Genomic DNA, 72,089 nt, shown 5'->3' on the forward strand with positions numbered 1-72,089 from the left:
TGCCCGGTCCCGACAGCGACGCTATAGTTTTCTGAGCACCACAGTGGCGTTACAGTTGCCCGGTCCCGACAGCGACGCTATAGTTTTCTGAACACCACAGTGGCGTTACAGTTGCCCGGTCCCGACAGCGACGCTATAGTTTTCTGAACACCACAGTGGCGTTACAGCTGCCCGGTCCTGACAGTGACGCTATAGTTTTCTGAGCACCACAGTGGCGTTACAGTTGCCCGGTCCTGACAGCGACGCTATAGTTTTCTGAGCACCACAGTGGCGTTACAGTTGCCCAGTCCTGACAGCGACGCTATAGTTTTCTGAGCACCACAGTGGCGTTACAGCTGCCCGGTCCCGACAGCGACGCTATAGTTTTCTGAGCACCACAGTGGCGTTACAGTTGCCTGGTCCTGACAGCGACGCTATAGTTTTCTGAGCACCACAGTGGCGTTACAGCTGCCCGGTCCCGACAGCGACGCTATAGTTTTCTGAGCACCACAGTGGCGTTACAGTTGCCCGGTCCCGACGCTATAGTTTTCTGAGCACCACAGTGGCGTTACAGTTGCCCGGTCCCGACGCTATAGTTTTCTGAGCACCACAGTGGCGTTACAGTTGCCTGGTCCTGACAGCGACGCTATATTTTTCTGAGCACCACAGTGGCGTTAGTTGCCCGGTCCCGACAGCGACGCTATAGTTTTCTGAACACCACAGTGGCGTTACAGTTGCCCGGTCCTGACAGCGACGCTATAGTTTTCTGAGCACCACAGTGGCGTTACAGCTGCCCGGTCCTGACAGCGACGCTATAGTTTTCTGAGCACCACAGTGGCGTTAGTTGCCCGGTCCCGACAGCGACGCTATAGTTTTCTGAGCACCACAGTGGCGTTAGTTGCCCGGTCCCGACAGCGACGCTATAGTTTTCTGAGCACCACAGTGGCGTTACAGTTGCCCGGTCCCGACAGCGACGCTATAGTTTTCTGAACACCACAGTGGCGTTACAGTTGCCCGGTCCCGACAGCGACGCTATAGTTTTCTGAACACCACAGTGGCGTTACAGTTGCCCGGTCCTGACAGCGACGCTATAGTTTTCTGAGCACCACAGTGGCGTTACAGTTGCCTGGTCCTGACAGCGACGCTATAGTTTTCTGAGCACCACAGTGGCGTTACAGCTGCCCGGTCCTGACAGTGACGCTATAGTTTTCTGAGCACCACAGTGGCGTTACAGTTGCCTGGTCCTGACAGCGACGCTATAGTTTTCTGAGCACCACAGTGGCGTTACAGCTGCCCGGTCCTGACAGTGACGCTATAGTTTTCTGAGCACCACAGTGGCGTTACAGTTGCCTGGTCCTGACAGCGACGCTATAGTTTTCTGAGCACCACAGTGGCGTTACAGTTGCCCGGTCCTGACAGCGACGCTATAGTTTTCTGAGCACCACAGTGGCGTTACAGCTGCCCGGTCCTGACAGTGACGCTATAGTTTTCTGAGCACCACAGTGGCGTTACAGTTGCCTGGTCCTGACAGCGACGCTATAGTTTTCTGAGCACCACAGTGGCGTTACAGTTGCCCAGTCCTGACAGCGACGCTATAGTTTTCTGAGCACCACAGTGGCGTTACAGTTGCCCAGTCCTGACAGCGACGCTATAGTTTTCTGAGCACCACAGTGGCGTTACAGTTGCCCAGTCCTGACAGCGACGCTATAGTTTTCTGAGCACCACAGTGGCGTTACAGTTGCCTGGTCCTGACAGCGACGCTATAGTTTTCTGAGCACCACAGTGGCGTTACAGCTGCCCGGTCCTGAGAGTGACGCTATAGTTTTCTGAGCACCACAGTGGCGTTACAGTTGCCTGGTCCTGACAGCGACGCTATAGTTTTCTGAGCACCACAGTGGCGTTACAGTTGCCCGGTCCCGACAGCGACGCTATAGTTTTCTGAACACCACAGTGGCGTTACAGTTGCCCGGTCCCGACAGCGACGCTATAGTTTTCTGAACACCACAGTGGCGTTACAGCTGCCCGGTCCTGACAGTGACGCTATAGTTTTCTGAGCACCACAGTGGCGTTACAGTTGCCCGGTCCTGACAGCGACGCTATAGTTTTCTGAGCACCACAGTGGCGTTACAGTTGCCCAGTCCTGACAGCGACGCTATAGTTTTCTGAGCACCACAGTGGCGTTACAGCTGCCCGGTCCCGACAGCGACGCTATAGTTTTCTGAGCACCACAGTGGCGTTACAGTTGCCTGGTCCTGACAGCGACGCTATAGTTTTCTGAGCACCACAGTGGCGTTACAGCTGCCCGGTCCCGACAGCGACGCTATAGTTTTCTGAGCACCACAGTGGCGTTACAGTTGCCCGGTCCCGACGCTATAGTTTTCTGAGCACCACAGTGGCGTTACAGTTGCCTGGTCCTGACAGCGACGCTATATTTTTCTGAGCACCACAGTGGCGTTAGTTGCCCGGTCCCGACAGCGACGCTATAGTTTTCTGAACACCACAGTGGCGTTACAGTTGCCCGGTCCTGACAGCGACGCTATAGTTTTCTGAGCACCACAGTGGCGTTACAGCTGCCCGGTCCTGACAGCGACGCTATAGTTTTCTGAGCACCACAGTGGCGTTAGTTGCCCGGTCCCGACAGCGACGCTATAGTTTTCTGAGCACCACAGTGGCGTTAGTTGCCCGGTCCCGACAGCGACGCTATAGTTTTCTGAGCACCACAGTGGCGTTACAGTTGCCCGGTCCCGACAGCGACGCTATAGTTTTCTGAACACCACAGTGGCGTTACAGCTGCCCGGTCCTGACAGCGACGCTATAGTTTTCTGAGCACCACAGTGGCGTTACAGTTGCCTGGTCCTGACAGCGACGCTATAGTTTTCTGAGCACCACAGTGGCGTTACAGCTGCCCGGTCCTGACAGTGACGCTATAGTTTTCTGAGCACCACAGTGGCGTTACAGTTGCCTGGTCCTGACAGCGACGCTATAGTTTTCTGAGCACCACAGTGGCGTTACAGTTGCCCAGTCCTGACAGCGACGCTATAGTTTTCTGAGCACCACAGTGGCGTTACAGCTGCCCGGTCCTGACAGTGACGCTATAGTTTTCTGAGCACCACAGTGGCGTTACAGTTGCCTGGTCCTGACAGCGACGCTATAGTTTTCTGAGCACCACAGTGGCGTTACAGTTGCCCAGTCCTGACAGCGACGCTATAGTTTTCTGAGCACCACAGTGGCGTTACAGTTGCCCAGTCCTGACAGCGACGCTATAGTTTTCTGAGCATCACAGTGGCGTTACAGTTGCCTGGTCCTGACAGCGACGCTATAGTTTTCTGAGCACCACAGTGGCGTTACAGCTGCCCGGTCCTGACAGTGACGCTATAGTTTTCTGAGCACCACAGTGGCGTTACAGTTGCCTGGTCCTGACAGCGACGCTATAGTTTTCTGAGCACCACAGTGGCGTTACAGTTGCCCGGTCCTGACAGCGACGCTATAGTTTTCTGAGCACCACAGTGGCGTTACAGTTGCCCAGTCCTGACAGCGACGCTATAGTTTTCTGAGCACCACAGTGGCGTTACAGTTGCCCGGTCCCGACGCTATAGTTTTCTGAGCACCACAGTGGCGTTACAGTTGCCTGGTCCTGACAGCGACGTTATAGTTTTCTGAGCACCACAGTGGCGTTACAGTTGCCTGGTCCTGACAGCGACGCTATAGTTTTCTGAGCACCACAGTGGCGTTACAGTTGCCTGGTCCTGACAGCGACGCTATAGTTTTCTGAGCACCACAGTGGCGTTACAGTTGCCTGGTCCTGACAGCGACGTTATAGTTTTCTGAGCACCACAGTGGCGTTACAGTTGCCCGGTCCCGACGCTATAGTTTTCTGAACACCACAGTGGCGTTAGTTGCCCGGTCCTGACAGCGACGCTATAGTTTTCTGAGCACCACAGTGGCGTTACAGTTGCCTGGTCCTGACAGCGACGTTATAGTTTTCTGATCACAACAGGAGTGCTACAGTTGCTAAGATATGATAAGCACAGACTAAACAAAAGGTCCAATAATGACATCATCAATCTTAAGAAATAACCACATTACAGTATTGGCCAAAAATAAGCTCCTTCCCTTTTCTGACCTGTATCTAAAAAAAATAAAATAAATAAGTTTGCGATATTTCCCAGTGACTCCGGCTTGTCCTCTTCTTACGTTGACTTTGTGGTCTCTCTTGGGGAAAGGTCACGGTTTGGGGGATTTCGTACCGTGCTGGAACAGCGACTGCACAGTGAAGAACAATCGGCCAAGTCCTTCACCTTCCAGGATGTCATGAGGGGAACAGATGTCGTCCTGGGGAGGAAAAGGTGGACAGGACAGAAGCCAGGAGGAGTCATGGAAGATGTGGGAAGACATGGTGGAGGTGGACACAACGTGGTGTTAGGACAGGGACGTGATGAGTGGAGTAGAAAGGTGGAGGTCAGTGTGTGGACATTATAGACAGAGGAGGGTTAATAACATCGAGGAAAAAAAGATAATCAGTGAGTGATGGAGACAGATGACATCATGAACAGATTCATTACATCATGGGGAAGAGCTGGATCTTCCATTGTGAGAATACTCCTTGGTGGATCTGTCCACATTCTGGACACAAACGACTCACATCCAGCTGCAGTATCTCTGCATGAGAGTGAGCGCTGCGACAGGGGAGGAGGAGCAGCTGGGGAGAGGATCCTGCGCCGAGAACACAGCGGAAAACAGATAGCCAGGTTTATGGGCCAGCTTCACTACTCGACTGTCTGACGTGGACTTTTGTGTTAACAGCTCCTGTGCAGACTACTGTGTCTCCTTGATAACTGACTACAATCCCTCAAAAGACGGCAATATCAATGACCCGTGGTATCCTACCCCGACATTACAACCACTGCTCACCACACTAGATCCCAGGGGCACGAGAGTCGTCACATGGGGCATGTGGGCTGTAATAACTCGTGGCCTCATCCGCTGCCCAGTATGTGAAACACAATCCCTCCTATGACAGCAATATCAATGACCCGTGGTATCCTACCCCGACATTACAACCACTGCTCACCACACTAGATCCCAGGGGCACGAGAGTCGTCACATGGGGCATGTGGGCTGTAATAATGCGTGGCCTCATCCGCTGCCCAGTATGTGAAACACAATCCCTCCTGAGACGGCAATATCAATGACCCGTGGTATCCTACCCCGACATTACAACCACTGCTCACCACACTAGATCCCAGGGGCACGTGCGTCGTCACATGGGGCATGTGGGCTGTAATAACTCGTGGCCTCATCTGCTGCCCAGTATGTGAAACACAATCCCTCCTGTCACGGCAATATCAATGACCCGTGGTATCCTACCCCGACATTACAACCACTGCTCACCACACTAGATCCCAGGGGCACGTGCGCCGTCACATGGGGCATGTGGGCTGTAATAACTCGTGGCCTCATCCGCTGCCCAGTATGTGAAACACAATCCCTCCTGAGACGGCAATATCAATGACCCGTGGTATCCTACCCCAACATTACAACCACTGCTCACCACACTAGATCCCAGGGGCACGTGCGTCGTCACATGGGGCATGTGGGCTGTAATAACTCGTGGCCTCATCTGCTGCCCAGTATGTGAAACACAATCCCTCCTGAGACGGCAATATCAATGACCCGTGGTATCCTACCCCGACATTACAACCACTGCTCACCACACTAGATCCCAGGGGCACGAGAGTCGTCACATGGGGCATGTGGGCTGTAATAACGCGTGGCCTCATCTGCTGCCCAGTATGTGAAACACAATCCCTCCTGTCACGGCAATATCAATGACCCGTGGTATCCTACCCCGACATTACAACCACTGCTCACCACACTAGATCCCAGGGGCACGTGCGCCGTCACATGGGGCATGTGGGCTGTAATAACTCGTGGCCTCATCCGCTGCCCAGTATGTGAAACACAATCCCTCCTGAGACGGCAATATCAATGACCCGTGGTATCCTACCCCGACATTACAACCACTGCTCACCACACTAGATCCCAGGGGCACGTGCGCCGTCACATGGGGCATGTGGGCTGTAATAACTCGTGGCCTCATCCGCTGCCCAGTATGTGAAACACAATCCCTCCTGTCACAGCAATATCAATGACCCGTGGTATCCTACCCCGACATTACAACCACTGCTCACCACACTAGATCCCAGGGGCACGTGCGCCGTCACATGGGGCATGTGGGCTGTAATAACGCGTGGCCTCATCCACTGCCCAGAATGTGAAACACAATCCCTCATTGTGATGGCAATATCAATGACCCGTGGTATCCTACCCCGACATTACAACCACTGCTCACCACACTAGATCCCAGGGGCACGAGAGTCGTCACATTGGGCATGTGGGCTGTAATAACTCGTGGCCTCATCTGCTGCCCAGTATGTGAAACACAATCCCTCCTGAGACGGCAATATCAATGACCCGTGGTATCCTACCCCGACATTACAACCACTGCTCACCACACTAGATCCCAGGGGCACGAGAGTCGTCACATGGGGCATGTGGGCTGTAATAACGCGTGGCCTCATCCGCTGCCCAGTATGTGAAACACAATCCCTCCTGAGACGGCAATATCAATGACCCGTGGTATCCTACCCCGACATTACAACCACTGCTCACCACACTAGATCCCAGGGGCACGAGAGTCGTCACATGGGGCATGTGGGCTGTAATAACTCGTGGCCTCATCCGCTGCCCAGTATGTGAAACACAATCCCTCCAGTGACCGCAATATCCAAGGACTCTGCTGCGTATCTTACTCCAATATTACAATCATTACCCACCTCACTAGACCACAGGGGGCATGGTGAGAGTATACTGTGTCCCCCAATTACGACACTTGGTACTACCCAGGCTCCGGATCAGGAAGATACCAATCATTTATAGGGGAGTTTAATCATAAATAGGAGTTACAAATCATCATGACTGTACAGTGCGGCGTACTGATCATCGGTGTATTCCCGGTGTGTGTACATCTATTTACAGTGCATATATAAATACATAGGGTGCGTGGTGTACAGGGTGGGGACAAGGGTCTAGGTCTCAGGCACTAGAGGTCTCAGTGCGTTATTGAAGGCTACGTCCTATAAAATATATTAGACTCATTACTATTATTCTCTATTTGGCAGATCCCTATACAATATATATAAATGTGATTCTATAGGCGTTACAGGCAAGTGGTGGCTCAGGCACTCACAGGAGACGTGGGGCACGAAGGACGGGCGACCCTGAGGAAGCTGGTCAGCCAGAGGGGAGGTGGTGTAAGGCAAGAAACATGGCTCCCACCTAGCACTATTTTTTGGCAGCGGTGCGTGGACCGATAAGGCACACGGGTCTGGGGTGTTGCATAGCAGACGTCCATACAGCGTAGGGGCCCTGGGCTCGGCGCAGTCCATATTTGTGTTTGTTCTTTCCCGCGGCACAGACTGAGGGGCACTAGCCCCCTGCACAGCATCGCAGACCAGGATGGCGGGTGCAGTCAGTGACATCTCTGGAGTAGTGTATGGACAGAACAGGTGGCTGACACCAGCGTACAATGCCCATCCCGTCCCTACAAAGGGCAGATCCTGCTGTAGGCGACATACAGGACGAGCATTAACAGAGTGTAGAAGAGCAGGAAGCCGTGATGCCGATAGAGCAACTGCAGGAATGGCGGGTCGGACCCCGGGCCTGGGGCGGAAGCTTCTCTGGAGGCGCACAGCAGCAGGAGAGACGACACCGTTCTCAGTACATCAAGTGGACGCTCCGCTCCCAGGATGTCACAGGCAGAGCACAGGTCTCGCTGCATGACAGAGACAGGACGAGAGAAGCAGGCATGTCAGGCGGAGGGCGGGAAGTGGAGCAGGCAAGTCAGGCGGAGGGCAGGAAGTGGAGCAGGCATGTCAGACGGAGGGCGGGCAGAGGAGCAGGCAAGTCAGGCGGAGGGCAGGAAGTGGAGCAGGCATGTCAGGCGGAGGGCGGGCAGAGGAGCCGGCAAGTCAGGTGAGGGGTGGGCAAAGGAGCAGGCAAGTCAGGCGGGCAGAGGAGCAGGCAAGTCAGGCGGGCAGAGGAGCAGGCATGTCAGGCGGAGGGCGGGAAGTGGAGCAGGCAAGTCAGGCGGAGGGCAGGAAATGGAGCAGGCATGTCAGACGGAGGGCGGGCAGAGGAGCAGGCGTGTCAGGCGGAGGGCGGGCAAAAGAGCAGACATGTCAGGGGGAGGGCGGGCAGAGGAGCAGGCATGTCAGGCGGAGGGCGGGCAGAGGAGCAGGCATGTCAGGCGGAGGGCGGGCAGAGGAGCAGGCATGTCAGGCGGAGGGCGGGCAGAGGAGCAGGCATGTCAGGCGGGCAGAGGAGCAGGCAAGTCAGGCGGGCAGAGGAGCAGGCAAGTCAGGCGGAGGGCGGGCAAAGGAGCAGGCGTGTCAGGCGGAGGGCGGGCAAAAGAGCAGACATGTCAGGGGGAGGGCGGGCAGAGGAGCAGGCATGTCAGGCGGAGGGCGGGCAGAGGAGCAGGCATGTCAGGCGGAGGGCGGGCAGAGGAGCAGGCATGTCAGGCGGAGGGCGGGCAGAGGAGCAGGCATGTCAGGCGGAGGGCGGGCAGAGGAGCAGGCATGTCAGGCGGAGGGCGGGCAGAGGAGCAGGCATGTCAGGCGGAGGGCGGGCAGAGGAGCAGGCATGGTCAGGCGGAGGGCGGGCAGAGGAGCAGGCATGTCAGGTGAGGGGCGGAGAGAGGAGCAGGCATGTCAGGTGAGGGGCGGAGAGAGGAGCAGGCATGTCAGGTGAGGGGCGGAGAGAGGAGCAGGCATGTCAGGTGAGGGGCGGAGAGAGGAGCAGGCATGTCAGGTGAGGGGCGGAGAGAGGAGCAGGCATGTCAGGTGAGGGGCGGAGAGAGGAGCAGGCATGTCAGGTGAGGGGCGGAGAGAGGAGCAGGCATGTCAGGTGAGGGGCGGAGAGAGGAGCAGGCATGTCAGGTGAGGGGCGGAGAGAGGAGCAGGCATGTCAGGTGAGGGGCGGAGAGAGGAGCAGGCATGTCAGGTGAGGGGCGGAGAGAGGAGCAGGCATGTCAGGTGAGGGGCGGAGAGAGGAGCAGGCATGTCAGGTGAGGGTCGGAGAGAGGAGCAGGCATGTCAGGTGAGGGTCGGAGAGAGGAGCAGGCATGTCAGGTGAGGGTCGGAGAGAGGAGCAGGCATGTCAGGTGAGGGGCGGAGAGAGGAGCAGGCATGTCAGGTGAGGGGCGGAGAGAGGAGCAGGCATGTCAGGTGAGGGGCGGAGAGAGGAGCAGGCATGTCAGGTGAGGGTCGGAGAGAGGAGCAGGCATGTCAGGTGAGGGGCGGAGAGAGGAGCAGGCATGTCAGGTGAGGGGCGGAGAGAGGAGCAGGCATGTCAGGTGAGGGGCGGAGAGAGGAGCAGGCATGTCAGGTGAGGGGCGGAGAGAGGAGCAGGCATGTCAGGTGAGGGGCGGAGAGAGGAGCAGGCATGTCAGGTGAGGGGCGGAGAGAGGAGCAGGCATGTCAGGTGAGGGGCGGAGAGAGGAGCAGGCATGTCAGGTGAGGGGCGGAGAGAGGAGCAGGCATGTCAGGTGAGGGGCGGAGAGAGGAGCAGGCATGTCAGGTGAGGGGCGGAGAGAGGAGCAGGCATGTCAGGTGAGGGGCAGAGAGAGGAGCAGGCATGTCAGGTGAGGGGCGGAGAGAGGAGCAGGCATGTCAGGTGAGGGGCGGAGAGAGGAGCAGGCATGTCAGGTGAGGGGCAGAGAGAGGAGCAGGCATGTCAGGTGAGGGGCGGAGAGAGGAGCAGGCATGTCAGGTGAGGGGCGGAGAGAGGAGCAGGCATGTCAGGTGAGGGGCGGAGAGAGGAGCAGGCATGTCAGGTGAGGGGCGGAGAGAGGAGCAGGCATGTCAGGTGAGGGGCGGAGAGAGGAGCAGGCATGTCAGGTGAGGGGCGGAGAGAGGAGCAGGCATGTCAGGTGAGGGGCAGAGAGAGGAGCAGGCATGTCAGGTGAGGGGCGGAGAGAGGAGCAGGCATGTCAGGTGAGGGGCGGAGAGAGGAGCAGGCATGTCAGGTGAGGGGCAGAGAGAGGAGCAGGCATGTCAGGTGAGGGGCGGAGAGAGGAGCAGGCATGTCAGGTGAGGGGCAGAGAGAGGAGCAGGCATGTCAGGTGAGGGGCAGAGAGAGGAGCAGGCATGTCAGGCGGATGGCGGGCCGAAGAGCATGAGGAAGAATATCAGAAGAGCAGACATGTCAAGTGATGGGCGGGCAGAGGAGCAGGAATGTCACGTAGAGGGCAGTCAGAGGAATGGGCAGGGAAGGTGGCGAAATTATTCAGGATCAGGAAGGAGAAAAGTGGAGAGAAAAGAAAGTTAATACATAAAGCATCGGAAGAGGGTAAACATCAGTCTGCAGAATGAGCGAAGTAAAGACATCATGTCACAAACAAGTCTCCAAACCTGCTGCCAGCAACATGGCCACAGGAAGGAGCAGGAAACCAACATGGCACCAGCACAGGACAGGCAAGACCCATGCACCAGTAATAACCAGTATAGGACAGGCAAGACCCATGCACCAGGGAACACCAGTATAGGACACATGCACCAGTAATAACTAGTATGAGACCCATGCACCAGTAATGACCAGTATGAGACACATGCACCAGTAATGACCAGTATGAGACACATGCACCAGTAATGACCAGTATGAGACACATGCACCAGTAATGACCAGTATGAGACACATGCACCAGTAATAACTAGTATGAGACACATGCACCAGTAAGGACCAGTACGAGACACATGCACCAGTAATGACCAGTATGAGACACATTCACCAGTAAGGACCAGTACGAGACACATGCACCAGTAAGGACCAGTACGAGACACATGCACCAGTAAGGACCAGTACGAGACACATGCACCAGTAATGACCAGTGAGACACATGCACCAGTAATGACCAGTATGAGACACATGCACCAGTAAGGACCAGTACGAGACACATGCACCAGTAAGGACCAGTACGAGACACATGCACCAGTAATGACCAGTACGAGACACATGCACCAGTAAGGACCAGTACGAGACACATGCACCAGTAAGGACCAGTACCGCCACCCCACACAGGCCTTACCTCGGGGACCCCCAGTCTCCGGCAGGCATCCAGGAAACTGTCCACGTTCTTTCTACACTTCACGAGGTTGAGTTTGGGCTGGAAGAGAATAGTGAGGGATAAATGGGGGCACAAAGCTGCAGTTCCCCCCCTGACGTCCCACCATCATACCACAGCGGGGGAAGGCACGTTGATGATGGGGATGGTGCGTGGACGCAGGTGGTTGAGCAGTTGGCACAGCGTCACCCCGTTACACAGCGACTCGCAGAGCGGATCCTCCAGCGTCACGTTCAGAAGGGACTCAATGTCCTGACAGTGAGAGCAGACGGGTACATGTAAGAGGAGCGGACCCCGGCGCTGGGTGCAGGGAGGTGAGGACCACCAGCCTGGGCCATGATAACATCTATGGCTGAGCCGGCCGGATCTTAGCGGTGAGGCTGCGTACCTTGCGGAGTTGGGCTATTGCCGTCTTCTCATCTGTGCGAGGATGACGTAACCGGACCGGACTAGAACTGGCCGAGCTCTGCTCCGAACCTGCGGAAGTAGACCAGGGTCACACAGGGGCCCCCGCCACCAGTGGACACAGATGATGGCCACGGGCAACACGTCACACCGGCCGCCAATCAGGGGGAGAGACGTGTCACAGCGGCCGCTCATCGGGGGAGAGACGCGTCACAGCGGCCGCTCATCGGGGGAGAGACGCGTCACAGCGGCCGCTCATCGGGGGAGAGACGCGTCACAGCGGCCGCTCATCGGGGGAGAGACGCGTCACAGCGGCCGCTCATCGGGGGAGAGACGCGTCACAGCGGCCGCTCATCGGGGGAGAGACGCGTCACAGCGGCCGCTCATCGGGGGGGGAGGGGCAGAGGGGGAGACGTGCCACACCGGCCACTCATCGGGGGGTGGGAGGACGCGCCACACCGGCGGGAGGGCGGACACGCGACCGGCGGACACGCGACCGGCGGGAGGGCGGACACGCGACCGGCGGGAGGGCGGACACGCGACCGGCGGCAGGGCGGACACGCGACCGGCGGCAGGGCGGACACGCGACCGGCGGCAGGGCGGACACGCGACCGGCGGCAGGGCGGACACGCGACCGGCGGCAGGGCGGACACGCGACCGGCGGCAGGGCGGACACGCGACCGGCGGCAGGGCGGACACGCGACCGGCGGCAGGGCGGACACGCGACCGGGCGGACACGCGACCGGCGGCAGGGCGGACACGCGACCGGCGGCAGGGCGGTCACCTGCAGCGCTCCACACAGCCCCCCGGGAGCAGGAACGGAACAAGAAACTGCTGGGTTTCTGCGCTGAAGCAGCCGAGGTCTCTGAAAAAAGAGAGAGAGACAGTGACAAGAGCACCGAGAAAGCCAAGAAGACAGACAGCAGGACGGCACTCACCTGACGGGGACAGCGGCTTCACCAGCTCCGTCTGACTGCCCTGAGAGACAGCAAGAGATATCAGCACAAGGAAAAATACAGGACGCCCTTCTCACATGCGAGACCCCCGTATACACGTGTCCTCTCCTGCGAGACCCCCATATACACGTGTCCTCTCCTGCGAGACCCCCGTATACACGTGTCCTCTCCTGCTAGACCCCCCGTATACACGTGTCCTCTCCTGCTAGACCCCCCGTATACACGTGTCCTCTCCTGCGAGACCCCCGTATACACGTGTCCTCTCCTGCGAGACCCCCGTATACACGTGTCCTCTCCTGCGAGACCCCCGTATACACGTGTCCTCTCCTGCGAGACCCCCGTATACACGTGTCCTCTCCTGTATGACCCCCGTATACACGTGTCCTCTCCTGTATGACCCCCGTATACACGTGTCCTCTCCTGTATGACCCCCGTATACAATTCCTCTCCTGTATGACCCCCGTATACACGTGTCCTCTCCTGTATGACCCCCGTATACACGTCCTCTCCTGTATAAATCGGGGAAACCACCATTACTAGGAGACAATATGAGCGTGCGAGACTCGTTCAGGAGAGACAGTGCTGACGGATCGGAAACGGTCTACACAGGTGGGAGACGAATGAGATGCGGGGCACCGTCCCCACAGTAACCTGGAAGACTGGTGATGGCGCCGAGCTGCCGAATATTCCCGACCCGTCACATCTCTATCACTATGACAACCCAGTAACGGGGGGCTGCCGAGCACCTACCTGACTCCGCAACTTGTTGAAGCCATCAGAGGGGGCACCGTGGGCGGAACTAAAGGGTTTAAGAGAAGCACAGGTTACCTACCATCCCAAAAGTGTAACACAGGCTGCCGAACCCCCAAATACCCCTGCGCTGGGGTCTGCAGCTGACCCCAGGCCACCCCACTGCACCCCAGAAACATCACTGCACATTTCTACTCCTCCAGACCCGGTCCCTCCATCCCCCCACAGCCTCCACGTCATCCTCCTCTTCCACACCTCTCCTACCTCCTCCTCCAGGACCCTCCGTTCCTCCTCCTCCAGGACCCTCCGTTCCTCCTCCTCCAGGACCCTCCGTTCCTCCTCCTCCAGGACCCTCCGTTCCTCCTCCTCCAGGACCCTCCGTTCCTCCTCCTCCAGGACCCTCCGTTCTCCCTCCTTCTACTCCAGGACCCTCCGTTCTCCCTCCTTCTACTCCAGGACCCTCCGTTCTCCCTCCTACTCCAGGACCCTCCGTTCTCCCTCCTTCTACTCCAGGACCCTCCGTTCTCCCTCCTTCTACTCCAGGACCCTCCGTTCTCCCTCCTTCTACTCCAGGACCCTCCGTTCTCCCTCCTTCTACTCCAGGACCCTCCGTTCTCCCTCCTTCTACTCCAGGACCCTCCGTTCTCCCTCCTTCTACTCCAGGACCCTCCGTTCTCCCTCCTTCTACTCCAGGACCCTCCGTTCTCCCTCCTTCTACTCCAGGACCCTCCGTTCTCCCTCCTTCTACTCCAGGACCCTCCGTTCTCCCTCCTTCTACTCCAGGACCCTCCGTTCTCCCTCCTTCTACTCCAGGACCCTCCGTTCTCCCTCCTTCTACTCCAGGACCCTCCGTTCTCCCTCCTTCTACTCCAGGACCCTCCGTTCTCCCTCCTTCTACTCCAGGACCCTCCGTTCTCCCTCCTTCTACTCCAGGACCCTCCGTTCTCCCTCCTACTCCAGGACCCTCCCATCCTTACTCCTTCTACTCCAGGACCCTCCGTTCTCCCGCCTTCTACTCCAGGACCCTCCGTTCTCCCTCCTTCTACTCCAGGACCCTCCGTTCTTCCTCCCTCTACTCCAGGACCCTCCGTTCTTCCTCCCTCTACTCCAGGACTCTCCGTTCTTCCTCCTACTCCAGGACCCTCCGTTCTTCCTCCCTCTACTCCAGGACCCTCCGTTCTCCTTCCTTCTACTCCAGGACCCTCCGTTCTCCTTCCTTCTACTCCAGGACCCTCCGTTCCTCCTCCCTCTACTCCAGGACCCTCCGTTCTTCCTCCTACTCCAGGACTCTCCATTTTTCCTCCTTCTACGCCAGGACCCTCCGTTCTCCCTCCTTCTACTCCAGGACCCTCCGTTCTCCCTCCTTCTACTCCAGGACCCTCCGTTCTTCCTCCCTCTACTCCAGGACTCTCCGTTCTTCCTCCTTCTACTCCAGGACCCTCCATTCTTCCTTCTACTCCAGGACCCTCCGTTCTCCTTCCTTCTACTCCAGGACCCTCCGTTCTTCCTCCCTCTACTCCAGGACTCTCCGTTCTTCCTCCTTCTACTCCAGGACCCTCCATTCTTCCTTCTACTCCAGGACCCTCCGTTCTCCTTCCTTCTACTCCAGGACCCTCCGTTCTCCCTCCTTCTACTCCAGGACCCTCCGTTCTTCCTTCTACTCCAGGACCCTCCGTTCTTCCTCCCTCTACTCCAGGACTCTCCGTTCTTCCTCCTTCTACTCCAGGACCCTCCATTCTTCCTTCTACTCCAGGACCCTCCGTTCTCGTTCCTTCTACTCCAGGACCCTCCGTTCTTCCTCCTCCTACTCCAGGACCTTCCGTTCTTCCTCCTACTCCAGGACCCTCCCATCCTTACTCCTTCTACTCCAGGACCCTCCGTTCTCCCTCCTAATCCAGGACCCTCCGTTCTTCCTCCGACTCCAGGACCCTCCGTCCTCCCTTCCTCCTCCTCCAGGTTCCTCTGTTCTCCCGCTTCCTCCTCCAGGACCCCCCCATCCTCATCGCTCCTACCTCCAGGCCCCTTTCCCTATCGTCCAGGTCCCTCCATCTCCCACCCAACCCCTCTCCCCCATGGCAGCGACTTATTTTCCTTTAAAAGGGACTCGGTCAGCCCAGATTGACTGTACAAACTAAGTCCCGGTGCATCACGGCGGCCATTTATATTCACCTGCTGGTTTTCCGTCAGTCTCCCCCTTATCTGACAGCTCTGGCTTCATAGAGCAGAGAGGACACAGAGAAGCAGGTGGGAAGGTGTGTATAAATGACTGGCCGCCGTGATGCACCGAGCGTCTGTGCTTGGTTTGAACAGTCGTCTTGTGCTGACAGAGGCCCTTTAAAATAATAACAGAAGGTTGTCAGGCGACTCATGTAATGTGTAGAGTAACTCGCTGCTGCCCCCTACAGCGGACCCGTGTTACTCGCATTCTCTATATTTTGGGTACATATAATTTATATTAATATCAGGAGGTTTAACCCCTTAGTGACAGCCAATTTTGTACTTAATGACCGGGCCAATTTGTACACTTCTGACCACTGTCCCTTTATGAGGTTATAACTCTGGAGCTTCTACGGATCTTGGCGATTCTGACATTGTTTTCTCGTGACATATTGTACTTCATGATAGTGGTAAAAATTTCTTCGATATGACTTACGTTTATTTATGAAAGAAATGTAAATTTGAAAATTGCAAAATTGTCAAGATTTTTGCCAAACTTAATTTTTGTGCCCTTAAATCAGAGAGCGGTGTCACACAATAGTTAATAAATAACATTTCCCACATGTCTACTTTACATCAGCACAATTTTGGAAACATTTTTTTTTTTCGTTAGGACGTTATAAGGATTAAAAGTTGACCAGCGATTTCTCATTTTTCAAACAAAATTTACAAAACTTTTTTTCAGGGACCACCTCACATTTAAAGTCACTTTGGGGGGATGTACATGACAGAAAATACCCCAAAGTGACACCATTCTAAAAACTGCACCCCTCAAGGTGACAAAACCACATTCAAGAAGTTTATTAACCCTTCAGGTGCTTCACGAGAACTAAAGTAATGTGGAAGGAAAAAATGAACATTTTACTTTTTTCAGAAAAAAAAAAAAAAAAAGGACTTTGGAACCAATTTTTTTTTTATTTTCACGAGGGTAACGGGAGAAAATGGACCCCAAAATTTGTTGTGCAATTTCTCCTGAGTACGCAGATACCCCATATGTGGGGGTAAACCACTGTTTGGGCGCACGGCAGAGCTTGGAAGGGAAGGAGCGCCGTTTTACTTTTTGAACGCAAAATTGGCTGGAATCAATGGTGGCACCATGTCGTGTTTGGAGACCCCCTGATGTGCCTAAACAGTGGAAACCCCCCAATTCTAACTCCAACCCTAACACAGTCCTACCCCTGACCCTCCGTCTCCACCGCCTCTCTCTTCCAGGTCCCCGGCCTCCATCCCCACCACCATCTCCCTCCTACTTACTTCGTGACTTCACTGTGAATCTGGGGGGAGGACGAGGTCCAGGACTGGGTTTTCTGGAGGCTGAAAAATAAAATACGCGGCTTCTGGTCAGTCCGGCTGCATTCTCTAGACAGCCCGACGTCCATCTATATCCAACACTAAAGGTTTTGGGATGGAGCTTCCACCCTCAGCCCTATAGAAGCTCATCCGCTGGTGTTCACGACGGCCTCCTGGACATCTAGCAGCGCCAGGTGACGGCAGTAATCACTGGGGTCCTCAGATCATTTACCGGTCTTCAGAAGCCAGCCCCCCAAAGGTGAGCATGACGCCGCTTGTCCTCACCTCTCCCTACGATCCACAGACGGCCTCCGCAGGATGTCCTGCCGCTGCTGCAGCTGCTGCTGACGCTCTCTCTCCTTCCAGATCAGCAGGGTCTCTGGCTGGCGCCGCTCTTCTGTGGCCGAGTCCTGCCGCGTGCTGGGAGGAGACGGATCCGACCTGTTGGACACAGCGACCTCTGAAATCACAGGGTCAGGTACAGGAAGGATCCCGGGAAGACGAGCAGAGACCTAGTGATCTATTCTAGTAATCTACTGGGCCAGGAGGTCAGCGTGCAGTGATCCAGAGGCTGACGACACTCACCCCCAGACCAGGGTCCTCTCCTCGGGCCGCGGTGTGGAGTGACGCTCCGGCTTCTTCTCCTGTAACAGAGGATACGTCGGGCAATGATTGGAGCAGGGGGCCAACGCTCCTCCATTGTGTGAGGGTAACTCACCTGTGGGGTCGCCACCATGGGGAGGCCGCTGTCGCCCCTCGAACCCTCCTCTTCATCGTTTGTGCTGCTGTCAATGAAATCCGGGAGCTCGTTCTCTCCATTTGCTGCAACACAAATGCGAAATCTGACGGTCATGACCAGAAACAGACAAGCGGCGCCCCACAACTGATAAGAGCCCCCTGGGGCGGAGACCCTTAATGAAGACGACACAAGGAGCGGGGTCCAGGCGTCTCCTCTGCTCCGGGGGCCACCATCCTGTGAACTTACCGGCCCCATTCAGCTTCTCCTTGAATTGTCGGACGTCTCGACTCAAACCGGAGACTCGGAAGGAGAGGTCTGCGAGCTCGTCTGCGGACTGAGAAACAGGGAGGTGACGACCGGGACAACAGTACCGACACCGCGGCCCCTGTACGGACCGGACTACACGGACCAGCGATGAGAACTAAAGCCCCCAAAACATCAGCTCCAATACCACAACAGAAACCAAGGAACAGGAGAGAGGACGAGACGCATCAGGTACCCACCTCGTTGCCGGACCACCGCTTGCTGCCGCTGTCCACACTGTTAAACCCAGAATCGAGCCCCCCATATGGCTGGGAGTACAGGTCATCAGTCAGGCTACAAGGAGAGAGGCGACACACGGGTCAGGCCATCGGGCGGATGTCTCACTGCTCCACCCACGGACGGGCTCTTACCACATGGTGAAGCTGGTGGGGCGGCTCAGCTTCTCCAGCTCGGGCGCAGGTTTACTGCAGGCCTCTAGGTGCAAGTACTTAAATATGTGCACCTTCCCTTTAAGGCAGATCTGGACGCAGAGAGAAAGGGACGCGATTAGCCCCTGAGGTGGGCGACAGGGAGCGCAGCCATGGCGGGCAGGCGAGGACGCAGCCATGGCGGGCAGGCGAGGACGCAGCCATGGCGGGCAGGCGAGGACGCAGCCATGGCGGGCAGGCGAGGACGCAGCCATGGCGGGCAGGCGAGGACGCAGCCATGGCGGGCAGGCGAGGACGCAGCCATGGCGGGCAGGCGAGGACGCAGCCATGGCGGGCAGGCGAGGACGCAGCCATGGCGGGCAGGCCAGGACGCAGCCATGGCGGGCAGGCCAGGACGCAGCCATGGCGGGCAGGCAAGGACGCAGCCATGGCGGGCAGGCAAGGACGCAGCCATGGCGGGCAGGCAAGGACGCAGCCATGGCGGGCAGGCAAGGACGCAGCCATGGCGGGCAGGCAAGGACGCAGCCATGGCGGGCAGGCAAGGACGCAGCCATGGCGGGCAGGCAAGGACGCAGCCATGGCGGGCAGGCAAGGACGCAGCCATGGCGGGCAGGCAAGGACGCAGCCATGGCGGGCAGGCAAGGACGCAGCCATGGCGGGCAGGCAAGGACGCAGCCGGGTTCGGGGGGGGCCGAGGACGCAGCCAGGTTCGGGGGCCGAGGACGCAGCCAGGTTCGGGGGCCGAGGACGCAGCCAGGTTCGGGGGCCGAGGACGCAGCCAGGTTCGGGGGCCGAGGACGCAGCCAGGTTCGGGGGCCGAGGACGCAGCCAGGTTCGGGGGCCGAGGACGCAGCCAGGTTCGGGGGCCGAGGACGCAGCCAGGTTCGGGGGCCGAGGACGCAGCCAGGTTCGGGGGCCGAGGACGCAGCCAGGTTCGGGGGCCGAGGACGCAGCCAGGTTCGGGGGCCGAGGACGCAGCCAGGTTCGGGGGCCGAGGACGCAGCCAGGTTCGGGGGGCCGAGGACGCAGCTAGGTTCGGGGGGCCGAGGACGCAGCCAGGTTCGGGGGGCCGAGGACGCAGCCAGGTTCGGGGGGCCGAGGACGCAGCCAGGTTCGGGGGGCTGGGGACGCAGCCAGGTTCGGGGGGCCGAGGACGCAGCCAGGTGGGGGGCTGACCTGAGCAGGCGGGTACTGCAGGGGATTGTTGTCCAGGACGATGCTCTGAAGGTGCCGAAGGCGGCGGAAACTCGGGGGGATGCGGGAGACTCGGTTACAGGAGAAGTCGAGACGAGTCAGAGGCAGCTGCGAGATTTCTGAGAAAAAAAAGACATAGAAGACGACTCCATCTCCGCACCCCACAGTCTCACGCCCAACAGTCCCGTGTTTGGCACCATGCAATCACACACTCAACGCCACGCAGTCCTGCAGTGTCACATTAAGCACTCCACAGCCCCATAGCCCCACAGTCTGAAGCCCCACGCAGTCCTGCAGTGTCACATTAAGCACTCCACAGCCCCATAGTCCCACAGTCTCACGCCCCACAGTCTGAAGCCCCACACAGTCCCGCAGTGTCATGGTAAGCACTCCACAGCCCCATAGCCCCAGTCTCACACCCCACAGTCCCGCAGTGTCATGGTAAGCACTCCACAGCCCCATAGTCCCACAGTCTCACGCCCCACAGTCCCATGCACGGCACTCAGCAGTCCCACACTTGACACCACACAGTCCCGCAGTGTCATGGTAAGCACTCCACAGCCCCACGCATTGCAGTCCCACCCTCGGCGCCCCACGGTCTACGCCCTGCTGCCCCACACTGGCCACCCCACTGCCCCGCCATCTGGCGCTCGGCTCACTAACATACAGAACATGAGGAGCGGCCATTACCTTCGGGCAGCGAGGTCAGCTGATTCCTGCGCACATTTAACTCTCGCAGCGACTGCAGAGACCCCATCTGTGCCGGCAGTGACTGCAGCTCGTTACAGCTGACATCCTGTAATATCAGAGAGAAGCTGCGGATAACTGCACCCATCATCCACCTGCCGGACGCCGAGCGGACAAGATCCACGCCCTCACACTGCAGCCCCGGCTCCTCATCCATCACTGCTGACAACCTGTGTACGGTGTGGAGGGGTTGTCAGCCCCGCCCCTGCTGATGACATCACCCATATAATGACATGTAGACTATGTGCACACGGTGCATTTTTGGTGCGTTTTTCCCACCTGGATATCCTGGAGTGTTGAGCACAAGATCATTCATTTTCCTGGAGTATTTGCATGTGTTTTTTTCTGCAGCATGTCATTTTTTTTTTTATTGTTTTTCACCCACTGACTTCAATTGGGAAAAGCCACAGCAAAAACGCAGGTATAAAAAGGGTTGTAGATTTGCTGAGTTTTTGTTTGGGTTTTTTAACATTTTCCTTCATCTGTGTGACAGCGTGGGAAACACCGACGCAGTTGTTCTGAACGTTACTGACAGCAAGATCGTAGGACAGAGCGCTACGGGGTCACGCTGTCAGCATGACCCTGCAAAGATGCGGTGACCCGCGGTAAAACATTTACCACAGGTCAGGAGGAGTGGGCTGATGAGACTACTCCTCCCATCAGGCTATGTCTGCTGTCACTGATAACAGTGACAGCAGGAGCCGCTGATGGGAGACGTAGTCATTCCTCAGCCGACGTCCATGCTCACACTTAAAAACAAAAAAAATCATGACGTGAAATAATTGAATGCATATTAGAAACACATTATACTCATCTAACGCCCAATCTCAGATGCCCTAGTCTCCTGCAAAAAAAAGTAAAATAAAAAAACAGCATAAACTCTCCTTAATGCCTAATCCCTGATGCCCTCATCTCCTGTAAAAAAAAAAGTGCAATAAAAATATCGTAGTTACTCACCGATAACGGTATTTCTCTGATCCCATGACGGCACCACGGAGAGAGGGATCCGCCCTCAGGGACAGGAAACCCACAGGTTATAAAGGCGGGACCTCTCTTCCACCTCAGTTTGGTTTACAGAGCCTTGACAGGACTTCAGCTGTAACTTAAATGGTTATTAAACAACAAAGTAATTAGGGTAAATCTTTCCCTTTTTTTTGCGACACCTCGTGACTAAACATTAGTAGTGTGCACACCCACACGTGAAAGGGAGGGAATATACGGGTGCCATCATGGGATCAGAGAAATACCGTTATCGGTGAGTAACTACGATATTCTCTTACCCCCATGACGGCACCACGGAGAGAATTTCATAGAATGTATATTGGGGTGGGATTACTGCCTCCAGAACCCTCCTACCAAAGGTTAGGTCTGAAGAGCAGGATAGGTCCAGTTGGTAGTGTTTGAAAAATGTAGAGTGAGAAGACCAAGTGGCTGCTCTACATATCTGGTCGATCGATGCTCCTGCCCGCTCTGCCCAAGAGGTTGATATCGATCTGGTTGAATGAGCTTTGATCCCTTCTGGAGCGGCTTCATTGGACGAGGCGTATGCTAGAGTGATAGCCTCCCTTACCCATCTCGCCGACGCTTTGCGCCCTTTATTTGGACCCTGAAAACAGACCAAGACCTGACTTTCCTACACTCCCTTGTGGCTGTTATATATTGGGTCAAGCATCTCTTAAGGTCTAGTGTGTGTAGGGACTTCTCTTTTTCGTTTTTGGGATTTGGGCAAAACGATGGTAAGGATATTTGAGATCTATGAAAACGTGATGCTACCTTGGGCAGGTAAGACGGGTCAGTCCTAAGGACTACTCTATCCTCCAGTATCTGGGTTAGAGGCGGGTAAGCTGAGAGAGCCTGCAAGTCACTAATTCTGCGTCCTGAGGTTAATGCCACCAAGAGAGAGGTTTTCAGGGAGATTATCTTTAAGGAAGCTTGAGACAAGGGTTCAAAAGGCGCTTTCGTGAGTGCAGAAAGTACCAGGTTTAGGTCCCAGGGAGGCGAAGTGTGGTGTATGACTGGTTTAGACCTAATTGAGGCTTTTACAAACCTTTTTATCCAGTGATTCCCTGCTAGGTCACAGTTGTATAAGGCACCCAATGCTGCAATTTGAACTTTAAGGGTGCTTGTTGCTAACCCTTTTTCTAATCCTTTCTGAAGGAATTCTAGCACTTCCTTAATTGGGATTTTCCCCGACACACTGACATTTGGATTAGAGAGGAACTTCTTCCAGACCCTGCCATATGCTCTGGTAGTTACTGGTTTCCTACTGGACAAGAGTGTTGAAATTAAATTTGAGGAAAACCCCTTTTTTGCTAAAAGTTCCCTCTCAAATTCCATGCTGTCATGTGTAGGTTTTTTACTCGTGGATAGTTTATTGGCCCTTGGCGTAGGTTTGGGATGTCCGGGAGAACCCATGGCTCTGTTACCGACATCGCGCGTAACCACGGAAACCACACTCTCTTTGGCCAGAACGGGGCTATCATAATCACTCTTGCCCTGTCCTCCCGGATTTTCTTCAGAACTAATGGAATTAATGCTATCGGAGGAAAGGCATAAGCCAGTTGGAAGTTCCAGGGAATCAGAAAAGCATTAGGGTCACTGGGTCCCCCGTGGGTCGATTGAGCAAAATGCCTGTGTTTTGCGGTTTAGATAGTTTGCGAACAAATCTATTTCCGGTACTCCCCAGCAAGCTACAATGCGGTTGAATATCTCTTGGTTCAACTCCCATTCCCCCTGTCTTAACAGTGTTCTGCTTAAAAAATCTGCCGCCTGGTTCTCTCTCCCTTTGATGTGAAGGGCTGACAGAGAAGACAGATTTGTTTCTGCCAATGCCAGTATAGATTTTGTCACTTTCACCAGGGGGGGAACAAGGTCCCGCTCGTTGATGGTTGAGGTATGCCACCACCACCCTGTTGTCTGATAGTACTCTTACATGATGGGAACGGAGGAGAGCTAGGAAGTGTTCGAGTGCGTATTTTACCGCCAAGAGTTCTTTCATGTTTGATGAACAGAGTTTTTCTGTTTCTGACCAAGGGTTTTGGGCAATTTGATCTTTCAAATGAGCCCCCCAACCCCATGGGCTCGTATCTGTGGTTAGGGTTACCGAAACTGGCCATACCCATGGAACCCCCCTGGTTAAGTTGGTCGGGTCTATCCACCAACCTAGGGAACATATTGTTCGTGAGGAGATTTTTAAGCGCTTTTCTAAATCCCCTTTTAATCGGAGTTGTGCTTCTAGTATCTCCCACTGGAAATCTCTGGAGTGGTACTGGGCCCACTGGACTGCTGGAATACAGGCTGTCATTGACCCTAACAGACATTGCCTTCCGTAAAGTGATGACTGGAGAAAGCCTTATTTGAGTTATTAGTTGTATCATGTTGGTAACTTTCGTCCCTGGAAGACGACATTCTTGTTTTGTCGAATCTATCACTATTCCTAAGTACCGTTGTATTTGTACTGGAATAATTCTGGATTTCTCTAGATTCAACATCCAACCCAAATTTGACAAGGCTGTCATCACCTTGTCTAGCTGCTGACTGCAATGGTGTGAGGATCTGCCCACTACCAGGAGATCGTCCAGATATGAGACTATTAGAACATCTTGTTCCCTTGTGTGGGCCATCACTTCTTCCATCAGTTTCGCAAATACTCTCGGGGCTATAGCAAGGCCGAATGGGAGAGCTGTGAACTGATAATGTTTCAGTTCCCCTTGCATTATCACCGCCACTCAGGTATTTCTGATAACTGGGATGGATGGGCACATGATAGTATGCGTCTTTCAGATCGACTACAGTCATGAAACAAGACGGATGAAGGGATCTGACACAGGTTTTTATTGTTTCCATCCTGAAACTTTGGGTCACTAGATATTTGTTCAATTTTTTCAGGTTTATTATCGTTCTGAATGTCCCATCTGGATTTGTTCGGAGAAAAAGAGGAGAATAAAATGCCATATCTTTCTCCTGTTGTGGGACCTCCTGTAGGACATTCTTTGCGAGGAGACTGTATATTTCCTTTGGAGGGCCAGTTGTTCGACCTCTGATTTGCTCTGTGGTGTTATCACGAAATGGTTGTGTGGCATTGTATGGAATCTCAATTTTAGACCAGTCCTTATTATACTCAGTGTCCACTCGCTCCCTGATATTTTTTCCCAGGCTTGAAGGAAGTATGTCTTCCTCCCACCTGGGGCGCACCTTCATTGGGATTGCTTCTTGTTGTCCGGTTTGTTAAACATGAAGCCTCTGCCTTTAAATCTTTTATCTTCCAATCCTTCTTTTTGGTTTTTTGGAGGACGTTTACGCATGAACTTCCTACCCCGAAAGGGCCGTTGGTAAGACTGGTTAAGAAACCCTGGGAAGGCTTTTTTCTTGTCTACGGCCTTTTCGAGAATGTCATCTAGGGTAGGCCCAAACAAAAATTCTCCCTCACATGGTATGGAGCATAACTTTGCTTTTGTTTGTAGGTCTCCTGGCCAGCATTTGAGCCATAATGCTCTTCTGGCTGCATTCGAAAATGAAGCCGACCTTGCCATCAGTCTCACAGAGTCTATGGAAGCGTCTGCTAAATATGCAGCAGCACCCCTCATTACCGACACGGGATCCAATATTGTTTCCCGTGAGGTTTTGTTCCTCAATTGAGACTCTAGGTGGTCCAGCCACACCATCAATGCTCTTGCCGTGCATGTAGCGGCTATTCCTGGTTTTAAACCCCTGCTAGCTGCTTCCCAGGAGCCTTTTAAGAACACCTCGGCCTTCTTGTCCATAGGGTCCTTAAGGGTCCCCATAACCTCAAAGGGTAACGCAAATTTTTTAGAGACCTTCGCAATAGCGACATCTATTTTAGGTGCTTTTTCCCCAAGAAGAACATGCAGGGTCGTCGAACGGATATTTCCTCTTTGGGGCAAGGAGGACTTTCTTGTCTGGCCTCTTCCACTCTTTTTTTTTTTTATTAGGGTCTGTATTTTTTCGTTCAATGGAAATGCCCGACGTTTTCTCTGCTCTAAGCCGCTGAACATAAGATCTTCTGCCGTTTTTTTAGACCGAGTGTCTGCCAGCCCCATAGTTGTTCTAACCGCTTTTATTAGCGCATCTGTTTCTTCTATAGGGAAACAGTTACGACCACTCCACTCTCTGACGATGTCGAGGATGATGACGAGGACGGGGAACTATCTGAACTATATTGGATACTGTGTTCCTCACTAGAACTGGGATCCGGGGATTTACGTCTCGATTTGCGTTTCCTTTTAAGGCTTTTTGCTATTTTCCACCTGAGATTTAATCAGTTCTTTAAGGTCGGATACAAATCTTGGGGATTCTTCACTTAAAGTTCTCTCTATGCAAATCGCACAGAGTTTTTTGACCCATGTGGTAGGTAAATCTGCAGAGCAGATTGCACACACTTTGTGCTTAGTTTTCCCCGTACATTTCTTTCCCTAGGGACACAACAAAACCCCCCATTCAGAATATGTACATTCACAGAGTTCACTTACCCTCCTGATATGAGGGTGGTACCGGTTCAGGTCTTGGAGATGCGTCCTCAATTTGAACCGTTGCCTTCCTTCTGGATCCACTGGAGCCTCTGCTGCGTTGTGATCCAGAGCTGTGGCGCTGAGTAGGCTGTGGTTGCAGGTCCTGCTGCGGCCGTTTTTTCGGTAGGGGTTGCAGAATTTCTTCTGCGGGTTGCTCTGATCCACTCATGGTGAAAATAGCTGAGAAGCGATTCCAGGTTGGTCAGCTGTTTAAATCCCCCGCCCGCAGCGCCATTAGCTTCCGGTTTCCAGGCCCCCTGCGATGAGCCGGAAGTATTCCCGCTGCGCCTGCGCACTAAACTGCGGCCAGTCTCGCGCGCCACTAGAGCCTCTGCTGCACGCCATGCTGGCCGCCGGCGCCTGGGGGTATCGGAAGTGCCGCCGCTGCCTTCATATCGTCTGTTCCTGTCGGTGGCCGCCGCCACCATCCCCCCCAGGGCCCCAGACCGGCGGTAATTTACCAGGTAGCAGCCGCTACCTATTACCGGTCGTGTGATAAAAGGGAAGAGGCAGACCGGATTCCTCTTCACTGCCTCTTCCCTGCACCTACTCAGGGCCCGCCGACCCCGGATTGTGCCCTCGGGGACGAAGATCCACCTTGCCCGCGGCAGGGCCCCCCGCTGTTTGAATCCGGTCAGATGGTCCCCGGTATCCCGCGATGCAGGTATGTTCACCTGTAGGTTCCCCGTCAGGGACAGGAAACCGAACTGAGGTGGAAGAGAGGTCCCGCCTTTTTAACCTGTGGGTTTCCTGTCCTCTCCGTGGTGCCGTCATGGGGGTAAGAGAAAACAGCATATACTCTCCTTAATGCCTAATCCCCGATGCCCTCGTCTCCTGTAAAAAAAGTAAAATAAAAAAAAAAAAAACAGCATATACTCACCTTAATGCCTATCCCCGAAAAAAAAAAAAATCAAAAATAATAAACCACCATATACTCACTGTAATCCCACATGTAGAACAGTCACATCGGGAGATGTGACCGCTCTAACCGGCCGCCGGCGATACACTGACAGGATGTGAGCGCTCCCACAGTGTATCACTGAGCTGCCGTGAGAGTTCATCAGCTGATCAGCTCCGGTGCGCTTACTTACGAAACCACCGCTGCATGAGAACGTTCTCACGGCAGCTCAGTGATACACTGACAGGAGGTCAGTGTCTTCTCAAAGTCATCAAGATCGTCGTGGGACATTATCGATATTATCTTCTCTGCGGACAGGTAAGGAATATTGTGGTTTATTATTTTAGCTGCAGGAGACGTTGGCTTCGGTGAGTATGGTTTAATTTAGATTCATTAAAGGAGTCTGTGTCATTATTTCAAATAAAGGACTTTATTTTGGGGTGGGTGTTTTTATAGCATCACTACGGGGTTAGTAATGGATAGGTGTCCTATAGATGCCGCTCCATTACTAACCTGTGGGTTTGATGTCACCTGACAATACAAAAGTGACATCAACCCCCACCCCAACCATTACCCCACATGCCACCGCTACAAAGCAAGTGGGAAGAGAGAGGCTAAGTGCCAGAATCTTACAGATGCGCTTTTTCTGGGGCGGCTGAGAGCTGATGTTTTAGTCTGGGAGAAGGCCAATATCCATGGCCCCTTCTTAGGCTCTTAATATCAACCCGCAGCTGTCTGCCTAGCCTTTGCTGGTTAGATAGGGGACCCTATAACAATTTTTTTCCTGGGGTCCCTCTGTAAACTAGCCAGTAAAAGCTAAGCAAACAACTGTGAGCTGATCTTAATCGCCTTGGAACTTTTATGGTTATTGGCTGCTTCCCAGAATACTAATATCAGCCCTCAGCTTTGCCTCAGCTGGTTAGTAAAATTAAGCAGAAGCCCTCGCAATTTTTTTGTTCACTTTTTTTTTTTTTTTTTTTTAACTAAGAGTTGCTGTTTGGTTACAGCCTATGTAGGTACATTCTGTAAATGCTCCTACTTAGGCTGGTGACAAGGTGTTTGTGTGTTTACGTATCAGCTTAGTAATGAGGGTGTCTGCAGGACACCTTTCCATTACTAAACCTAGGGCTTCCTGTCAATGACATGTGCTGACACCAAGCCCTAATACCATTACCCGGATGCCACTGCATCAGAATGAAAAAGGTGGTGTTGAATAGTGTTGAGCATTCCGATACTGCAAGTATCGGGTATCGGCCGATACTTGCTGTATCGGAATTCCGATACCGAGATCCGATATTTTTGTGGTATCGGGTATCGGTATCGAAACAACATTAATGTAAAAATGTGTAAAAGAGAGAATTAAAATAAAAAATATTGCTATACTCACCTCTCCGACGCAGCCTGCACCTTACCGAGGGAAGCGGCAGCGTTCTTTGTTTAAAATTCGCGCTTTTCTTTCCTTTACGTGAGTCCCGGCTTGTGATTGGTTGCGTGCCGCCCATGTGACCGGGACGCAACCAATCACAGCAAGCCGTGACGTAATTTCAGGTCCTTCAGGATTTTAAAATTACGTTCCGGCGTTGTGATTGGTTGCGTCGCAGTCACATGGGAGACGCAACCAATCACAGCAAGCCGTGACGTAATTTCAGGTCCTTAAGGATTTTAAAATTACGTCCCGGCTTTGTGATTGGTCCGCGTCCCGGCAACATGGCCGCCATTAACCAATCACAAGCCGGGACGTCACGGGAGGCTGGACACGCGCGCTTTTTAAAATGGGCGCGTGTCCAGCCTCCCGTGACGTCCCGGCTTGTGATTGGTTGCGCCGCGGTCAACCAATCACAAGCCGGGAGGCTGGACACGCGCCCATTTTAAAATGCGCGCGTGTCCAGCCTCCCGTGACGTCCCGGCTTGTGATTGGTTAATGGCGGCCATGTTGCCGGGACGCGGACCAATCACAGCAAGCCGTGACGTAATTTCGTCACGGCTTGCTGTGATTGGTCCGCGTCCCGGCAACATGGCCGCCCTGACCAATCACAAGCCGGGACTTCACGTAACCAAGTAAAAGCGCGAATTTTAAACAAACAACGCTGCCGGTTCCCTCGCTGAGGTCCAGGCTGCGTCGGACAGGTGAGTATAGCAATATTTTTTATTTTAATTCTTTCTTTTACACATTTATATGGATCCCAGGGCCTGAAGGAGAGTTTCCTCTCCTTCAGACCCTGGGAACCATCAGGAATACCGTCCGATACTTGAGTCCCATTGACTTGTATTGGTATCGGGTATCGGTATCGGATTGGATCCGATACTTTGCCGGTATCGGCCGATACTTTCCGATACCGATACTTTCAAGTATCGGACGGTATCGCTCAACACTAGTGTTGAACCAATAAATTACATCACAAACATTTTTTTTATATATCTTTATTTAGCTCCAAAAAGCCTTCATTGCTGTACAAAAATGCACACAAAGAAGCACACAAAACCACGGCAAAAACGCACCCAAAAAAAAAAAATGAGTCAAAACACAGGACTTTGCTGCTAAGAGATGCAGAAACCTTGGAGAAATTTCTGCAAGCAAATACTCACCGTGCGCACATAGCCTAATACTTCAGCTAAACTCCTCATCTATTACTGCCTGTGTACGGTGTGTGAGCGGCGGTCGGCCCCTACATACAGGAACAGATAAACTCTTTTCCCGTGTTTTGGCTCCGGTCCCCCCATTAGCAGTGATAGGCTTCTATGATGGCGGCGGTGGCGCCGCTGACACCGGACGACATCTGCTCCTCATTACAGTAACATGAAGCAGAAGCTCCGGATTACACAAGACGAGGCTGAGCCAACATCCTCCTGCCATGTGAAGACACCCGGCCCAGAGACCCTGCCACATGTCACAGCTGGGGGGACGGCAGAGAGGAGCCACTGCTCGACGACTACTGAAGGACACTACAAACCCCAGCAGAGCAGGAGAGAGGATGGGGGTCAGAGTTGTGGCACTTACCAGCTGCCGGAGGCCGCTCATGCCTCCCACCTCCTCCGGAATAGAGGCCAGCTTGTTATTACTGGCGATTAGGACGGTTAGGGGCAGGCGGCAGATGTGCGGGGGCAGCGAGGTCAGGAGGTTCCGGCTGTGGAGATACAGTACAAGAATGAGAGGTGAACACAGAGGGTCCCAGGCAGCCCCTCACCGAGCCTCACCTGATGTTCAGGTAACTGAGGACCTGCAGGTTGGAGAAAGATGGAGGCAGAGTCCGCAGACAGTTGTGGTAGAGGGTGAGAGACTCCAGAGACACCAGATGGCACAGCTCCACCGGGACCTCCGACAGACGGTTCCTGGAGAGATCTGGGAAGAGAGAACACACAGCTCAACTACAGCCGTCCTGGCACCGCTACACCGAGATCTACAGCGTATACAAACACACCCGGCACCGCTACACCGAGATCTACAGCATATACATACACACCCGGCACCGCTACACCGAGATCTACAGCATATACATACACACCCGGCACCGCTACACCGAGATCTACAGCATATACATACACACCCGGCACCGCTACACCGAGATCTACAGCATATACATACACACCCGTGACCGCTACACCGAGATCTACAGCATATACATACACACCCGACACCGAGATCTACAGCATATACAAACACACCCGGCACCGCTACACCAAGATCTACAGCATATACATACACACCCGACACCGCTACACCGAGATCTACAGCATATACATACACACCCGGCACCGCTACCCCGAGATCTACAGCATATACATACACACCCGGCACCGCTACACCGAGATCTACAGCATATACATACACACCCGGCACCGCTACACCGAGATCTACAGCATATACATACACACCCGGCACCGCTACCCCGAGATCTACAGCATATACATACACACCCGGCACAGAGATCTACAGCATATACATACACACCCGGCACAGAGATCTACAGCATATACATACACACCCAGCACCGCTACGCTGAGATCTACAGCATAAACATACACACCCGGCACCGCTACACCGAGATCTACAGCATATATATACACACCCGGCACCGCTACCCCGAGATCTACAGCATATACATACACACCCGGTACCGCTACACCGAGATCTACAGTATATATATATATATATATATATATATATATATATATATATATATATATATATATATATATATATATATATATATATATATATATATATATATATATATATACATATACATACATACATATACACACTCACTGGCCACTTTATTAGGTACACCATGCTAGTAACGGGTTGGACCCCCTTTTGCCTTCAGAACTGCCTCAATTCTTCGTGGCATAGATTCAACAAGGTGCTGGAAGCATTCCTCAGAGATTTTGGTCCATATTGACATGATGGCATCACACAGTTGCCGCAGATTTGTCGGCTGCACATCCCAAAGATGCTCCATACAAGGCAGGATGGATCCATGCTTTCATGTTGTTTACGCCAAATTCTGACCCTACCATCCGAATGTCGCAGCAGAAATCGAGACTCATCAGACCAAGCAACGTTTTTCCAATCTTCTACTGTCCAATTTCGATGAGCTTGTACAAATTGTAGCCTCAGTTTCCTGTTCTTAGCTGAAAGGAGTGGTACCCGGTGTGGTCTTCTGCTGCTGTAGCCCATCTGCCTCAAAGTTCGACGCACTGTGCGTTCAGAGATGCTCTTAGGCCTACCTTGGTTGTAACGGGTGGCGATTTGAGTCACTGTTGCCTTTCTATCAGCTCGAACCAGTCTGCCCATTCTCCTCTGACCTCTGGCATCAACAAGGCATTTCCGCCCACAGAACTGCCGCTCACTGGATTTTTTTTCTTTTTCGGACCATTCTCTGTAAACCCTAGAGATGGTTGTGCGTGAAAATCCCAGTAGATCAGCAGTTTCTGAAATACTCAGACCAGCCCTTCTGGCACCAACAACCATGCCACGTTCAAAGGCACTCAAATCACCTTTCTTCCCCATACTGATGCTCGGTTTGAACTGCAGGAGATTGTCTTGACCATGTCTACATGCCTAAATGCACTGAGTTGCCGCCATGTGATTGGCTGATTAGAAATTAAGTGTTAACAAGAAGTTGGACAGGTGTACCTAATAAAGTGGCCGGTGAGTGTATATACACACCCGGCACCGCTACCCCGAGATCTACAGCATATACATACACACCCAACACCGCTACGCTGAGATCTACAGCACATACATACACACCCGGCACCGCTACACCGAGATCTACAGCGTATACAAACACACCCGGCACCGCTACACCGAGATCTACAGCGTATACATACACACCCAACACCGCTACGCTGAGATCTACAGCATATACATACACACACGGCACCGCTACACCAAGATCTACAGCGTATACAAACGCACCCGGCACCACTACACCGAGATCTACAGCGTATACATACACACCCGGCACCGCTACACCAAGATCTACAGCATATACATACACACCCGACACCGCTACCCCGAGATCTACAGCATATACATACACACCCGGCACCGCTACACCGAGATCTACAGCATATACATACACACCCGTGACCGCTACACCGAGATCTACAGCATATACATACACACCCGGCACCGCTACACCGAGATCTACAGCATATACATACACACCCGTGACCACTACACCGAGATCTACAGCATATACATACACACCCGGCACCGCTACACCGAGATCTACAGCGTATACATACACCCCCGGCACCGAGATCTACAGCGTATACATACACACCCGGCACCGCTACACCGAGATCTACAGTATATACATACACACCCGACACCGCTACACCGAGATCTACAGCATATACATACACACCCGGCACCGCTACACCGAGATCTACAGCATATACATACAGTCCTGACACTGCTACACCGAGATCTACAGCATATACATACACACCCGGCACCGCTACACCGAGATCTACGGCATATACATACAGTCCTGACACTGCTACACCGAGATCTACAGTATATACATACACACCCGGCACCGCTACACTGAGATCTACAGCATATACATACACACCCGGCACCGCTACACCAAGATCAATATACATACAGTCCTGACACTGCTACACCGAGATCTACAGTATATACATACAGTCTGTACATACCAAAAGTTTGGACACACCTTCTCATTTAAAGATTTTTCTGTATTTTCATGACTATGAAAATTGTACATTCACACTGAAGGCATCAAAACTATGAATTATCACATGTGGAATTATGTACTGAACAAAAAAGTGTGAAACAACTGAAAATATGTCTTATATTCTAGGTTCTTGAAAGTAGCCACCTTTTGCTTTGATGACTGCTTTGCACACTCTTGGCATTCTCTTGATGAGGTACAAGAGGTAGTCACCGGGAATGGTTTTCTCTTCACAGGTGTGCCCTGTCAGGTTTAATAAGTGGGATTTCTTGCCTTATAAATGGGGTTGGGACCATCAGTTGTGTTGAGCAGAAGTCTGGTGGATACACAGCTGATAGTCCTACTGAATAGACTGTAAGAATTTGTATTATGGGAAGAAAAAAGCAGCTAAGTAAAGAAAAACGAGTGGCCATCATTACTTTAAGGAATGGAGGTCAGTCAGTCCGAAAAATTGGGAAAACTTTGAAAGTGTCCCCAAGTGCAGTGGCAAAAACCATCAAGTGCTACAAAGAAACTGGCTCACATGAGGACCGCCCCAGGAAAGGAAGACCAAGAGTCACCTCTGCTTCTGAGGATACGTTTATCCGAGTCACCAGCCTCAGAAATCGCAGGTTAACAGCAGCTCAGATTAGAGACCAGGTCAATGCCACACAGAGTTCTAGCAGCAGACACATCTCTACAACAACTGGTAAGAGGAGACTTTGTGCAGCAGGTCTTCATGGTAAAATAGCTGCTAGGAAACCACTGCTAAGGACAGGCAACAAGCAGAAGAGACTCGTTTGGGCTAAAGAACACAAGGAATGGACATTAGACCAGTGGAAATCTGTGCTTTGGTCTGATGAGTCCAAATGTGAGATCTTTGGTTCCAACCACCGTGTCTTTGTGCGACACAGAAAAGGTGAACGGATGGACTCTACATGCCTGGTTCCCACCGTGAAGCATGGAGGAGGAGGTGTGATGGTGTGGGGGTGCATTTCTGGTGACACTGTTGGGGATTTATTCAAAATTGAAGGCATACTGAACCAGCATGGCTACCACAGCATCTTGCAGCGGCATGCTATTCCATCCGGTTTGCGTTTAGTTGGACCATCATTTATTTTTCAACAGGGCAATGACCCCAAACACACCTCCAGGCTGTGTAAGGGCTATTTGACCAAGGAGAGTGACGGGGTGCTACACCAGATGGCCTGGCCTCTATAGTCACCAGACCTGAACCCAATCGAGATGGTTTGGGGTGAGCTGGACTGCAGAGTGAAGGCAAAAGGGCCGACAAGTGCTAAGCATCTCCGGGAACTCCTTCAAGATTGTTGGAAGACCATTCCCGGTGACTACCTCTTGAAGCTCACAGAGAAAAATGCACAGATGATTACCTGCAGAAGCCTCCAACCAAATGCACTAGCAGGGTGCAGCGGACCCGATTAATGATGGCAAAAACACAGGTGCAAAAAATACCGATGAAACAACCACTTTCAATCCAGTGTTGGCCTATGTAAAGCTGCAGTAGCTTCGTACGCAGTGAAGAAGCAGTGACCCACAGATTCAAACACAAAAGTCTCTTTTATTGTGTTACTTCACACAGTCAATATAGTAAACGGCTTCTTCATACAGTCCATTAATAATGCATGGCTATATGACGCAGTCAATACACAGGCCGAACTTCCCTCTGTCCAGTTTCCCTGGGTGAATGCACGCCGGTAACAAGTCTCTGTACACACTCAGCGCACTGCACTCTTTATCCTCTGGAGTGCAGCTGAGTACACATAAGACAGCCCAAGACCCAGGGTGTCAGTCCTCTGTACTCACTCAGCGCACTGCACTCTTTATGCTGTGGAGTGCAGCCGGGTACATATAAATGCATATAACTTCAGTGACCAGTTTACACCAGTTCAATGCAATACATTTCTCATGGCTTTAGTTTAGCGGTCCCTAAACAGGCCAGACTTCCCTTGTCCAGTTTCCCTGGGCGACAGCACGCCATCTCAGTCTCTATACGTCTCCATACACACAGCCTCATATGTTGCAGACACTACTCACGCCAGCCCTCATCTGACTAGTTCTCGTGGGTGTCCTGCATCGCTGTATCACAGTCTCTCACAGACTCTTTACTCACACAGTCGTACACAGTCCAGGATATCCTCCGGATAGCAGCCGGGCACCATATCCACCTGTTTGCAATCGCTGCACATGCTAGTCCTCTTTCGGGCACAGGACATCCACCTCCGGGCACAGAACATCCACCTACCGGGCACAGGACTGTCCACCCCCGGGCACAGGACTGTCCACCCCCGGGCACAGGACTGTCCACCCCCGGGCACAGGACTGTCCACCCCCGGGCACAGGACTGTCCACCCCCGGGCACAGGACTGTCCACCCCCGGGCACAGGACTGTCCACCCCCGGGCACAGGACTGTCCACCCCCGGGCACAGGACTGTCCACCCCCGGGCACAGGACTGTCCACCCCCGGGCACAGGACTGTCCACCCCCGGGCACAGGACTGTCCACCCCCGAGACCAGTACCATGGACGACTTGCATCTCTGCATACGCTGCGGGTGCCAGGCTATTCAGCTGCCCTGGGTGCTGGCTCTGCTGGCCTCCATGCACTCTGCAGACCAGCACACACCAGACTGACACTGACGTGCACCTCGCCTCACCTGGCCTCACCTGCCAGACACCTGACATGGCCGCACGGCCTGATACGCCCAAACCCCTTACTGCAGGGCTTTTAAACACACACAAACCTGTGGCTTTCAGCCACCTGGAAAACCTGGACCAGAAATCCATGACTCTCATGCACACCTATGGACTTCATCCGTCTGCATGCACATTCTGGGGAGAACAAACAGCGCCCCCTAGCTGTATCAGAGGCCACAGCCTCACACCGTTTTTTTCTATGTTTAGCGTTAGGACTGGCAAAATGTAAGGACCCTTGACGCGGGTTGCCAGCTTACGTATTGAGGCCCCAATATAAACTAATACCTTACATACATTGATATGTGGTTTTTTTGGGGGGGGTTTGCACTTTATCTAGCAGGGTGCAGTCGGACCAAGATGGCTCTGTAGACTGTAGGCCTCTATTCACACAGCACGCATTTTGTAGCACTGGGCGGCCGCCTTTATGTGCGTTAGCAATAGGCTGTAAACCAGATGCTCTGCATTACCTGTGTGAACAACGCCACATACAGACTATTATCGCTTATCCTTTTGTGCACTAATGCCAAACAGCCAACACTGGATCAAGGCTATGTGCACACGTCAGGATTTCTTCCGGATTTTTTGCGGTTTTTTTGCGGAATTCCCCGATAAAAACGCTATAATTCTGCACAAAATCCGCATACATGATGCATCCTATCATTTAGAATGCATTCCGCGTTTTTTGTGCAAATGTTGCGTTTTTTTCAGCATAAAAAACGCAATCTGGAAAAAAACGCAGCATGTTCATTCTTTTTGCGGATTTTTTTGCGGATTTCCCATGATTTTGTTGTGACAGGAGAAATCCGCAATAATTCCGCAAAAAAACCGCGCAAAATCCGCGCAAAAAAACGCACACGGATTTCTGGCAGAAATGTCCTGATTTTTGTCAGGAAAATTTCTGCAAGAAATCCTGACGTGTGCACATAGCCTGAAAGTGGTTGTTTCATCGGTATTTTTTGCACCTGTGTGTTTGCCATCATTTATCGGGTCCGCTGCGCCCTGCTAGTGCATTTGGTTGGAGGGTTGAGCAGGTAATCATCTCTGCATTTTTCTCTGTGACTTTTTTCAATTTTTTGGAGGATTTTTAAGTCCTCTTTTTGTGTCGGTGAACTTTTATTCTGCCTCTTGAAGCTCATCAAGAGAATGCCAAGAGTGTGCAAAGCAGTCATCAAAGCAAAAGGTGGTTACTTTGAGGAACCTAGAATACAAGACATTTTCCGTTGTTTCACACTTTTTTGTTAACTATATAATTCCACATGTGATAATTCATAGTTTTGATGCCTTCAGTGTGAATGTACAATTTTCATAGTCATGAAAATACAGAAAAATCTATAAATGAGAAGGTGTGTCCAAACTTTCGCTCTGTACTGTATATACATTACATATATACACACCGTCCTGGCACCGCTACACCGAGACCTCTATACACACCGTCCTGGCACCGCTACACCGAGACCTCTATACACACCGTCCTGGCACCGCTACACCGAGACCTCTATACACACCGTCCTGGCACCGCTACACCGAGACCTATATACACACCGTCCTGGCACCGCTACACCGAGACCTCTATACACACCGTCCTGGCACCGCTACACCGAGACCTATATACACACCGTCCTGGCACCGCTACACCGAGACCTATATACACACCGTCCTGGCACCGCTACACCGAGACCTCTATACACACCGTCCTGGCACCGCTACACCGAGACCTCTATACACACCGTCCTGGCACCGCTACACCGAGACCTCTATACACACCGTCCTGGCACCGCTACACCGAGACCTCTATACACACCGTCCTGGCACCGCTACACCGAGACCTCTATACACACCGTCCTGGCACCGCTACACCGAGACCTCTATACACACCGTCCTGGCACCGCTACACCGAGACCTCTATACACACCGTCCTGGCACCGCTACACCGAGACCTCTATACACACCGTCCTGGCACCGCTACACCGAGACCTCTATACACACCGTCCTGGCACCGCTACACCGAGACCTCTATACACACCGTCCTGGCACCGCTACACCGAGACCTCTATACACACCGTCCTGGCACCGCTACACCGAGACCTCTATACACACCGTCCTGGCACCGCTACACCGAGACCTCTATACACACCGTCCTGGCACCGCTACACCGAGACCTATATACACACCGTCCTGGCACCGCTACACCGAGACCTCTATACACACCGTCCTGGCACCGCTACACCGAGACCTCTATACACACCGTCCTGGCACCGCTACACCGAGACCTCTATACACACAGTCCTGGCACCGCTACACCGAGACCTCTATACACACAGTCCTGGCACCGCTACACCGAGACCTCTATACACACCGTCCTGGCACCGCTACACCGAGACCTCTATACACACCGTCCTGGCACCGCTACACCGAGACCTCTATACACACCGTCCTGGCACCGCTACACCGAGACCTCTATACACACCGTCCTGGCACCGCTACACCGAGACCTCTATACACACCGTCCTGGCACCGCTACACCGAGACCTCTATACACACCGTCCTGGCACCGCTACACCGAGACCTCTATACACACCGTCCTGGCACCGCTACACCGAGACCTCTATACACACCGTCCTGGCACCGCTACACCGAGACCTCTATACACACCGTCCTGGCACCGCTACACCGAGACCTCTATACACACCGTCCTGGCACCGCTACACCGAGACCTCTATACACACAGTCCTGGCACCGCTACACCGAGACCTCTATACACACAGTCCTGGCACCGCTACACCGAGACCTCTATACACACCGTCCTGGCACCGCTACACCGAGACCTCTATACACACCGTCCTGGCACCGCTACACCGAGACCTCTATACACACCGTCCTGGCACCGCTACACCGAGACCTCTATACACACCGTCCTGGCACCGCTACACCGAGACCTCTATACACACCGTCCTGGCACCGCTACACCGAGACCTCTATACACACCGTCCTGGCACCGCTACACCGAGACCTATATACACACCGTCCTGGCACCGCTACACCGAGACCTCTATACACACCGTCCTGGCACCGCTACACCGAGACCTCTATACACACCGTCCTGGCACCGCTACACCGAGACCTCTATACACACCGTCCTGGCACCGCTACACCGAGACCTCTATACACACCGTCCTGGCACCGCTACACCGAGACCTCTATACACACAGTCCTGGCACCGCTACACCGAGACCTCTATACACACCGTCCTGGCACCGCTACACCGAGACCTCTATACACACAGTCCTGGCACCGCTACACCGAGACCTCTATACACACCGTCCTGGCACCGCTACACCGAGACCTCTATACACACCGTCCTGGCACCGCTACACCGAGACCTATATACACACCGTCCTGGCACCGCTACACCGAGACCTCTATACACACCGTCCTGGCACCGCTACACCGAGACCTATATACACACCGTCCTGGCACCGCTACACCGAGACCTCTATACACACCGTCCTGGCACCGCTACACCGAGACCTCTATACACACCGTCCTGGCACCGCTACACCGAGACCTCTATACACACCGTCCTGGCACCGCTACACCGAGACCTCTATACACACCGTCCTGGCACCGCTACACCGAGACCTCTATACACACCGTCCTGGCACCGCTACACCGAGACCTCTATACACACCGTCCTGGCACCGCTACACCGAGACCTCTATACACACCGTCCTGGCACCGCTACACCGAGACCTCTATACACACCGTCCTGGCACCGCTACACCGAGACCTCTATACACACCGTCCTGGCACCGCTACACCGAGACCTCTATACACACCGTCCTGGCACCGCTACACCGAGACCTCTATACACACCGTCCTGGCACCGCTACACCGAGACCTCTATACACACCGTCCTGGCACCGCTACACCGAGACCTCTATACACACCGTCCTGGCACCGCTACACCGAGACCTATATACACACCGTCCTGGCACCGCTACACCGAGACCTCTATACACACCGTCCTGGCACCGCTACACCGAGACCTCTATACACACAGTCCTGGCACCGCTACACCGAGACCTCTATACACACCGTCCTGGCACCGCTACACCGAGACCTCTATACACACCGTCCTGGCACCGCTACACCGAGACCTCTATACACACCGTCCTGGCACCGCTACACCGAGACCTCTATACACACCGTCCTGGCACCGCTACACCGAGACCTCTATACACACCGTCCTGGCACCGCTACACCGAGACCTCTATACACACCGTCCTGGCACCGCTACACCGAGACCTCTATACACACCGTCCTGGCACCGCTACACCGAGACCTCTATACACACCGTCCTGGCACCGCTACACCGAGACCTCTATACACACCGTCCTGGCACCGCTACACCGAGACCTCTATACACACCGTCCTGGCACCGCTACACCGAGACCTCTATACACACCGTCCTGGCACCGCTACACCGAGACCTCTATACACACCGTCCTGGCACCGCTACACCGAGACCTCTATACACACCGTCCTGGCACCGCTACACCGAGACCTCTATACACACCGTCCTGGCACCGCTACACCGAGACCTCTATACACACCGTCCTGGCACCGCTACACCGAGACCTCTATACACACCGTCCTGGCACCGCTACACCGAGACCTCTATACACACCATCCTGGCACCGCTACACCGAGACCTCTATACACACCGTCCTGGCACCGCTACACCGAGACCTCTATACACACCGTCCTGGCACCGCTACACCGAGACCTCTATACACACCGTCCTGGCACCGCTACACCGAGACCTCTATACACACCGTCCTGGCACCGCTACACCGAGACCTCTATACACACCGTCCTGGCACCGCTACACCGAGACCTCTATACACACCGTCCTGGCACCGCTACACCGAGACCTCTATACACACCGTCCTGGCACCGCTACACCGAGACCTCTATACACACCGTCCTGGCACCGCTACACCGAGACCTCTATACACACCGTCCTGGCACCGCTACACCGAGACCTCTATACACACCGTCCTGGCACCGCTACACCGAGACCTCTATACACACCGTCCTGGCACCGCTACACCGAGACCTCTATACACACCGTCCTGGCACCGCTACACCGAGACCTCTATACACACCGTCCTGGCACCGCTACACCGAGACCTCTATACACACCGTCCTGGCACCGCTACACCGAGACCTCTATACACACCGTCCTGGCACCGCTACACCGAGACCTCTATACACACCGTCCTGGCACCGCTACACCGAGACCTATATACACACCGTCCTGGCACCGCTACACCGAGACCTCTATACACACCGTCCTGGCACCGCTACACCGAGACCTCTATACACACCGTCCTGGCACCGCTACACCGAGACCTATATACACACCGTCCTGGCACCGCTACACCGAGACCTATATACACACACCGTCCTGGCACCGCTACACCGAGATCTCTATACACACAGTCCTGGCACCGCTACACCGAGACCTCTATACACACCGTCCTGGCACCGCTACACCGAGACCTCTATACACACCGTCCTGGCACCGCTACACCGAGACCTCTATACACACCGTCCTGGCACCGCTACACCGAGACCTCTATACACACCGTCCTGGCACCGCTACACCGAGACCTCTATACACACCGCCCTGGCACCGCTACACCGAGACCTATATACACACAGTCCTGGCACCGCTACACCGAGACCTCTATACACACAGTCCTGGCACCGCTACACCGAGAACTATATACACACCGTCCTGGCACCGCTACACCGAGACCTATATACACACCGTCCTGGCACCGCTACACCGAGACCTCTATACACACCGCCCTGGCACCGCTACACCGAGACCTATATACACACCGTCCTGGCACCGCTACACCGAGACCTCTATACACACCGTCCTGGCACCGCTACACCGAGACCTCTATACACACCGCCCTGGCACCGCTACACCGAGACCTATATACACACCGTCCTGGCACCGCTACACCGAGACCTCTATACACACCGTCCTGGCACCGCTACACTGAGACCTATATACACACCGTCCTGGCACTGCTACATTAGGACATGTATACACCCAATAAAGGAGACTATATCGTGACACACATAAACACAGTCCGTACCCACCATCCTGGTACTGAGCACAGACCGGACACCGCTACACTGCGACCTGTATACACACCGTCCTGGCACCGCTACACCGAGACCTCTATACACACCGTCCTGGCACCGCTACACCGAGACCTCTATACACACCGCCCTGGCACCGCTACACCGAGACCTATATACACACCGTCCTGGCACCGCTACACCGAGACCTCTATACACACCGTCCTGGCACCGCTACACCGAGACCTCTATACACACCGCCCTGGCACCGCTACACCGAGACCTATATACACACCGTCCTGGCACCGCTACACCGAGACCTCTATACACACCATCCTGGCACCGCTACACTGAGACCTATATACACACCGTCCTGGCACCGTTACACCAAGACCTCTATACACACCGTCCTGGCACTGCTACATTAGGACATGTATACACCCAATAAAGGAGACTATATCGTGACACACATAAACACAGTCCGTACCCACCATCCTGGTACTGAGCACAGACCGGACACCGCTACACTGTGACCTGTATACACACCGTGCAGAAACCACTACACCGCGGTGCTTGGTGGCTACTGGACAGACAAGCCCTTACTTTGCCTATTATCCTTGATTTTGCTATAATGTCCCTTCCTTCAGTCGTCAGCACCCTCCCCCGTTTGTTGCTCTCGTTTAGGGTGTTGGCAGGGTGCACCCGTGCATGAGGCCGGCACGTGGCCCGTCAGGTTGGCTCAGGGTGGCACGGTGCCCAGCTAGGAAGAAAGGGTCTATTCAGAGTTGTGAGGAGCGCTGACTCACAGAGGGCGATAGTTGTCATATGGTGACCCCAATGAATACATGTCAGCACTGAGGCCTTGGGACGTGTCAGGGGTCACCCGCCCTTCTACCCAGAGGTGAAGGCAGGGTCACACGGTAGCACTTTATAAGTGATGGCGGCAGTGTTACACCCAGGGCCGCGCTCATCTTGGGGCCCGCTGTACCAGCTGTAGGGTCCCGGGATGCAGCAGAGCCGCACACGTTCAGTATCACCGGCGCAGGATGTGGTCTCATCACTCATCGGATTTACTTCTGCAAAGTGATGAGTGCAGCAGTGGGGGAGGGGACAATCACCGGCACAGCCTGACCCTCCGTGTGTCCTCCGATGCAGGGAGCTGCTCCGCACAGCGACCGAGGGGCCGGCCACAAGAGGCCCATCACCATCGCAGGAGGGGTCCGCCTGCAGGATGTGCTAGACACAGGGAACCCCCACGAGGCGAGCCCCCCAGACGGCCCCATGAGAGCTGGCCCCCCACACCATGGGCAATCCCATCAGCACAAGTCCTAATGGGCCACAGGAGAACCCATGAGTATAGTAACCCCCAGGGCCATGAGCAGCCCCACGAGTAAACCTCCCGCCGAGCTAGGGAGCCAGGGGCAGCCCCCTAAGCGCAAGCCCACTCCTAGATCACAGCCGGACCCATAAGCACCCCACCCCCCAGGGACGGTCCCATGAGCACAACACCCCCACCCCCCAACGACCCCCAGGAGCAGCCCCATGAGCACAACACCCCCACCCCCCAACCACCCCCAGGGGCAGCCCCATGAGCACAACACCCCCACCCCCCAACCACCCCCAGGGACGGCCCCATGAGCACTGGCCCCCCTCAGGACCAGGGACGGCCCCATGAGCACTGTCCCCCCTCAGGACCAGGGACGACCCCATGAGCACAGTCCCCCCTCAGGACCAGGGACGGCCCCATGAGCACTGGCCCCCCTCAGGACCAGGGACGGCCCCATGAGCACAGTCCCCCCTCAGGAGCAGGGACGGCCCCATGAGCACTGTCCCCCCTCAGGACCAGGGGCAGCCCCATGAGCACTGTCCCCCCTCAGGACCAGGGACGGCCCCATGAGCACAGTCCCCCCTCAGGAGCAGGGACGGCCCCATGAGCACTGTCCCCCCTCAGGACCAGGGACGGCCCCATGAGCACTGTCCCCCCTCAGGAGCAGGGACGGCCCCATGAGCACTGTCCCCCCTCAGGAGCAGGGACGGCCCCATGAGCACTGTCCCCCCTCAGGACCAGGGACGGCCCCATGAGCACTGTCCCCCCTCAGGACCAGGGACAGCCCCATGAGCACTGGCCCCCCTCAGGACCAGGGACGGCCCCATGAGCACTGTCCCCCTCAGGACCAGGGACGGCCCCATGAGCACAGTCCCCCCTCAGGACCAGGGACGGCCCCATGAGCACAGTCCCCCCTCAGGACCAGGGACGGCCCCATGAGCACTGTCCCCCTCAGGACCAGGGACGGCCCCATGAGCACTGTCCCCCCTCAGGACCAGGGACGGCCCCATGAGCACTGTCCCCCCTCAGGACCAGGGACGGCCCCATGAGCACTGTCCCCCCTCAGGACCAGGGACGGCCCCATGAGCACTGGCCCCCCTCAGGACCAGGGACGGCCCCATGAGCACAGTATCAGAGCCAGGAAGCCCCCAGTGCTGTCTCCCCTGCACACAGCTGCCTCCAAAAACCATAACCAGACAGCAGAGCGGTGGGATTTATGGTGGGATCACTGCTCACATCCGTGCGGCCCAGACAGCCGCTATATACTGACAGTAACTGTATACAGGGGAAGCGGGAGAGACCACCAGGAGCCGAACGCCCACTGTGGGATCTGGTCAGGGAGAAGCTCGGCTGAGGTCAGGGTCACCAGATGAAAGGCCTATGTAACTAACCATGGAGGGAGCACAACCCCCAGCATCCAGGACACCACGGGAGGGAGCACAACCCCCACCATCCAGGACACCACAGGAGGGAGCACAACCCCCAGCATCCAGGACACCACGGGAGGGAGCACAACCCCCAGCATCCAGGACACCACGGGAGGGAGCACAACCCCCAGCATCCAGGACACCACGGGAGGGAGCACAACCCCCAGCATCCAGGACACCACAGGAGGGAGCACAACCCCCAGCATCCAGGACACCACGGGAGGGAGCACAACCCCCAGCATCCAGGACACCACAGGAGGGAGCACAACCCCCAGCATCCAGGACACCACGGGAGGGAGCACAACCCCCAGCATCCAGGACACCACGGGAGGGAGCACAACCCCCAGCATCCAGGACACCACGGGAGGGAGCACAACCCCCAGCATCCAGGACACCACGGGAGGGAGCACAACCCCCAGCATCCAGGACACCACGGGAGGGAGCACAACCCCCAGCATCCAGGACACCACAGGAGGGAGCACAACCCCCAGCATCCAGGACACCACGGGAGGGAGCACAACCCCCAGCATCCAGAACACAACGGGAGGGAGCACAACCCCCAGCATCCAGGACACCACGGGAGGGAGCACAACCCCCAGCATCCAGGACACCACGGGAGGGAGCACAACCCCCAGCATCCAGGACACCACGGGAGGGAGCACAACCCCCAGCATCCAGGACACCACGGGAGGGAGCACAACCCCCAGCATCCAGGACACCACGGGAGGGAGCACAACCCCCAGCATCCAGGACACCACGGGAGGGAGCACAACCCCCAGCATCTTAACCACAGACTCTCCCATCCGCAGGTCTCACTACATGATGGATTGCTGCGGACCCTCAGGGTGAGGGGTTCCCTGTCCCCCCTGTAGCAGAGGATGAGAGTGACAGCTGCTCCTGTGGCTATTGCTCCTCAGCACATGTACAGGACGAGGCCCCTGCAGAGACCCCAACTCCCTACTATCCTCAGAAGGATCAGCCCAGTGGGACCCCCGCAGAGGCGACATCTGCACTGTACAGAGAATCATTCCCGGCTCTAGCAGCCCGGATCACGGGGGGGGGAGGGGGGGGGGGGACGTGTGCGATGCCCGAATTGGGGGGGGCAGTGTGCGGTGCCAGGGGGGGAGGGGGCACAATGGGCTCATCCTAGAGACCATGGATCATGCAGACGCTGTACACAGTGATAAGCAGGGCTGCACCCAACGTGCCACGAGGTGCCAGGCACAGCCGGGAGCTCGCCCCGTAGACACTACCCCAAACAGAGAAGATCGGAGAAGAACCCCACACCCAGCCCACAGGAGACCCCCGATACAGACGCCGCAGGGAGACCCCCCCCCCCGATACAGACGCCGCAGGGAGACCCCCCCGATACAGACGCCGCAGGGAGACCCCCCCGATACAGACGCCGCAGGGAGACCCCCCCGATACAGACGCCGCAGGGAGACCCCCCCGATACAGACGCCGCAGGGAGACCCCCCCGATACAGACGCCGCAGGGAGACCCCCCCGATACAGACGCCGCAGGGAGACCCCCCCCGATACAGACGCCGCAGGGAGACCCCCCCCCCCGATACAGACGCCGCAGGGAGACCCCCCCCCCCCGATACAGACGCCGCAGGGAGACCCCCCCCCCGATACAGACGCCGCAGGGAGACCCCCCCCCCGATACAGACGCCGCAGGGAGACCCCCCCCCCGATACAGACGCCGCAGGGAGACCCCCCCCCCGATACAGACGCCGCTGGGAGACCCCCCCCCCCGATACAGACGCCGCAGGGAGACCCCCCCGATACAGACGCCGCAGGGAGACCCCCCCGATACAGACGCCGCAGGGAGACCCCCCCGATACAGACGCCGCAGGGAGACCCCCCCGATACAGACGCCGCAGGGAGACCCCCCCGATACAGACGCCGCAGGGAGACCCCCCCGATACAGACGCCGCAGGGAGACCCCCCCGATACAGACGCCGCAGGGAGACCCCCCCGATACAGACGCCGCAGGGAGACCCCCCCCCCCGATACAGACGCCGCAGGGAGACCCCCCCCCCCCGATACAGACGCCGCAGGGAGACCCCCCCCCCCGATACAGACGCCGCAGGGAGACCCCCCCCCCGATACAGACGCCGCAGGGAGACCCCCCCCCCGATACAGACGCCGCATGGAGACCCCCCCCCCGATACAGACGCCGCAGGGAAACCCCCCCCCCCCGATATAGACGCCGCAGGGAGACCCCCCCAATACAGACGCCGCAGGGAGACCCCCCCCGATACAGACGCCGCAGGGAGACCCCCCCGATACAGACGCCGCAAACCTGCAGCCAAACACAGAGCACATTGATAATATGAAGACCCCGAAATACTGACACCCCAACATGGTACAGACACCTACCCCTCATTCCCTCCGTCCCCCCGGCTCCTCACTCACTCTCCGTCCCCCCGGCTCCTCACTCACTCTCCGTCCCCCCGGCTCCTCACTCACTCTCCGTCCCCCCGGCTCCTCACTCACTCTCCGTCCCCCCGGCTCCTCACTCACTCTCCGTCCCCCCGGCTCCTCACTCACTCTCCGTCCCCCCGGCTCCTCACTCACTCTCCGTCCCCCCGGCTCCTCACTCACTCTCCGTCCCCCCGGCTCCTCACTCACTCTCCGTCCCCCCGGCTCCTCACTCTCTCTCCATCCCCCCGGCTCCTCACTCTCTCTCCATCCCCCCGGCTCCTCACTCTCCGTCCCCCCGGCTCCTCACTCTCCGTCCCCCCGGCTCCTCACTCACTCTCCGTCCCCCCGGCTCCTCACTCACTCTCCGTCCCCCCGGCTCCTCACTCACTCTCCATCCCCCCGGCTCCTCACTCTCCGTCCCCCGGCTCCTCACTCTCCGTCCCCCGGCTCCTCACTCTCTCTCTCTGTCCCCCGGCTCCTCACTCTCTCTCTCCGTCCCCCCGGCTCCTCACTCTCCGTCCCCCGGCTCCTCACTCTCCGTCCCCCGGCTCCTCACTCTCTCTCTCTGTCCCCCGGCTCCTCACTCTCTCTCTCCGTCCCCCGGCTCCTCACTCTCCGTCCCCCGGCTCCTCACTCTCCGTCCCCCGGCTCCTCACTCTCTCTCTCTGTCCCCCGGCTCCTCACTCTCTCTCTCCGTCCCCCGGCTCCTCACTCTCCGTCCCCCGGCTCCTCACTCTCCGTCCCCCGGCTCCTCACTCTCCGTCCCCCGGCTCCTCACTCTCCGTCCCCCGGCTCCTCACTCTCCGTCCCCCGGCTCCTCACTCTCCGTCCCCGGCTCCCCACTCTCCGTCCCCGGCTCCTCACTCTGTCCGTTCCTCCCGTCTCCTCACCGGCTCGGGTGACGTCGGTCAGGTCGCTGTTTCGGGCGCTCCCGGGAAGTTCCTTCATGCGGCGGCCGGCCAGGTTGAGCACTCCGGTGGCGGCCGCGTCCTCCAGCGCCTTCTCCAGGCTCCTCCGTCCGCCGGGCCCCGGGTAGGCCTCAGGCGGGCACAGTTCGGGGTCTCCGTCCCCTCCGCCGCCGCCTTCGTCGTCATCGTTACCCGCCGCCATTGAGAACGGTAAGAGCCGGGACAGAAACACTGCTAGGCGACAGCCAATGACAACGAGTCACCCGACAATCAGCCAATCGCTGCTAGAAATGGATATAAATGACAACATTACGTCAGCCAATCAGCTGTAAGAACAGCGAATCTCCGCCGCTCATTATCGGAAAGCACGAAATTCCACCCCCCGAGATCCCGCCTTCATCTTCTGTCGCCCAATCGAGTGAGGCAAAGATTCTGACCACGCCCCCTCTGTCACTAACGGAACTAAGTGGTACCGTAAAATAAATCTGTTCCTTCAGGGTCGCGCCCCCGCCCACCCGGAGCTCGTCCAATCACTGCGCACCTGTGAGTGACAGCTGAAACGACCAATCGACAGCCTCCTGCCACCTGCACACATATCCGACAACCAATGGGAATGCTCTGTCACTGTAAGGCGCAACCGATAGTAGTATTATTAGTATTAGTATTATTAGTAGTATTATTAGTATTAGTATTATTAGTATTATTATTATTATTAGTATTATTATTAGTATTATTAGTAGTAGTATTATTAGTATTAGTATTATTAGTATTATTAGTAGTATTATTAGTATTATTATTATTAGTAGTATTATTAGTATTAGTATTATTATTAGTATTATTAGTATTAGTATTATTAGTAGTATTATTAGTATTAGTATTATTATTAGTATTATTAGTATTAGTATTATTAGTAGTATTATTAGTATTAGTATTATTATTAGTATTATTAGTATTAGTATTATTAGTATTAGTATTATTAGTATTATTATTATTATTAGTATTATTATTAGTATTATTAGTATTAGTATTATTAGTAGTATTATTAGTATTATTATTAGTATTAGTATTATTATTAGTATTATTAGTATTAGTATTATTAGTAGTATTATTAGTATTATTATTATTAGTAGTATTATTAGTATTAGTATTATTAGTAGTATTATTAGTATTAGTATTATTATTAGTATTATTAGTATTAGTATTATTAGTATTAGTATTATTAGTATTATTATTATTATTAGTATTATTATTAGTATTATTAGTATTAGTATTATTAGTAGTAGTATTATTAGTATTATTATTATTAGTATTATTAGTATTAGTATTATTATTAGTATTATTATTAGTAGTATTATTAGTATTATTAGTATTATTATTATTAGTATTATTAGTATTATTATTATTATTAGTATTAGTAGTAGTAGTAGTAGTATTAGTATTATTAGTATTATTAGTATTATTATTATTAGTATTATTATTAGTATTATTATTAGTATTAGTATTATTAGTATTATTAGTATTATTATTAGTATTATTAGTATTATTATTAGTATTATTAGTATTATTATTAGTATTAGTATTATTATTAGTATTATTAGTATTATTATTAGTATTATTAGTATTATTATTAGTATTATTATTAGTATTATTAGTATTATTAGTATTATTATTAGTATTAGTATTATTATTAGTATTATTATTAGTATTATTAGTATTATTATTAGTATTATTATTAGTATTATTATTAGTATTAGTATTATTATTAGTATTATTAGTATTATTATTAGTATTATTAGTATTAGTATTAGTATTATTATTAGTATTAGTATTATTAGTATTATTAGTATTATTATTAGTATTAGTATTATTAGTATTATTATTAGTAGTATTATTATTAGTATTATTATTATTAGTAGTATTATTAGTATTATTATTAGTATTAGTATTATTAGTAGTATTATTATTATTATTAGTATTATTAGTATTATTAGTATTAGTATTATTAGTATTATTATTATTAGTATTATTATTATTATTCGTATTATTAGTATTAGTATTATTATTAGTATTATTAGTATTATTATTAGTATTATTATTAGTATTATTATTAGTATTATTAGTATTATTAGTATTATTATTAGTAGTAGTAGTAGTAGTATTAGTATTATTATTAGTATTATTAGTATTAGTAATAGTATTATTAGTATTAGTATTATTATTATTAGTATTAGTATTATTATTAGTATTATTAGTATTAGTAATAGTATTATTAGTATTAGTATTATTATTAGTAGTAGTAGTAGTAGTAGTATTAGTATTATTATTAGTATTATTAGTATTAGTAATAGTATTATTAGTATTAGTATTATTAGTAAGCAAGCTAAACAGTGCCAAAACAGAGAACAGAAACTCAGGTCAGGGAACAAGCCAGGTCATACACACAACAGCGGGCATGCATACAGAGAAACACCATTACTAACGGAGCAACCTAGGTCAGCTGCTCTAGCCGATGGACCGGAACCATCACCGACACCGGACCTAGTTCATATGGCAGCTAAATAGCCGCCCTAACACCACAGAGAGGCAGATAGAATGAACCCCTGTCTGACCAGGACGGGATAAAGACAAAACCCCATCCTGGATCATGAGAGTACCCCCCTCTCCCAGGACACCTGCCGTGAAAGGCCCGGACCAACCGATCTGCATGAACCGATCGCGCAGGAACCCATGACCGGACCGTAGCCCTTCCAATGTACAAGACACTGAAGAGCACGACGGACCATCCTAGAGTCAACGATCCGCTCCATCTCGTACTCAGACTGTCCATCCACCAAAACCGGTGACGGGGATGACAACGACCCCCCCCACAGGACCCCAAGGGTTTCAAAAGGGCCCTATGGAAAGCGTTGGGGATCCGTAGAGAAGGCGGGAGACGCAACCGAAAGGCCACCGGGTTAACTGCCTCCGTAACTTCATACGGGCCAATAAATTTAGGTCCAAGCATCGCAGAGGGGATCTTGAGTCTTATGTTCTTAGTAGACAACAAAACTTTATCCCCAACCCGGAACACCGGCCCCACGGACCTTTTTTTGTCTGCAAAGAACTTATATTTAGTCTGAGCCTTCAAAATGTTCCTTTGGATCTCCCGCCATGACTCCCCCAACTGCTGGATTTCCCCATCCGCCCCATGACACCCCGAGTCCGAACGGGAGAACTCCCCAAAATGTGGATGAAACCTGTCATGATCTCCATGGCCAGAGAACTAGCATAAGCCTCAATAGGAACAAGCTCTTGGAAGATGTAACTATACTGACCATGAACTAAACCTACCGCATCATCTAGAAGTAGCCAGGTAGCATGTCCTACTTTTTATCCCTATATGCCCAGCGCCGGCCGGAGAACTAAATAATGCTAGCAGAGGGAAATATAAGACCTGACTCACCTCTAGAGAAATGCCCAAAAAGGAGACAGAAGCCCCCCACATATATTGGCGGTGATATGAGATGAAACAACAAACGCAGCAGGAAAATAGTTTTAGCAAATTTGAGGTCCGCTTTCTAGATAGCAGAAGACAGAAAGCATACTTTCATGGTCAGTAGAAAACCCTAACAAAACACATCCAGAAATTACTTTAGGACTCTGGCATTAACTCATAATACCAGAGTGGCAATTCCTGATCAACAAGAGCTTTCCAGACACAGTAACGAAACTGCAGCTGTGAACTGGAACCAAAATACAAAAACAAAACATGGACGAATGTCCAACTTATCTAGTAGATGTCTGGGAGCAGGAACAAGCACAGAGAGGCTTCTGATAACATTGTTGACCGGCAAGCATCTAACAGAGAAGCCAGGTTATATAGCGACTCCCACATCTTGATGGGAACAGGTGAACAGGGAAGATGATGTCACAAGTTCAATTCCACCAGTAGCCACCGGGGGAGCCCAGAATCCAAATTCACAACAGTACCCCCCCCTCAAGGAGGGGGCACCGAACCCTCACCAGAACCACCAGGGCGATCAGGATGGGCCCTATGAAAGGCACGAACCAGATCAGAGGCATGAACATCAGATGCAGTGACCCAAGAATTATCCTCCTGGCCGTATCCCTTCCACTTGACCAGATACTGGAGTCTCCGTCTGGAAACACGGGAGTCTAGGATTTTTTCCACAACGTACTCCAACTCACCCTCAACCAACACCGGAGCAGGAGGCTCAACGGAAGGCACAACCGGTGCCTCATACCTGCGCAATAACGACCGATGAAAAACGTTATGAATAGAAAAGGATGCAGGGAGGTCCAAACGGAAGGAAACAGGGTTAAGAATCTCCAATATTTTATACGGACCGATGAACCGAGGCTTAAACTTAGGAGATGAGACCCTCATAGGGACAAAACGAGAAGACAACCACACCAAATCTCCAACACAAAGCCGAGGACCAACACGACGGTGACGGTTGGCAAAAAGCTGAGTCTTCTCCTGGGACAACTTTAAATTGTCCATCACCTGCCCCCAGATATGATGCAATCTCTCCACCACCGCATCCACTCCAGGACAATCCGAGGATTCCATCTGACCGGAGGAAAATCGAGGGTGGAACCCCGAATTACAGAAAAACGGGGACACCAAAGTGGCAGAGCTGGCCCGATTATTGAGGGCGAACTCCGCCAATGGCAAAAAAGCAACCCAATCATCCTGGTCAGCAGACACAAAACACCTCAGATATGTCTCCAGGGTCTGATTAGTCCGCTCGGTCTGGCCATTAGTCTGAGGGTGAAAAGCAGACGAAAAAGACAAATCTATGCCCATCCTAGCACAGAATGCCCGCCAAAATCTAGACACAAATTGGGTTCCTCTGTCAGAAACGATATTCTCAGGAATACCATGCAAACGAACAACATTTTGAAAAAACAGGGGCACCAACTCGGAAGAAGAAGGCAATTTGGGCAGGGGAACCAAATGGACCATCTTAGAAAAACGGTCACACACCACCCAGATGACAGACATCTTCTGAGAAACAGGCAGATCTGAAATAAAATCCATCGAAATGTGTGTCCAAGGCCTCTTAGGAATAGGCAAGGGCAACAATAATCCACTAGCCCGAGAACAACAAGGCTTGGCCCGAGCACAAACGTCACAAGACTGCACAAAGCCTCGCACATCTCGTGACAGGGAAGGCCACCAGAAGGATCTTGCCACCAAATCCCTGGTACCAAAAATTCCAGGATGACCTGCCAATGCAGAAGAATGTACCTCAGAGATGACTCTACTGGTCCAATCATCAGGAACAAACAACCTATCAGGCGGACAACGATCCGGTCTATCCGCCTGAAACTCCTGCAAGGCCCGCCGCAGGTCTGGAGAAACGGCTGACAAGATAACTCCCTCCTTAAGAATACCTGTGGGGTCAGAGTTGCCGGGTGAATCAGGCTCAAAACTCCTAGAAAGGGCATCCGCCTTAACATTCTTAGAACCCGGTAGGTACGATACCACAAAATTAAACCGAGAGAAAAATAATGACCAGCGCGCCTGTCTAGGATTCAGGCGCCTGGCGGTCTCAAGATAGATCAAATTTTTGTGGTCAGTCAATACCACCACCTGATGTCTGGCCCCCTCGAGCCAATGGCGCCACTCCTCAAACGCCCACTTCATGGCCAAAAGCTCCCGATTCCCAACATCATAATTCCGCTCAGCGGGCGAAAATTTATGGGAAAAGAAGGCACAAGGCCTCATCACGGCGCAGTCAGAACTTTTCTGCGACAACACTGCCCCAGCCCCGATCTCAGAAGCGTCGACCTCAACCTGAAAAGGAAGAGTCACATCAGGCTGACGCAACACAGGGGCAGAAGAAAAACGGCGCTTAAGCTCCTGAAAGGCCTCCACAGCATCAGGGGACCAATTAGCAACATCAGCACCCTGTCTAGTCAAATCGGTCAATGGCTTAACGACATCCGAAAAACCAGAAATAAATCGACGATAAAAGTTGGCAAAGCCCAAAAATTTCTGAAGACTTTTAAGAGAAGAGGGCTGCGTCCAATCACAAATAGCCTGAACCTTGACAGGATCCATCTCAATGGAAGAGGGAGAAAAAATATATCCCAAAAAGGAAATTCTCTGAACCCCAAAAACGCACTTAGAACCCTTGACACACAGAGAATTAGACCGCAAAACCTGAAAAACCCTCTTAACTTGCCGGACATGAGAGTCCCAATCATCCGAAAAAATCAGAATATCATCCAGATACACTATCATAAATTTATCCAAAAAATCGCGGAAAATATCATGCATAAAGGACTGGAAGACTGAAGGGGCATTAGAAAGACCAAAAGGCATCACCAAATACTCAAAGTGGCCCTCGGGCGTATTAAATGCGGTTTTCCACTCATCCCCCTGCCTGATCCGCACCAAATTATACGCCCCACGGAGATCAATCTTAGAGAACCACTTGGCCCCCTTTATGCGAGCAAACAAATCAGTCAGCAACGGCAATGGGTATTGATATTTAACAGTGATTTTATTCAAAAGCCGATAATCAATACATGGTCTCAAAGAGCCGTCTTTTTTTGACACAAAGAAAAAACCGGCTCCTAAGGGAGATGACGATGGACGAATATGTCCCTTTTCCAAGGACTCCTTTATATATTCTCGCATAGCAGTATGTTCAGGCACAGACAGATTAAATAAACGACCCTTTGGGTATTTACTACCCGGGATTAAATCTATGGCACAATCGCACTCTCGGTGCGGAGGTAGTGAACCCAGCTTGGATTCTTCAAAGACGTCACGATAATCAGACAGGAACTCAGGGATTTCAGAGGGAATAGATGATGAAATGGACACCAAAGGTACGTCCCCATGAGTCCCCTTACATCCCCAGCTCAACACAGACATAGCTCTCCAGTCAAGGACTGGGTTGTGAGACTGCAGCCATGGCAATCCCAGCACCAAATCATCATGTAGATTATACAGCACTAGAAAACGAATAGTCTCCTGGTGATCCGGATTAATACACATAGTCACTTGTGTCCAGTATTGTGGTTTATTATTAGCCAATGGGGTGGAGTCAATCCCCTTCAGAGGAATAAGAGTCTCCAAAGGCTCTAAATCATACCCACAACGATTGGCAAAGGACCAATCCATAAGACTCAAAGCGGCGCCAGAGTCGACATAGGCGTCCGTGGTAATAGATGACAAAGAACAAATCAGGGTCACAGACAAAATAAATTTAGACTGTAAAGTGCCAATGGGAACGGATTTATCAAGCTTTTTAGTACGCTTAGAGCATGCTGATATAACATGAGTAGAATCCCCACAATAGAAACACAACCCATTTTTCCGTCTAAAATTCTGCCGCTCGCTTCTGGACAGAATTCTATCACACTGCATGTTTTCTGGCGTCTTCTCAGAAGACACCGCCAAATGGTGCACTGGTTTGCGCTCCCGCAGACGCCTATCGATCTGAATGGCCATTGTCATGGACTCATTCAGACCCGCAGGCACAGGGAACCCCACCATAACATCCTTAATGGCATCAGAAAGACCCTCTCTGAAAGTCGCCGCCAGGGCGCACTCATTCCACTGAGTAAGCACAGACCATTTACGGAATCTTTGGCAGTAAATTTCCGCTTCATCTTGCCCCTGCGATAGGGACATCAAAGTTTTTTCTGCCTGAAGTTCCAAATGAGGTTCCTCATACAGCAAGCCCAAGGCCAGAAAAAACGCATCCACATTGAGCAACGCAGGATCCCCTGGTGCCAATGCAAAAGCCCAATCTTGAGGGTCGCCGCGGAGCAAGGAAATCACAATCCCAACCTGCTGTGCAGGGTCTCCGGCAGAGCGAGATTTCAGGGACAAAAATAACTTACAATTATTTCTAAAATTCTGAAAGCCAGATCTATTCCCTGAGAAGAATTCCGGCAAAGGAATTCTCGGCTCAGATACAGGTGCATGAACAACAAAATCTTGCAAACTTTGTACTTTCGTGGCGAGATTATTCAAACCTGCAGTTACACTCTGTAGATCCATTATAGACAGGTGAACATAGAGCCATTCAAAGATTAGAAGGAGAGAGAAAAAAAAGAAAGACTGCAGCATAGACAGACTGGCAAGTGATCCAATTAAGAGCACACTAACTACTAGAGAAAAAAAAAAAAAAAAAAAAAAAAAACTCTCAGCAGACTTCTTATTTCTCTCCTTTCTCAGCCAATGATTTTAACCCTTTAGCGGGCCGGTCAAACTGTCATGATCTCCATGGCCAGAGAACTAGCATAAGCCTCAATAGGAACAAGCTCTTGGAAGATGTAACTATACTGACCATGAACTAAACCTACCGCATCATCTAGAAGTAGCCAGGTAGCATGTCCTACTTTTTATCCCTATATGCCCAGCGCCGGCCGGAGAACTAAATAATGCTAGCAGAGGGAAATATAAGACCTGACTCACCTCTAGAGAAATGCCCAAAAAGGAGACAGAAGCCCCCCACATATATTGGCGGTGATATGAGATGAAACAACAAACGCAGCAGGAAAATAGTTTTAGCAAATTTGAGGTCCGCTTTCTAGATAGCAGAAGACAGAAAGCATACTTTCATGGTCAGTAGAAAACCCTAACAAAACACATCCAGAAATTACTTTAGGACTCTGGCATTAACTCATAATACCAGAGTGGCAATTCCTGATCAACAAGAGCTTTCCAGACACAGTAACGAAACTGCAGCTGTGAACTGGAACCAAAATACAAAAACAAAACATGGACGAATGTCCAACTTATCTAGTAGATGTCTGGGAGCAGGAACAAGCACAGAGAGGCTTCTGATAACATTGTTGACCGGCAAGCATCTAACAGAGAAGCCAGGTTATATAGCGACTCCCACATCTTGATGGGAACAGGTGAACAGGGAAGATGATGTCACAAGTTCAATTCCACCAGTAGCCACCGGGGGAGCCCAGAATCCAAATTCACAACAGTACCCCCCCCTCAAGGAGGGGGCACCGAACCCTCACCAGAACCACCAGGGCGATCAGGATGGGCCCTATGAAAGGCACGAACCAGATCAGAGGCATGAACATCAGATGCAGTGACCCAAGAATTATCCTCCTGGCCGTATCCCTTCCACTTGACCAGATACTGGAGTCTCCGTCTGGAAACACGGGAGTCTAGGATTTTTTCCACAACGTACTCCAACTCACCCTCAACCAACACCGGAGCAGGAGGCTCAACGGAAGGCACAACCGGTGCCTCATACCTGCGCAATAACGACCGATGAAAAACGTTATGAATAGAAAAGGATGCAGGGAGGTCCAAACGGAAGGAAACAGGGTTAAGAATCTCCAATATTTTATACGGACCGATGAACCGAGGCTTAAACTTAGGAGATGAGACCCTCATAGGGACAAAACGAGAAGACAACCACACCAAATCTCCAACACAAAGCCGAGGACCAACACGACGGTGACGGTTGGCAAAAAGCTGAGTCTTCTCCTGGGACAACTTTAAATTGTCCATCACCTGCCCCCAGATATGATGCAATCTCTCCACCACCGCATCCACTCCAGGACAATCCGAGGATTCCATCTGACCGGAGGAAAATCGAGGGTGGAACCCCGAATTACAGAAAAACGGGGACACCAAAGTGGCAGAGCTGGCCCGATTATTGAGGGCGAACTCCGCCAATGGCAAAAAAGCAACCCAATCATCCTGGTCAGCAGACACAAAACACCTCAGATATGTCTCCAGGGTCTGATTAGTCCGCTCGGTCTGGCCATTAGTCTGAGGGTGAAAAGCAGACGAAAAAGACAAATCTATGCCCATCCTAGCACAGAATGCCCGCCAAAATCTAGACACAAATTGGGTTCCTCTGTCAGAAACGATATTCTCAGGAATACCATGCAAACGAACAACATTTTGAAAAAACAGGGGCACCAACTCGGAAGAAGAAGGCAATTTGGGCAGGGGAACCAAATGGACCATCTTAGAAAAACGGTCACACACCACCCAGATGACAGACATCTTCTGAGAAACAGGCAGATCTGAAATAAAATCCATCGAAATGTGTGTCCAAGGCCTCTTAGGAATAGGCAAGGGCAACAATAATCCACTAGCCCGAGAACAACAAGGCTTGGCCCGAGCACAAACGTCACAAGACTGCACAAAGCCTCGCACATCTCGTGACAGGGAAGGCCACCAGAAGGATCTTGCCACCAAATCCCTGGTACCAAAAATTCCAGGATGACCTGCCAATGCAGAAGAATGTACCTCAGAGATGACTCTACTGGTCCAATCATCAGGAACAAACAACCTATCAGGCGGACAACGATCCGGTCTATCCGCCTGAAACTCCTGCAAGGCCCGCCGCAGGTCTGGAGAAACGGCTGACAAGATAACTCCCTCCTTAAGAATACCTGTGGGGTCAGAGTTGCCGGGTGAATCAGGCTCAAAACTCCTAGAAAGGGCATCCGCCTTAACATTCTTAGAACCCGGTAGGTACGATACCACAAAATTAAACCGAGAGAAAAATAATGACCAGCGCGCCTGTCTAGGATTCAGGCGCCTGGCGGTCTCAAGATAGATCAAATTTTTGTGGTCAGTCAATACCACCACCTGATGTCTGGCCCCCTCGAGCCAATGGCGCCACTCCTCAAACGCCCACTTCATGGCCAAAAGCTCCCGATTCCCAACATCATAATTCCGCTCAGCGGGCGAAAATTTATGGGAAAAGAAGGCACAAGGCCTCATCACGGCGCAGTCAGAACTTTTCTGCGACAACACTGCCCCAGCCCCGATCTCAGAAGCGTCGACCTCAACCTGAAAAGGAAGAGTCACATCAGGCTGACGCAACACAGGGGCAGAAGAAAAACGGCGCTTAAGCTCCTGAAAGGCCTCCACAGCATCAGGGGACCAATTAGCAACATCAGCACCCTGTCTAGTCAAATCGGTCAATGGCTTAACGACATCCGAAAAACCAGAAATAAATCGACGATAAAAGTTGGCAAAGCCCAAAAATTTCTGAAGACTTTTAAGAGAAGAGGGCTGCGTCCAATCACAAATAGCCTGAACCTTGACAGGATCCATCTCAATGGAAGAGGGAGAAAAAATATATCCCAAAAAGGAAATTCTCTGAACCCCAAAAACGCACTTAGAACCCTTGACACACAGAGAATTAGACCGCAAAACCTGAAAAACCCTCTTAACTTGCCGGACATGAGAGTCCCAATCATCCGAAAAAATCAGAATATCATCCAGATACACTATCATAAATTTATCCAAAAAATCGCGGAAAATATCATGCATAAAGGACTGGAAGACTGAAGGGGCATTAGAAAGACCAAAAGGCATCACCAAATACTCAAAGTGGCCCTCGGGCGTATTAAATGCGGTTTTCCACTCATCCCCCTGCCTGATCCGCACCAAATTATACGCCCCACGGAGATCAATCTTAGAGAACCACTTGGCCCCCTTTATGCGAGCAAACAAATCAGTCAGCAACGGCAATGGGTATTGATATTTAACAGTGATTTTATTCAAAAGCCGATAATCAATACATGGTCTCAAAGAGCCGTCTTTTTTTGACACAAAGAAAAAACCGGCTCCTAAGGGAGATGACGATGGACGAATATGTCCCTTTTCCAAGGACTCCTTTATATATTCTCGCATAGCAGTATGTTCAGGCACAGACAGATTAAATAAACGACCCTTTGGGTATTTACTACCCGGGATTAAATCTATGGCACAATCGCACTCTCGGTGCGGAGGTAGTGAACCCAGCTTGGATTCTTCAAAGACGTCACGATAATCAGACAGGAACTCAGGGATTTCAGAGGGAATAGATGATGAAATGGACACCAAAGGTACGTCCCCATGAGTCCCCTTACATCCCCAGCTCAACACAGACATAGCTCTCCAGTCAAGGACTGGGTTGTGAGACTGCAGCCATGGCAATCCCAGCACCAAATCATCATGTAGATTATACAGCACTAGAAAACGAATAGTCTCCTGGTGATCCGGATTAATACACATAGTCACTTGTGTCCAGTATTGTGGTTTATTATTAGCCAATGGGGTGGAGTCAATCCCCTTCAGAGGAATAAGAGTCTCCAAAGGCTCTAAATCATACCCACAACGATTGGCAAAGGACCAATCCATAAGACTCAAAGCGGCGCCAGAGTCGACATAGGCGTCCGTGGTAATAGATGACAAAGAACAAATCAGGGTCACAGACAAAATAAATTTAGACTGTAAAGTGCCAATGGGAACGGATTTATCAAGCTTTTTAGTACGCTTAGAGCATGCTGATATAACATGAGTAGAATCCCCACAATAGAAACACAACCCATTTTTCCGTCTAAAATTCTGCCGCTCGCTTCTGGACAGAATTCTATCACACTGCATGTTTTCTGGCGTCTTCTCAGAAGACACCGCCAAATGGTGCACTGGTTTGCGCTCCCGCAGACGCCTATCGATCTGAATGGCCATTGTCATGGACTCATTCAGACCCGCAGGCACAGGGAACCCCACCATAACATCCTTAATGGCATCAGAAAGACCCTCTCTGAAAGTCGCCGCCAGGGCGCACTCATTCCACTGAGTAAGCACAGACCATTTACGGAATCTTTGGCAGTAAATTTCCGCTTCATCTTGCCCCTGCGATAGGGACATCAAAGTTTTTTCTGCCTGAAGTTCCAAATGAGGTTCCTCATACAGCAAGCCCAAGGCCAGAAAAAACGCATCCACATTGAGCAACGCAGGATCCCCTGGTGCCAATGCAAAAGCCCAATCTTGAGGGTCGCCGCGGAGCAAGGAAATCACAATCCCAACCTGCTGTGCAGGGTCTCCGGCAGAGCGAGATTTCAGGGACAAAAATAACTTACAATTATTTCTAAAATTCTGAAAGCCAGATCTATTCCCTGAGAAGAATTCCGGCAAAGGAATTCTCGGCTCAGATACAGGTGCATGAACAACAAAATCTTGCAAACTTTGTACTTTCGTGGCGAGATTATTCAAACCTGCAGTTACACTCTGTAGATCCATTATAGACAGGTGAACATAGAGCCATTCAAAGATTAGAAGGAGAGAGAAAAAAAAGAAAGACTGCAGCATAGACAGACTGGCAAGTGATCCAATTAAGAGCACACTAACTACTAGAGAAAAAAAAAAAAAAAAAAAAAAAAAACTCTCAGCAGACTTCTTATTTCTCTCCTTTCTCAGCCAATGATTTTAACCCTTTAGCGGGCCGGTCAAACTGTCATGATCTCCATGGCCAGAGAACTAGCATAAGCCTCAATAGGAACAAGCTCTTGGAAGATGTAACTATACTGACCATGAACTAAACCTACCGCATCATCTAGAAGTAGCCAGGTAGCATGTCCTACTTTTTATCCCTATATGCCCAGCGCCGACCGGAGAACTAAATAATGCTAGCAGAGGGAAATATAAGACCTGACTCACCTCTAGAGAAATGCCCAAAAAGGAGACAGAAGCCCCCCACATATATTGGCGGTGATATGAGATGAAACAACAAACGCAGCAGGAAAATAGTTTTAGCAAATTTGAGGTCCGCTTTCTAGATAGCAGAAGACAGAAAGCATACTTTCATGGTCAGTAGAAAACCCTAACAAAACACATCCAGAAATTACTTTAGGACTCTGGCATTAACTCATAATACCAGAGTGGCAATTCCTGATCAACAAGAGCTTTCCAGACACAGTAACGAAACTGCAGCTGTGAACTGGAACCAAAATACAAAAACAAAACATGGACGAATGTCCAACTTATCTAGTAGATGTCTGGGAGCAGGAACAAGCACAGAGAGGCTTCTGATAACATTGTTGACCGGCAAGCATCTAACAGAGAAGCCAGGTTATATAGCGACACCCAGATCTAATCAGAACAGGTGAACAGGGAAGATGATGTCACAAGTTCAATTCCACCAGTAGCCACCGGGGGAGCCCAGAATCCAAATTCACAACAGAAACCCATAGCTGCAGAAAAAAGGGGGATGTGCCCGTAGACTGATTAATGCGACTGTTAAATGCAAACTCGGCCAAAGGTAACGCAGTAGACCAATCATCCTGTCGGGCTGAGGACAGGCAACGTAAAATTGCTCCAGAGACTGATTGGTCTGCTCAGTCTGACCATTAGTCTCCGGGTGATAAGAAGATGAAAAAGACCAATACCCAACCACCTACAAAACGCCCTCCAAAATCTGGAAACAAACTGCAACCCCCTATCAGACACCACATTCAGGGGCACCCCATGCAACCGCACCACATCCTCCAAACAATCCGGACAACGTCTCCGCATTAGGTAAAGCCGCCAAGGGTACACAATGTGCCTGCTTACTAAACCTGTCCACCACTACCCAAATGACGGTCTTACCCTTGGAAGGAGGAAGATTGGTGATAAAATCCATGGACAAATGGGTCATCAGGGATTGGCAGTGGCACCATTTCCCCGGCCGGTCGGTTATGGGGGTTTTTTCGCACGGGCACATACTTCACAAGCAGACACAAATTCCCCAACATCAGAGGATAAGGAGGACCACCAGAATACCCTAGCGATGGCCCCCCGGGTGGCCGAGATCCCCGGATGTCCACCCAGAGCTGAGTCTTGGAACTCCCGGAGGACCCTGAGACGAAACTGAACTGGGACAAAAAGTTTATCCACTGGCCTAGATGGAGGGGCCAGAGACTGAGCTTCCAGAATCTCCTAATCCACCTGTCTCCTCGCTATTCCCGGCCTCTCCCCTCTATCAATCCCTTCACTGGCTCCCCATTACCCAGAGACTCCAGTACAAAACCATGACGTACAAAGCCATCCACACCCTGTCTCCTCCATACATCTGTGACCTCGTCTCCCGGTACTTACCTGCACGCAACCTCCGATCCTCACAAGATGCCCATAACGAGGGGGGATCAGAGATATGTAAAAATGGATCAACAAAAGAGTAAAAATGAAAATAAAATACAAATAATAATAAAAGAAACATGATGCTGATGATATAGGAAAACATAATGAAATAAAAAGATAAAGATACCAAAAAAAAAGGGAAAATCAAGAAAATTGAAGGATAAGCGCTATTGTAAAAGCAAGGGAGCTATGGACAAACAATCAATGTGGAATAATTCCTTTGGGAAAGTAAACAAAGAAATATTGTGACTAATAAATTGGTAATAAATGTGAAAATAATAAAGCAATAAAAGCAATGAAAAAATGGAAAAATGAAAAAATAAAAGGAAGGAAATAAAATCAATGAATATAAACATTGAAAAAAATCATAAAATGAGTCTTATTTTGAAAAAAAACAAAACAGAAAAAGAAAAGGAAATAAGGGACTATCCAGGTGCACATACGCCCTGTTGGTATGTGGGTCTGAAAGAGTTAAAAACGTGGTTAGGATGAGGAAGTGTAGAAAGTAAGGCTCAGGCTCTAGGGTCACCGGAGAAAGGTGCTGAAGCAGAAACCCGAGAAATAGTGTAAAAGAAGACGAACATTTGATCATTTCTAAAGTAAAGATACGAAGTGGTGGGAAGTCTGCCGGCAGCTCAGTGATGATAAGTGAAGGAGCGCTGGGCGCAGGTTCCGCCTCAGGCCTCGATTCGGCTGTGTGACACTCTGCGGAGTGATAGACTGCAGGTTGTGTGACATTAGCGTCTGTCCTTTCCTCTCATAGTCCCTTGTGTGAGGCTCATGGAGTCTTTAGGAAATCCCCCGGATCGGTGACTTGTACTCAGGTACGTTGTCATAAGGAGCAGGGTGCGATGTCATCTGGGTGCGGTGCGTGCATCCTCAAAAATTAGTAGATACAATATTTTTTTCGGACCATAAGACGCACCCAAAATTTTCAGAAGGAAAATGGGTACAAAAAAAATAATGCCTCAAATGGGGGTCCGTGTTACAGTACTGAATTCAGCTTTCTCTGGGGGGGATCAGCAGCGCTGGTGCAGCGGAGTCACAGGGAGTGTTGGGTGGTCCTACGATATGACCCAGACTGTTGCTGCAGGTTCGGGAGTGCTCGGTGGTGCAATGCAGTGGTCTCCGGGAAATTCCATGCCAAGGCTGGTTCAGCAGGTTCGGCGGTGCTCAGTGGTGCAATGCGGTGGTCTCCAGGAAATTCCATCCCAAGGCTGGTGATGCAGGTACGGCGGTGCTCGGTGGTGGGATGCGGTGGTCTCCAGAAAATTCTAGCCCAACGCTGGTGCGGCAGGTTCGGCAGTGCTCGGTGGTGCAATGCGGTGGTCTCCGGGAAATTCCATCCCAAGGCTGGTTCGGCAGTGCTCGGTGGTGCGATGCGGTGGTCTCCAGGAAATTCCATCCCAAGGCTGGTGCTGTAGGTTCAGCGGTGCTCGGTGGTGTGATGCGGTGGTCTCCGGGAAATTCCATCCCAAGGCTGTTGCTGCAAGTTCGGTGGTGCGATGCGGTGGTCTCTGGGAAAGTCCATACCAAGGATGGTGCGGCAGGTTCGGCGGTGCTCGGTGGTGCGATGCGGTGGTCTCCGGGAAATTCCATCCCAAGGCTGGTGCGGCAGGTTCGGCGGTGCTCGGTGGTGTGATGCGGTGGTCTCCGGGAAATTCTATCCCAAGTCTGGTGGGGCAGGTTTGGCGGTGCTCGGTGGGGCCATGCGGTGGTCTCTAGGAAATTCCATCCCAAGTCTGGTGCGGCAGGTTCGGCGGTGCTCGGTGGTGCGATGCGGGGTGGTCTCTGGGAAATTCTATCCCAAGTCTGGTGGGGCAGGTTTGGCGGTGCTCGGTGGTGCGATGCGGTGGTCTCTAGGAAATTCCATCCCAAGTCTGGTGCGGCAGGTTCGGCGGTGCTCGGTGGTGCGATGCGGGGTGGTCTCTGGGAAATTCTATCCCAAGTCTGGTGCGGCAGGTTTGGCGGTGCTCGGTGGGGCCATGCGGTGGTCTCTAGGAAATTCCATCCCAAGTCTGGTGCGGCAGGTTCGGCGGTGCTCGGTGGTGCGATGCGGGGTGGTCTCTGGGAAATTCTATCCCAAGGCTGGTGCGGCAGGTTCGGCAGTGCTCGGTGGGGCGATGCTGTGGTCTCCGGGAAATTCCATTCCAAGTCTGGTGCGGCAGGTTCGGCAGTGCTCGGTGGTGCGATGCGGGGTGGTCTCTGGGAAATTCTATCCCAACGCTGGTGTGGCAGGTTCGGCAGTGCTCGGTGGGGCGATGCTGTGGTCTCCGGGAAATTCCATCCCGAGACTGGTGCAGCAGGTTCGGCGGTGCTCGCTGGTGCGATGTGGTGGTCTCTGGGAAATTCCATCCCAAGGCTGGTGCTCCAGGTTCGGCGGTGCTCCATGGTGCAGGGGCTCCGGTGACATTTTGTGAAGCCCGGAGCCCCCCGCACTTACATTGCCTCAATGCTGTGGCTTACAGGAAAATGGCCGCTGGAGGCAGTGCATGTGCAGATTGAGATCTTGGCAATGAGATCTTGTCTCCTGAGATCTCAGGACAAGATCTCGTTGTTGAGATCTCAATCTATGCATGCACTGCCTCCAGCGGCCATTTTCCCCAATTTTTTTGGGGGGAAAGTGAGTCTTATAGTCTGAAAAATACGGTATATAGGAAGGAAGCGCACGCGGCTAGTACGGGGGGCCGGCTGGACGTGTCACCACCAAACCAATTGGCGTTCTATCAGCCGCACTCTAAAAGACAAGTGACGATATATAGAAAAGATGATGATGCTATATGTATGAAGCACAGAATAAACTGAATTTACACAGATACATGATATGTGCACAAGGAAATCCCGAAACTGGAAGTGCAGCATCAATGTCTCGGCAGCAGCACCGCTGCAGCGCCCAACCGCGCTCCTGCACAGGGCTTCCCGGGCACCACATCCAGGGGCAGCACTACAGGCGTCACCTCCATCCTTTCCCTTATAATACCTCTCTATTATATGGTTAGTGCAGCGCCCCAGGGTCCTGGTCGTTGCAGTAATGTCATTTTCCTCTAGAAACAGCAACTCCTCAAACCAACACAACTACAGCCGTGTGCATAGTCACCAGCACTGAGCCTATAGAGCTATATAGCTGACATCCGTACTCCGGCTAATGATGTGACCACACATGAGAGGCGAACCGATGACGAGGACTCGGATACAAACCTTCCCCGGCCAGGAAGTGTTCGTTATCGGCTGGTACCTTGCCAACTACTAGGAGAGAACAACACAAATCTGAAAACGACTCTACATAGTTATTCAACTCTTTTTGCTACTTAAACCCGACCTGGGTTATTCTTTAAAGGGGTCCCATGTTAAAGGGATCCAGTGTTTTGCACAGTTATCTTCTATTTAGAGGACATTTGGATCATGGACAGTGAATGGTCCACAACTTTCCATTGCACATAGTTGGCACCCACAAGGTGCACCCTGGTTCTGCCCACTTGCCGGTGTGGGTAGGGCTAGACTTGTTTGTATATAGTTTGCACCTTCTTAAGGGTGCTTCCTACTGGTGAAAGTTATTATTGCTGCTGTTTTAAAGCTATTGACTGACTAGAGTATTATTTGCACTACGTCATTGAAAGACTTGAATGTTATTCGAACCCTTAAAGGGAATGTTGCGTCGTCGCACTTTTGCTGAACTCGTGCTTACAGTTGGTTTATCGTGCTAGTTAGTCGGTGTATTAGAAAGTTAATGTATTAAAGAGAGATTGCAATAAGGGAGCTAGTCGTGGAACATCACCTGAGGAGGAGCTGGTACGATGGGAGAATAGCGGAGCTGACGTGGGGGTCTGCCGCTCCTGGCGGAAAGAGGAACCTGAGAAGGAAAGCACATCATTCAGTTATAGTGAATAAATGGAAGGAAAGTGCAGCGAGCCCGTGGGGGTTGATAGACTTCTGCCTTTGAAGAATAAAATTAATCAGATGTTGATTTGCACTTGAATAAAGATAGAACGTTTGCCTTTGCACTTAACAGATAGCATACCCATGAGGGTCATTGTATTTCATAGCTAGTTATATTGTTTTCTTAATGATTCCGTATTGCCTAGAAGTGGATCCACAATGTAAATATGTTTTTTTATGCAACGTTCAAGAGTCCTCACCTCCCATAAAGGGAAGCACCAGTTATATTAACTTGTTTTATTGCATTCAAAAATGTGTATGTCTTTCGCTAACCTGTAAATGTTGTTTTCTTTTCCCAGTCCGGGAGTACTGGATTTAACGGGGGGGGGGTGCAGCGCCCCAGGGTCCTGGTCCTTGCAGTAATGTCATTTTCCTCTAGGGTGGGAGTGATGTTACGTTTGAAGGCAAAGAAGGACAACTGCATCCAGGTATCACAAGCATGCAACACATGTCACACTCCAGGCCACCAGGGGGATCTCTTGGTCCTACTTGTTAGGTCACTCCCCACATTGGTAAAACTGGTCACCTGTAGAGAAAGTTAGTTAGTTGCTGGCTGAGCTTCGCTCAGGTAGTTGGTCCCTGACAGGGGTGGGATCCTGTCAGAGATCGAGGGAGAAGGACACGGAGCTGTGCATGCCCTCAGAGCTGCAGCTCCTAGAAAGAGACATTGAAGGCAGAACTGTATTGCAGTGAAGTCGTAGCAAAGGAGTGGATACCAGAAGGGGATCAGCCCTACATAGGCTTCCTCCTTCTGAGGCGCAGAAGCCCGGTAGCCGGAACACCGAGAGAGTAATGTTCTTATGCCTTGCTCCAGAGACCGGCAGGACAGCTAATTTCATGTTACCTGTCCGCCCTACACCCAGGAGGCACGGTGGCACCCTTTAGAGGCTGGGACATGATAGAGTCCCTATAAACCGCCTCAAGCCACCAGTCATACGGGTTTTGTCCTATCCATCTGGGGGACAGAGAGAGATATAACATCTACAACATCTGTGAAGACCTTATGAGAAGCTTAGCAGTAAGGGACTACAACACCCAGGCGCTAGAGGAAGGCTACTGATTTCCACCCGTACAAGGGGACTCTGGATTTGCCTCCAAACCGGCCGAACTCTGCCTACCCTGGGATCTGTGCTGTGCACTGTGGATGCTGAAGCCTTCAGTAAAGGTAAAGAGACTGCAACCTTGTGTCCTCGTTCTTCTCTGCGCCTTTCACCATCCACCATCTACACACTAGGAAGCCCTGGGGATACACTTCACCTGTGGGAAGGTATACCATCTAGCTGCCATAACATCACCCCAGCGGACCCCTTAAAGCAGCGTCGGTCACCCTGACCGAATACCACAGGTGGCGTCATGAACATTATCCCTTTAAAGACCTTTCCCTTTTACACGGACGTCCCAGGGCCACGGACCGGGTCAGCCACAGTGACATCCCCCTGTGAACTGAAGAACCCAGTACCAAGTACCCCATAGCCCTGACGGGGTGATCCATTAACCCTGTCCGTGCCATGTATGCGGCAGCGCACAGCCGTCATTGCAGACCCTCTACTCACAAGCTCTTGTCTTCCGCTTGTTGCCTTTTATTCGTAGATTTTGTCTCCATTGCTATGGCACTGTATAATATAGAATTTTTTTTTATTTTATGACCCATTTTTCCTGACATTTGCAGCAGCTTTCTCGGATTTACCAGTGTCTTTTCCTTGTGTACATACAGTGCCTTGCAAAAGTATTCGGCTCCCTGGAACTTTTCAGCCTTTTCCCACATATCATGCTTCAAACATAAAGATACCAAATATAAATTGTTGGTGAAGAAACAACAAGTGGAACACAATTATGAAGTTGAACAAAATTTCTTGGTTATTTTACATTTTTGTGGAAATTCAAAAACTGAAAAGTGGGGGGTGCAATATTATTCGGCCCCTGTAACTTAATACTTTGTTGCGCCACCTTTTGCTGCGATTACAAGTCTCTTGGGGTTTGTCTCTATCAGTTTTGTACATGGAGAGACTGAAATTCTCGCCCATTCTTCCTTGGCAAACAGCTCGAGCTCAGTGAGGTCTGATGGAGATTGTTTGCGAACAGCAGTTTTCAGCTCTTTCCTCAGGCTCTCGATTGGATTGAGGTCTGGACTCTGACTTGGCCATTCTAACACCTGGATACGTTTATTTGTGAACCATTCCATTGTTGATTTTGCTTTATGTTTGGGATCATTGTCTTGTTGGAAGACAAATCTCCGTCCCAGTCTCAGGTCTTTTGCAGACTCCAACAGGTTTTCTTCAAGAATGGTCCTGTATTTGGCTCCATCCATCTTCCCATCAATTTTAACCATCTTCCCTGTCCCTGCTGAAGAAAGCAGGCCCAAACCATGATGCTGCCACCACCATGTTTGACAGTGGGGATGGTGTGTTCAGGTTGATGAGCTTTATGCCAAACATATCGTTTGGCATTGTTGCCAAAAAGTCCGATTTTGGTTTCATCTGACCAGAGCACCTTCTTCCACATGTTTGGTGTCTCCCAGGTGGCTTGTTGCAAACTTTAAACAACACTTTTTATGGATATCTTTGAGAAATGGCTTTCTTATTGCCACTCTTCCATGAAGGCCAGATTTGAGCAGTGTAGGACTGATTGTTGTCCTATGGACAGACTGTCCCACCTCAGCTGTAGATCTCTGCAGGTCATCCACAGTGATCATGGGCCTCTTGGCTGCATCTCTGATCAGTCTTCTCCTTGTTTGAGATGAAGGTTTAGAGGGACGGCCGGGTCTTGGTAGATTTGCAGTGGTATGATACTCCTTCCATTTCAATATGATCGCTGGCACAGTGCTCCTTGGAATGTTTAAAGTTTTGGAAATCATTTTGTATCCAAATCTGGCTTCAAACTTCTCCACAACAGTATCACGGACCTCCCTGTTGTGTTCCTTGGTCTTCATGATGCTCTCTGTGTTTCACACAGAACCCTGAGACTATCACAGAGCAGGTGCATTTATACGGAGACTTGATTACACACAGGTGGATTATATTTATCATCATCAGGCATTTAGGACAACATTGGATCATTCAGAGATCCACAATGAACTTCTGGAGTGAAAGTAAAGGGGCGAATAATATTGCACCCCTCACTTTTCAGTTTTTGAATTTCCACAAAAATGTAAAATAAGCAATAAATTTCGTTCAACTTCACAATTGTGTTCCACTTGTTGTTGATTCTTCACCAAAAATTTATATTTGGTATCTTTATGTTTGAAGCATGATATGTGGGAAAAGGTTGGAAAGTTCCAGGGGACTGAATACTTTCGCAAGGCACTGTACATGTATTGGTGTCAGTTTATTCTGTGTTTCATATGTGTAACATTATTATCTTTTCTGTTATCGTCACTTGTCTTTTAGGGATGTTTGTAAAAGACCCAGACGGGTGCAGCGTCACTCGTTACTTGATTTTTGGCAATCACAAATTTTTTTTTTTCTTTATTGTGATGTATAATTTATCTGACTAAATAATGAAACATTTCCAAACCTGTGAGAGTGCGGCTGATAGAACGCCAATTGATTTGATGGTGACACCCCCAGTCCAGCCGGCTCCCCCCCCCCCCCCCCCCGCACTAGCCGCGTGCACTTCATTCCTATCTATCAGCGCTGATGATGTCACAGTGTCGGCCGTGATGATGTCGCAGTGTCGGCCCTGATGATGTCACAGTGTCGGAACCCTGAGTGGCTGCAGGGACAGTTCCGCGGACATTACACTCGGAGCTGTGGACATCACTAACCCCACAAGTCCTCACCTTAGTCACATGACAGGAGGATGAAGAGGACGGCCAGTGACAGCCCCGGCTGCTCCGTACAGGTCTGTGCTATCTGGGAACCAAAGATACTAATGAGCAGCAGATCGCTACTTTCATCATTCCAAAACCTTAATCCCAAACCTAACAATATGAAATGCGCTTTTGATTGGTGGCAACCAATCAGATCGCTGCTTTTATTTTCTGAATTAGTAACTGGGAATTAGTGACTGGGGAGATCACACATGGAGCCCAGCGACCAATCCAATATCAGCTTTGTGTTACCACCACTGAATGTACACATCTGATTGGTTGCTTTGGGCGATGTCCTGACACAGGAGGCATCGTTACTTGTGCTGTGTCGTATTCAGGAGCAGGATGCAACAGGAACGGTCGGAGAGCGGAGCAGGGATCGTAGTGGAGAGCGGAGCGGGAGTGGAGAGCGGAGCAGGGAGTGGAGAGCGGAGCGGGGAGCAGGGAGTGGAGAGCGGAGCAGGGAGTGGAGAGCGGAACGGGGAGCTGGGAATGGAGAGCGGAGCGGGGAGCAGGGAGTGGAGAGTGGAGCTGGGAGCAGGGAGTGGAGAGCGGAGCGGGGAGCATGGAGCATAGTGGAGAGCGGAGCAGGGAGCGTAGTGGAGAGCGGAGCAGGGAGCGTAGTGGAGAGCGGAGCGGGAAGCAGGGAGTGGAGAGCGGAGCAGGGAGTGGAGAGCGGAGCGGGGAGCTGGGAATGGAGAGCGGAGCGGGGAGCAGGGAGTGGAGAGCGGAGCGAGGAGCAGGGAGTGGAGAGCGGAGCGAGGAGCAGGGAGTGGAGAGCGGAGCGGGGAGCATGGAGCGTAGTGGAGAGCGGGGAGTGGAGCAGGGAGCGTAGTGGAGAGCGGAGCGGGAACGGAAGTGGGAGCAGAGCGGGGAGCAGAACAGGGATCGTAGTGGAGAGCGGAGCGGGGAGTGGAGCAGGGAGCGTAGTGGAGCAGGGAGCGGAACTGGGAGTGGAGCGGGGAGCGGAGCAGAGAGCGTAGTGGAGAGCGGAGTGGGGAGCAGGAAGCATAGTGGAGAGCAGAGCGGGGAGCAGGGAGTGTAGTGGAGAGTGGAGCAGGGAGCGTAGTGGAGAGCGGGGAGTGGAGCAGGGAGCATAGTGGAGAGCGGAGCGGGAACGGAAGTGGGAGCGTAGTGGAGAGCAGAGCGGGGAGCAGAACAGGGATCGTAGTGGAGAGCGGAGCGGGGAGTGGAGCAGGGAGCGTAGTGGAGAGCAGAGCGGGGAGCGTAGTGGAGAGCGGATCAGGGAGCAGGGAGCGTAGTGGAGAGCGGAGCAGGGAGCGTAATGGAGAGCAGAGCAGGGAGCGTAGTGGAGAGCGGAGCAGGGAGTGTAGTGGAGAGCGGAGCGGGGAGCAGGGAGTGTAGTGGAGAGCGGAGCAGGGAGCGTAGTGGAAAGCGGGGAGTGGAGCAGGGAGCGTAGTGGAGAGCGGAGCGGGAACGGAAGTGGGAGCGTAGTGGAGAGCAGAGCGGGGAGCAGAGCAGGGATCGTAGTGGAGAGCGGAGCGGGGAGCAGAGCAGGGAGCGTAGTGGAGAGCAGAGCGGGGAGCGTAGTGGAGAGCGGATCAGGGAGCAGGGAGCGTAGTGGAGAGCGGAGCAGGGAGTGTAGTGGAGAGCGGAGCGGAACTGGGAGCATAGTAGAGAGCAGAGCGGGGAGCGAAACTGGCAGCTTAGTGGAGAGAGGAGTAGGGAGTGTAGTGGGGAGCGGAGC

At 52.2% G+C, this 72,089-nt stretch overlaps 2 protein-coding genes across 3 annotated transcripts in view; one reads left to right on the top strand and one right to left on the bottom strand.

Moving 5' to 3' along the window:
• Nucleotides 1-4,023: 4,023 nt before the first annotated feature.
• LRCH4 (leucine rich repeats and calponin homology domain containing 4) lies at nt 4,024-48,055 on the bottom strand. Of its 2 annotated transcripts, none has more exons than XM_077261550.1 (19): nt 47,715-48,055; nt 29,773-29,917; nt 29,576-29,702; nt 20,095-20,200; nt 19,387-19,523; nt 18,193-18,302; nt 18,022-18,115; nt 17,765-17,852; nt 17,498-17,601; nt 17,365-17,423; nt 17,065-17,220; nt 16,744-16,803; nt 13,273-13,321; nt 12,505-12,544; nt 12,351-12,431; nt 11,550-11,638; nt 11,276-11,413; nt 11,126-11,203; nt 4,024-4,311 (listed from the first exon to the last, which is right to left on the bottom strand). In XM_077261550.1, the coding sequence occupies exons 1-19, from the start codon at nt 47,932-47,934 to the stop codon at nt 4,204-4,206; spliced, it is 1,989 nt and encodes a 662-aa protein (XP_077117665.1). In that variant the 5' UTR covers nt 47,935-48,055; the 3' UTR covers nt 4,024-4,203. The 2 variants fall into 2 exon arrangements, with proteins under 2 accessions (XP_077117665.1, XP_077117664.1); XM_077261549.1 differs by lacking the exon at nt 4,024-4,311 and adding an exon at nt 6,909-7,813 and having other exon boundaries at nt 47,715-48,053.
• A 22,245-nt stretch (nt 48,056-70,300) lies between these two features.
• Nucleotides 70,301-72,089, top strand: part of FBXO24 (F-box protein 24) — a 16,394-nt gene continuing 14,605 nt past the window's right edge. Inside the window, exon 1 of the mRNA XM_077260732.1 lies at nt 70,301-70,413. Coding sequence (XP_077116847.1) covers nt 70,372-70,413 — 42 coding nt within the window. The 5' untranslated portion in view covers nt 70,301-70,371. The remainder of the gene's footprint in view (nt 70,414-72,089) is intronic.

This window comes from Ranitomeya variabilis, chromosome 5 (genome assembly GCF_051348905.1).
Source record: "Ranitomeya variabilis isolate aRanVar5 chromosome 5, aRanVar5.hap1, whole genome shotgun sequence".
Classification (NCBI taxonomy): Eukaryota; Metazoa; Chordata; class Amphibia; order Anura; family Dendrobatidae; genus Ranitomeya; species Ranitomeya variabilis.

Excerpts from the sequence above, each read along its gene's own strand:
- LRCH4 (XM_077261549.1), bottom strand. The coding sequence starts at position 47,934 with ATGGCGGCGGGTAACGATGACGACGAAGGCGGCGGCGGAGGGGACGGA. Across the intron at positions 29,703-29,772 it reads CTCAGTTACCTGAACATCAG|CCGGAACCTCCTGACCTCGC; the intron begins GTGAGGCTCGGT and ends GTATCTCCACAG. Across the intron at positions 11,204-11,275 it reads ACGTGCCTTCCCCCGCTGTG|CCCAAACTCAACCTCGTGAA; the intron begins GTATGATGGTGG and ends ATTCTCTTCCAG.